Source organism: Colossoma macropomum, unplaced genomic scaffold, assembly GCF_904425465.1.
Source record: "Colossoma macropomum unplaced genomic scaffold, Colossoma_macropomum, whole genome shotgun sequence".
NCBI classification, from domain to species: Eukaryota; Metazoa; Chordata; class Actinopteri; order Characiformes; family Serrasalmidae; genus Colossoma; species Colossoma macropomum.
The window spans coordinates 2,344,579-2,416,667 of record NW_023494786.1 but is presented as its reverse complement, the minus strand read 5'-3'; the positions used below and the strand labels follow the sequence as shown (position 1 = coordinate 2,416,667).

Below are 72,089 nucleotides of genomic sequence, written 5' to 3'. Positions count from 1 at the left end.
TACTTCATCTGATGAGTCTAAAACAATCATCTACCACATCCAAAATAACACTGTCGCAACAGTGCCCAGCGTGGTCTTTAAAGGAAACGTGGCCTTAGGGGACTTCAGCATCTTACTCCACTCAGTGACCATGAAGGACAATGGAACTTACATCTGCCGGCTGCGTGCCGCCCTAGGGAACAACATATACAAGAATCATACACATCTTGTAGTCACACCAGGCATGGTGAAACATGAAGGAGGTTGGATTGCACTACTGCATCTTGACTCAAGATTTCCCAACATTACTTGTATCTGTTCTCTTGCCTTCCTTATTCTCTTTTCAGTTATCTATTCCTATGTATCGTTATGAAGCAGCAAATTATAGCAAATACTAAAAGGTATGATAATTAAAATTAGAGCTCTGCCAGGCAGAAAGAGAAGTACAGAGGTCCTCTGTAGGATTAACTTTACATAATGTCATGTAAACTAGATGGAAAATGAACATGCTAACCACATCACCACACTTGACACTGCTTTTTGTCTAATGTGTTGAAAACTTGGGCCTTAAATTGCATGTTGATTTGTGTAATTCTGTACCAGAGTTGGCCAGAGTTAGCTATTAACTGGCAGGCATTATTAGCGGAAGCTATCAAACATTAATTACAATCTGTAGCAGTGCTTAATGCAAAGGTATTGCTTTATCTGGCTACCTAAGTGATCAACTTGTAAAAAGGGTTCAATCACTGGTGCAGGCATTCTTAGCTACAGTTATCCAACATTACATACAATCCCTTAAGATGATTCATCACTTTTATCATGCAGTTGTTTGAGGAACAGTGTTCTTTGCCCACAGCATAAGTATCTGGTGATGCTCAGCATTCATTACTGTATTTTCTCTTGTTTGTTTGCTTTTGTAAGGACTATGACAGGAATGAAGGGCTTTGGAGGATTAATTGATAACCCTAACATATACATTGAGCATATAGAATAGATTGATAGGAGGCCCATGTAAACACAGATGAGAACTAGAATCACTGGAACTCACAATGAAGCATATAGGAAACTTATATTGTTAAAATTGATCATCAGTTATGTTCATCACATGCTACATATGTGTATGTTATTTGCAGTCATAAGAATTTATTAACTGTTAATATTAACAAAAAATATTAATTCTTGTTTTGGCAAATTTGGGAAATTGTTGATCATTGTGGTGGTAATATGTGATGGAAGCTGCATGAAAATGCTACTCTTTAGTTATACGAAAGTAGGAGGAGGGCGTTCACAAATAAATGTTAAAAGTAGTTAAAAGTAGTCAAAAGTAGAAATGGGTAAATATAACTTTCATGATCACAAATCTTCCCTTGAAGCAGATTCTTGCCTGTGTATCATTCCCCTCTGTGCTGTGATTGGACTTGTGTGTGCGAGTGTAGTCTTCCTGGGGAAGAGGGTCTGGAGAACATCACAGAGATTACTACAGCAACAGCTCCTCTCAAGGTGAGCCATCATTGATCATGAATAGACTAGGATTGAATGGTGCATATCAAGAAACTTGCATTGAAAGCATTACTATTATTCTTCTTCCTTGTTGTCGCTTTATGCTTGACAGACAAGACACACAATAAACAAATAGCATAAAGAACATTTTATTCTCCTTTAGATTAAATGTGGAGGAGGCTGCAGTCAGGCAAGACACTCAGTACAAGGTGACACATTCTCATACAGACTCGCTTTGTATGTTTCATTGTTTTTGTCAGTTAGTAAACCAGTAAGATCTGTATCTTCCTGTTTTTGGTGAAATCATATGAAAACATTATATCTGTTCTGTGTAAGTATAATCTATCGTTCTTGTGTTGCAGAACTAAATTTATCCTGTAGATGGTGGTGTTCAGTTACTTTTTCACTTGGGATGCAAAGCTTAGTTGTCCCAATCTGCAACTTTTCATTCACACAGAATTCCACCAATTTCTCAAAATCTCATTGTACGTAGTGGTGATCATTGAAACCAGACATCCAAAGCATTTAAAGAGCTATAATTCAGGAAGCTAGTACAAGAAATGGTTAAGAATATGTTGCCTGCTGCCTCAGACATTGTTTTTGTTAGTTGTAAAACAAGGTTTTGGCCTTAAATATATTTTTTAAAATACATTCAGAGTGGAAAGGTAGAGAAGAAAAAGGCAGCAATGTTTTCTCCTCTGTTTCTGGTAGTAATATGTCAAAATGTTGACTTAGTATCTCAGAATAATGCCTTATTTTCTCAAGATGGATTTCTCTTTTATGGATACTAAAGCCCCTATTTACTCATTTGCATGAATTTCTTGTAACTATTATTTATAGTCCTTTTTTTGCCATCTTCTTTAGTTTGATTTGAGTTGGGCGGGACTAAATTTGCCAAAGGAGACATCTGCCAATCAAAGTTTATTTATTTATGTATTTATTTATTTGGTCCATATTGATGCAATTATTTGTAACAATTATAACACATCACTACAACATACATCACTATTGCACTGAATGGGTTAAGTAACAGTTTAAAGTTGCAAAGCTCTAAACATCTAAAAAAAAAGTATTGCTCTTCTTATAATTTTAAGGGAAGTAATCCAGTGTTGAATTTCTATTTTAAAAACATTCTAGGAATTGAATTAGAAAATTTATTTTTATTAATAAATTGCTTTGCAGATAAAATTAAATAATTAACAACATAATCAAGAACAGTATATAAACTTTCTGTTTTAGTACATAAACAGAATTTATGTAGTAACAAAAGATGTCTTTCATGGTAAAGCTGCAGCTTTGATTTACAAGAGAAAAAACTTACTTTATTTACTGAGACCAGAAAAGAGACACAAACATACAGTTGTAAAATAAGTGAACCATTTATTAATTTTCTTCTTTTTTAGAGAAGAATTACATGGACATATTTTATGAAGAATTTTGAAACGTATCTCTCTAGTTTCGTTGGTAATACAAAACCTATAAGTAAGTTGCCAATATCTTTTCCAGTCAATGTCTGAGATAAAGGAGAATTCCAAAAGGATTTCTCTCTTGGGCTAATGCTATGTATAGAGCCAGATGGGATTGCTTTGCAGACCTAGATAAACTCCTTAAAAAATAATGGGCATAAAAAGTATATTTTTTCAAAATGGTTCATAGGAGAGTCATTGCTAGTATCATTAAACAAATCCATTGTGTGAGAAATACCCTCGTCATACCAGTGTGACAGAAATAATGATTTTTGTTTGACAACAGTGTCTTTATTAGTCCACAGTAACGTTTTACGAAGAGAAAAATTGTGTGTATGGCACAGCTTCCAGGCCAACAGATCTTGCTGGTGGAAATTGGAAAGTTTTATGGGTAATTGAGAGGGTAAATAATTACATCTCAAAACTAAATCTAGACCACCGATTTTCCTATAGATACAATGAGGGATGAAGTAGTACATAGAATCTGCATTTTGCAAACATCTTCATAACCAGTTCACCTTAAATGTATTATTGACATCAAAAAAAGCTCACAAATACCAAGTAAAAGCAAGTAATTCAACAGCTAAAATGAAGAGAAAACATAAAACTGGGCATCTGTCACGGATTCTCCCTTTGTCCCTCTCGGTGCATCTTTCGCCCCCTCTATGGTAGCCATGTGTCTTTTTGTTTTCTTGTGACATGTGCTTTTTGTTGTTGTTCTGTGTCTCCTCCCTGGTCCTGCCCCCTTGTTATCTGTTCCACCTGCCTGTAGCTCCACCCCTCATTAGTCCCAGGTGTGTCTCATTTCCCCTCTGTGTATTTATACCCCTGTGTTTGTTCAGTCTTTGTCTTGCATTGTGGATGTTACTCTGTTGATGTTATGTTGTCTCTGTTGATGTTATGTTGTCTCTGTTGATGTTATGTTGTCTCTGTTGATGTTATGTTGTCTCTGTTGATGTTATGTTGTCTCTTGGTTTTGGTAGTTTGGTTTTGGTAGTTTGGTTTTGGTAGTGTCATGAACTTGTCAGTTATTCAAACCTCTGTAACTCTGGACCCTATTAGCTCTACAATCAATAAAAGCAACTCGCATTTGCATCCCGCCTCCATGCCTCAAACGTTACAGAATGCAAGACCACACAGGGAAGCAGCGAGTGTGCAGGAACTTAATAAGGAGAATGAGGTCAGACTTCAGGAGAGTTATCATCTGCTGCGTCGGCTTCAGTTGTTGTTCCCAGTTAAAGAGAGAGAAGCTTCCTTGCTCTCAGCTCAGCCTGCCTCCCAGGACGTCGCAGCAGGGCCGCCTGCCTCCCAGGACGTCGCAGCAGGGCCGCCTGCCTCCCAAGACGTCGCAGCAGGTTCCCTGACCTGTTGGTTGCCTCCACGTCTCCAGACCTGCCCGTGGTCTCAGGGTCACCAGTCCCAGTTCCTGCTCCTGCACCCTGGGATACTCCTTTTCTCACTTCCTGTCCCGCTTCGGCGCCGGCCTCTCAGCATCACACTCCGCCACCAACCTCCCAGCGACCCCCTCCTATGCCAACCTTTCTGCGTCCAGTGACAACCTCCCAGCATCCTGCTCCAGTGCCGACCTTCCAGTGTCCTGCTGAATAAGCCAATCATTTAGCAATATGGCGTTTCTCTCACTCCCATAAGTCCCAGCCAAAACTCCCGGCAAGTAGGTTATTTAAGCTTTTCTAAATTTGTTAACAGTGCTTGTTAAATAAGTTTATGACACCATCATTTGTTTCGTAGCCACATGCTGCTTTGAACTTGCGTTAGACAACTATTGCAGGAGCTTACCATGAATTTATTTTATGAGAGCTCTTAACCTAAGAGACCACCTTAACTGTAAGACTAAAATGTTACGTTAGCTACCCAATTAACATCAAGACTTGCATTGTTCTTTACAGGCATGGAGCACAATAAGGCACACAAGAAATTTATCCAGTGTCAGTAAATGACATGCTGACTCATAACGGGATCTTATGTGTGTGTTTGATATGATTATGATTAAAGTCCCACCCTTCAATAAAATAAGCCAATCAGCTTCTTTTTTAAGCCACCAGCAAGAAAAGCTCCTTTCGTTGTGTAAGTCTGTAAATCCTTTTGACAATGTAGTGCACTATTTTAGGTTTGCACCACTTTGGAGTGGTGTCCAAAAAACATAAGCAAAAGCAAAATATCCAATGCACTTAATCCCACAATGCACCGTGATAAGTAGTGTATGTACCCTTGCAGATAAGGGATACCCATAATGCACTGTGTTATTTGGAAGATTTACACACATCTTCTCTGAGGACGATTGGTCCAGTTACAGTGGCAGCGTCTCTACAGACCTCTCTTCAGACCTGTTACAAATACAAGTAAGCTTTTGTTATGTGTGCAGTCAAACTCTGTGGTTATATTGGACTGGCAGCATGATGTTTATAGTGTTTATGTGATGGAATCTGCTGTCACACAGTAATGAGCAAACCTGTATAACTAGTGTCTGAAATCATTTACTACCATCACAATTCTGTTCCCCATAACAGTGTTCTTCTGTATATTGGATCCAGATATTAGGGGACAATTTTGGACATGGCACTTATCTCAAGTTAAAAAAAAAAAAAAGAAAAACTCCCAAACTACTTGATCAAAGTTGACAATCAACTGTCATGTCTTTTAGCGAGCAACTGATGATACACGAATTGCTAAAATGTAAACACAATCAAAATAATGTTAAAAATGCAAGTTACACTCTGATGTAAAAAATGGTCAAAACAAAACTAAAATGCAACAAACTGGTTGTTAAGAATATTGTTACAGCGGCCTGTGCTGCTTATCAGAGTGTCCCTGCTCTCTAGTTTCAGCATTTTAGCCGACATGCGAGCCGCTCCAACATTACTCCTCCTAATAAACAGCCACACCTTCAGCTCTGTCTTTTCGTTATTCAATGACATTGCTGCTATTTTATTTGATGAGTTTTTAATCAACAATAACACACAAAGGTAATAAGGGGGGACAGTGGAGATGTGTCTGCAGTGTCTCAGATTTTAAAAAGCAGAGATAGAAAGAACATCTCACAATTCAAACCAACATTTTGCAATAAATGTAACATTATGATAGTAGTAAACTGTGCTGTGCATCACAGTTGCCGAGAGGATAGTTAAAACAAAAGTTAGGACACCACTGGGGTTGCTCTAAAATTAGGACAATATTTAGGAAACTTTGTTGTGTTGGGATACTTCTGTTAAAAAATATCTGTTAGGATAAGATTATGAACTTAGGAACTGTTGATCTATATTAGCTTCTGTACTAAATTCAGTCCTAACTGAAGTTGTTATGGTGACTAAACAGATAAGATCTTTAAGATTTAAGATAAGAGGTCTCATGTGAATGGAAGTAACTCCCTGGGGGCTTTACCAAGACGAACACTGAGTGTAGAGACTTTACTGTAGTCACTTTGCAGATGCACAGTCCAGTAGCTAGCTAGCTATAGATTACAGAGGCTTGTGAGAGTGTGGATAAACATCAAGCTCAAGCTTATTTTATAGATCTAATTGTACAGATTTAATGGAATAAACCTTTGACATAATTTAGTTTAACACTTTTGGAATCAGCTTACTTTTCGGAAACACATCATGGGGTCCAGAAAGTAACTGTACTGCACCCTTTAAGGTGGAACGGAAAACTGAAATAAGAAACTGGTGATTAAGAAGCAAATCTAAGCAATGTGGTGAGGTGTGCAGTAATACTACCACTATTGGTCAACAAACATAACATTTTACCTTCAATGTGCAGTTTTGTCAGCTAAAATGTATGAGATGAAGAAAGTATTGCTGAAACTGGACTAGTAATATTAGCTAAGGTGTCAGATGATTAGCTTTTACTTTTCTGTTTCTCTTAAAGACTGTGATGGTTGTCAATTTGGCAGGTAGCCTTTTCCTTTTAAATGGAGAAAAATGAATACCCTTTCTCATCCTCTCAGAAAATAAAATATGAGAGTTTTTTCAAGCTGACTTTTAACTTATTCGTCCAACCAAAGTAAAATTACAATTAAATATTTCATCTCCTCCTCTCCTCATGTGCTACCACTGGTCTTTTACTTCTCTTCCATTTCTTTTTCTTCTTCTTTTGTTTAATGGCCTGCCTCAGCTTCCTGTAAATGGTCTGATCTGGCCTGATCTGGACCAAATTTTGGTCCTTTGGTATGGACTGTGGTCGGAGACTATTTTTACACGTGCTATTTTGGTTCGGACAAAACTGAAAAGTCAGACCAGACCAAAGAAGGTAGGTGTGCACCCTATGTCAAATAAATCCTAACTGGTTAAATATGCCAGTGGCTGAGTGAATAATGTTAAATCTGCAGTGGCAGAATAAAAGTACGGCAGTAAGCAGGGATAGGGGAGTAGCTAAGTAGCCCGCTACTTTTTGTCGTTAACTACAAATTTTTGTAGCTAATAGCTGTAGCCGCTACAGTTTTATGAAATGTAGCTAACAGCTGTAGCGCCTACAAACTTTGGTGTAGCTGTAGTGATAATTTTTACTACAATTTCGATACAGGCTTCAGATAATCCGCGCAAAATCTGAACCACAGAATGCGGTTGTTAACTGGGCTGGTGGCGACTGTGCAATCCTGACCCAGCTGCGGACAATTCGAGCAAACGGGCATGCGCGGGTCCTACGCGCTGATCACCCCTTAGTAGTAGGCTTAACTCAGGGGTCGCAACCGAAATGTTAAGAAGAGATATTTTGTCTTTTCAACAAAAATGAAACCACCTTGGGAGCCGCAACATTTTATGTCCGTTTTACCATCTTGGCTGTAAATAAGTCTCAGTATGTGCTAATGTGCTAGTACAGGCTAAAAGTATAATATAAACGCAAACACAGCTCTGCTTTAACCTTTAGGTGAGCTGTAGCCACTTTTCTCGCATCTCAGGAAACGCGAGTTTCTTGTAAAATGTCTCTCAATGTTCAGGTTTTTATGAGGCTGAAGACAGTTTCTCATTCTCCTGCTTCTCGTTTGAATTGTCCCGTTCCATGGCGCAGCAGTACGATCTGGCGCCTCAGGCACCATTTAAGGTGGACCGGGAGAATTCGAAGCTGGTGAATGAGAAGCGACCATTAATCTGAGGTAGAACTGTGTGTTATAACAATTTTACAGCAAAGGAGGATTATGTTATTTTACCTAAAAATCTAGTTCTGCTGTGGTGCCACAGCAGCTCTGCAGCAGTGGAGAGATTATTCAGATGCGCAGCTTATTTTCACCCCAGTCCCACACAGGGTCACTGATGAGGATTTTGAGGCTAAACTGTTGCTGAAGTTCAATAAAGGACTCTGAATGTCATGTTTGTACATATCTTGCTGAAATGTTTAAATTGGGGCAGTTTTATTTCAACAGTTGACAATGCATTGCACAAAATTGTTTGGTTTGTTTACGGTTATTTTTGTTGATTTTCCAGGAAAAACCTGGAATAATTGATTTTGCTTTTAGTCTAAATTTCTGTTGGATATCATGCCTTTGGTTGTGTAAATTTGATTGTTGGTTACACTTGAAATTATTTTTTGGTGATCTTTTTGTATATTTGCAGCTTTTCAATTGTATGTTTCTTTCTGACACACGATTAACTGCAGTCTCTTGTTCACACTTTCAGTTGGGCTTGTTTGGTGTGTCAGGTGGAGATTCACAAACATTCTGACAATCGCGCTTTGGAAGTAGCTAAAAAGTAGTGCACTACTTTTCAAAAAGTAGCTAAAAAGTAGCCACTACCTTTTCTGGAAAAATAGTTAAATTGTTGCTAGCTACAAATTCGGGGAAAGTAGCTACAAAGTAGCTAACTACTAATTTTTTCAGTAGCTATCCCAACCCTGGCAGTAAGTGACTTAAATCTGCAGTAGCTGAGTGAAATATATCAGTAAGTTAACAGAGTTAAATCTGCCAGTGGCTGAGGGGGAAAAAAACGTATGCAAACTGTATATGGGCTTTGAGTGATTCTGACCTACCTAAATCAACAGGCACTTAAACCTCACACCAGCTAGGAAAAAGTCTGTAAATGGGAGAACAGATAATGTTAGCATTATCTGCATAATTACTCCACTCACTTGGGAGTTATGGGAAGATACCTTTCCATTTCATTTTATACAAAGAAGTCTAAAAAAAGTCAATAAAACAACAATCTCTTAAAGCTCTCGCAGTGTATGTGAGGATTTGCAGCATGTAAACAAAGAACAAATCCTGCCAGTATGGCGGAACAGTCCAACAATGCATTCATATTTCTTGAATGTAACTCCTGTAAATGCGTATTCCATGACATTTGAAACCATGTTCACAGGGGCTTTAAGACAAAACTGACACACTATGTTGACAGTTGTTAAATTTTAAGAAAACAAGTCATTATTTATTATTATAAGTCATATATTTGTCAACATAATTCTAGTATAAATCTATAGTGCCCATGCAACACTTTAATTTTGCCACTGTATCGTTATCAACATTACATATAAAAAGAAGACACATGTAGATTCATTGATTAATTTTGAAAATAAGTAAAATGTCTATATTATGTTTCAGACATTGTAACTCCTGTTTCCCATCAGCACCATTATAAAGAAGTTTAAATCGGTAAGTTTATTTACAATGAACCATTTCACAATAAATTTAATGATGGAATTATGCAGAATTAAAAAAATATATATCAGCGTAATTTCCCTTTACCTAAAAGATGCATTTAATATCAAATGCATTTTGCAAATGCACTAATAAACAACATGGTCTTCTCACATGTACAATGTATAACAGAGGTCTGCACGGGATCAATTTTTTTAATCCTGCTCCTGCAAGATTTCATTCCGCAACGCCCGCTCCCACAGATAATCTGCATTGCCTGCAACCTAAACATTTTGTCTTGCTCCCGCCCGCAGAGACAAATAGCTGGTTTCCATCTGCGTTAGTCATGATTTAAAATCATTTCCTTAGGTCACACTTAACTTTAGTCAGCTTTATTGTCGTGTATTCACCTTTATTACGAGCTCTTTCCACAGCTGTGGCCGTCTGACTGTCTGAAAGCTCCACCTTTTTTGTAGTCATATAGAACAAAAGTGACGTGACTTACGTGATTGGATGCTTCTGTGTAGTACTAGTTTAGAACTTCTAGCTATAGGAAGTTTATTTTTTTCATTATTTTGCTGTTATAAAGTATATGTTAATTATTAAGTGATCAGTCCAGTATTTATTGTCTTGCACCTGCCCGCACTGTGCTGGTTGACCCAGTAGTATCCAACTGCAGAGCTGCAGCATTACAACTTTAATACCCCCCAGAGGTGCTCTCTCAGCTCCCTACGCTTTGGAATTGCAGCCGCACTTACAGCTCTCATGGCGCTAAACGTTAATCCCGCGCCACAACATGATGTGGTGGGTCCCGCAGGAATGCAAACCTCTACTGTACAGTGTGAGAACATGTAGCACATTGGCACAATTCTCTTTCCATACTCCAGTCTCATCATAACTGTGTGTGTGTATGTGCAGGCACTTAAACTACTCTAAACTACCCTAAACTATTGAGTTACCACTGATTTACTATCGAGATAAGTACAAACTAATGATGTATTCATTGTTGTCATTGTGTTTATTCCCAAAGTCAGAGCTCATAATCTCTGCTGGATGCTCCTGCTAAGGCTCATTGGAACAGATATTTTCTTCTTTCTGAAAGAGTCACTTTGGGGAAGTGGACCGCTCTGCTGACTCCAGGCTCCAGTTCTAAAACTTTTCGAAGAAACAAAAACATTATGTTTAAGTTAAAACTTTTTAAGAGACTATAAATATACAAGTAATACAAAACAGTGCTAGAGAATACTGTGTAGAGATATTCATAGGTTGCTAATTTGCTTTCAAACTTGAAAGCAAGAAAACTTTTGTAAAGTTTTTTGGCTATGTTTTATAATGCAAAACATGTTTAATGCTAGTGTAGCTTGGTTACCATCCATACATGCAAAGTTCTTAAAAAAAATTCTATCAAAAATTATAGCTGGATCAAATGAAAACCTGGAGGAAATTTTCAGACTTAAATCACAGAGCAAGTAATGTGAAACAATAACACCTGTATTTTTCAAAAGCTTGTATTGTATCAGGATAGTGACTAAGCTAGTATATTTACCTCAGTAATACATATAAACTGCTTTTTGCAAACATTATGAATTTTTCAGGTACGTTTATTTGTTATTTCATAATTTGCATTAAGTGATGAACAACATACCACAAAAAACAAACTTTGTTAAATCCACAGAAAGTTGATGCTGGAACAATTAAGTAATCATTTGTATGGTTTTAGCTAGAGAAGTTCTAAGACTACTGTGATAATTGACGATATAATAATTACTAGTTGAAGGATGTGGATGCGGGGTAGTCCAGGATCAAGACACGGTTCAGACACCAGTGTCACAATTCCAGATTTAACAAATCCAGTGTTCTAGTAAGCAGAATATGACAACCAACATGAGTCCAGCCCCCAATTCCATTTCTATTCATCTTTGACTTTTCCTACACTCTTTAACTTTAACTTGAACTTTAACCAGTTCTCACATGTTGAAGGAACTGCGGGGCATGGTATTTAACAGACTTGCAATCATGTTATTGCCCTAGCACTGCACTTAGCTCACCAGAGGACCACTGTGCTAACATAAGTTACATCCTAAACCTTATTATTCAGTAATTACATGGAAACAGTGCAAACTGGCTGTGTAACTCTTGCAGTGTAACACTTAATGTTAGCTAGCATTTACATTTCCAAGAACCTGAGTTTTACTGAAATCATATGAAATCAGCATTTTGCAACCAAATAGCTGAAAGTACAGTCATATGCAAATGTTTGGACACTCCTGGCCATTTTCTAGTGAAAATAACTACAGATCCTCTACAGACAACTCACCCTTGCACATTACTTTTTATTTGCTGAATTTAATGTATTGGAAAAAAATTAACCATAAAAATTAGGTCTGTGCAAAAGTTATGGCCTTTTTATGTTCTGTTTTATTCTTTTCTTCTGTATGTTAAACTCAGCAAATGAACAGGCATTGTGCAGTAAAATTTGCAGAAAATACCATGTTTATGTGTGTATTTAAATTGTAGAGGATGTGTAAACTTATTGTAGAAACGCAAATCTGAATAAAATGTAGATAAACAGTGTATGTGTGATGATCCTCCACAGCATAATGTCTGAGGAGCAGAGACAGAGCATGCCCACTTGCCCAGTGAAACTGCAAACGTTTTTACTTTTGGACATTTATACTTTGGTAAACTGTGTGCTACACTGGTAACTGTAGGCTGTTGTGATTGCTACAGTGCATTTCCAACTAGCTTGGGTTTCATCCTCAGATCAATACTGTTGAAGAAACCTCTAAATGGGGCATATAATGACTGGGTGCTCTAGTGTCCCATTTCAGGCGCCTGCAGGCTTGTAGGACAGTTCTGCCAGGAAGATTCAGGAGGCAAAAGTGAAGGACAATTTTTTATATCCTCAATGGAATTTTACAAGTTGAAAGATAACAATTCAGTAGAATTAAGAGTCTTTGGCACAGGCCCCGTCCTTGGCCCAGGTCTTGGAGCGCCAAGACCTTCGCTGATCCTACTGGATAGAGACGGCAGGGGCGGAGCCTACCCCTTGGACAACCAGACAGGGACCCAGCTAGTGGTGGTGGGGCAGAAGAAAGGGCATGTAAAAACATAGGAACCTGAAAGCAGCAGAATGTGTACATAAGTCAAGTCATTTTAAAGACAGGTGTAGGCCCATGATTGGCCAGAAGTAATGAATGAATGAATTTCTTTGGTTAGGTTTCAGATTGACCAGAATTTGAAGGCAAAATTTGTAAAGTTATTGAGAATTATGTTGTACAGCTACAATTAAGAAACTATTGTCATGGGGCTATGCAAAGTATAAATAATACAATGATGGGTATTTAACAGTAATAGGCCTACTGCATGAAGAATATTAGATAGACAGAGACAGATAGATGAAAATGCACTCCTTCATTTGGTCTTAACCATGTGTTTTACACCAGATTTTATTGCGGGCACGCAGACATACCTGTCCAGTTGTGGAAGGAAAAAATTGAAATGAGAGATTTAGAAATCTTCAGAGCAGCAATTCACAGACCAGCTGACAAAAACACTGCTTACAAAAACTCCACCTGGGCAAAATGCATTCCAGAATATTTTAGATTTAGTGGTACATTACTATCATATAATCAGGTTTTTTTCTCCCAGTGTTTATGATTGTCTGTCATGTGTAAACTGGTGTTGTAGATTATTTAGTTGTTTAGTTATTTATCCTCTTAAAGTAAATATTTGTTTTCTTCAACATTAAGCTCTGCTCTGGGCCTACACTTCACGTATTTCTAAACAGACAGGAAATCTACAAGCATTGCAATATTGAGTAATAGAGACATGAGCCAAGGCCTTAAGCTGAATGGTTCCCCTCATTTTTTAATCTACAGTGTTCTGTGGTAATGAGGAATGTTAATGTGGCATCACAAATCCACAAACCCTTGGATTAACTTCATGAGGCAGTTTACTCAATGTCACTTGCTACTTAAGTGCTTGCCAGAGTCTTATATTGGGTTTCTAATTCATTTCCATGCAAGTATATGTATGCCACTAAAAAGGCAGGCCTGACTAAAGAGCCTACATTTAGCTAAAATCCCTCAGTTGCTCTGATCGTAATAACCCAAAATCTTTTTTTGCCCTAATCTGCTCATCTGCACAAGCCCATCATAACCCCCCCCCCACCAGCCACTACTGTCCATATGTCCCTGTTCTTGATTTGTAATTTATCTATCTCTCCCTACATTGTCACTCTCTCCCTACATTTTCACACGATCTCTCTTTATTTTTCTTTCCTTATCTTCAATCCTCTTGATAAACCTAAGAGAGGAAATGGAGTGTAGGCCATGGTGCAAGCATGTAGTTATTTTTAGTTTAGCTGCAACAACCCACTCTCTCCCTACATTTTCACACTCTCTCTCTTTCTTGTTCCTTTCTCCTCTTCAATCCTCTTGATAAACATAAGAGGGGGAAATGGAGAGTGGGCCAGGGTGCAAGCACATAGTTATTTTTAGTTTAGCTGCAACGGCCACACTGCTTTTTCTTCTTTTATTTTCCATTTACCTTTTGTCATGGAAAAAATGGAATAAAAAATTGTTTACCAATGTAAAAGTGACCTTTGGTTCTTTAAAATGAATAATAGATAATGCCTATTCAGTTAATAACTTAGTTACTGTGTTTATTTTTTTTTTTCATACATTACCTCATGAAAGCTTCTTGTCCACCATCTAAGGACACAGATAAATGCATGGAATTTATTGTACATTGTGGGAAGCCAGCTGTCTACCTGTTGTCTATTACTTGACTTCATGATCACTTAGAAAATAAATTATTAAAGAAAATAATTTATTTATGAAGATGCCCTTCATTTTAAGGATAATTACAATTACTTTCTTACTCGTGGTTTATGACATGAGTGGTTTTCATCAACAACAAGGCCTCAGCATGTGTGTATCTTTTTCAGTCCTGTTGGAAAATCATCTCAGGTTGCTCCTCATGAAACAGTTTGAGAGAATGCCAAAAGTTTGCAAAAGTGCATCAAGGCAAAAGAGGGTCATTTCTAAAATAGAAGATAAATATATATTTTTTTTGTTTAACACTGTTTTTGTATCTATATTTGTTATTTCTTTGTTTTGATGTCTTCACTATTATTCTAAAACCTGCAAAACAATAAATGTGAGGAAGCCCGTTCTGTGTGTTGATGTGTTCAGACTTTTGAGTCATATGATGCATAATATATCTAATGTCCAATGATGAGGGCTTCATTTCAGAGACAGGAGGGAGACAGGTATTCTTGTTTTGCTTGGTATATGACAATGTGATAAAATATCAAATATAACAAACATGATCAATAATTACAAAAAATAAGATTACAAAAATATTCTGTGATGCTGAAGAAACATATTAAATTTTTTTAAATATGTTTCTTCAGCATCACAGAATATTTTTGTAATCTTATTTTTTGTAATTATTGATCATAAATATACAGTATTATGCAAAAGTTTGATCATCTCTGCTCAGATTTCAAGTTTTGTTGATTTTCTAAGTAAACGTAAGTTATCACATTCTCTCAAAGGGAACTTAATGGCAATTTTCTACAAAAGTTCATATATGCGCATATTTATTTGCTGAGTTTAACATATTGAGAAAAAAATCAAAATGAAATGTAAAACATCCCAAGACTTTTACACAGGCCCCACCCCTTCAAAATAAACAGCTATTGTGCATTAAAATGTGCAGAAGTGTGTTTTCTGTGGAGGATGTGTAGCATCACCCTGATTTTAAAGGAACATGGTTGTTATCAGAGACAAGGCTTCTCTACCAAAAAAAGCGCTAACTCTGTAAAGTTGAGGTAAAGCAAGGTCATGTTAGTGTTTTCCTGGCTCCAACATACTCACATAAACTCTGAAAATCTGTTATTAGTTATCTGATAGATAGATCAGGTGTATTAGAGCAGGGGAATCGTCAAAATCTGCTTCTGTTTTAAGCCATAAGATGTCATAATCAAGCATTATAGGCACAGCTATTGTATTTCTGTAAACTCACTAGCTTATTTTCACTTAGAATAACAACAAAACATGTAACCTGAAAAGGATGACTATGTAATTTACAAACGATCTCTAAAATAAAAAATGTAAGGTCCCAATAATGAGGGCTTCAAGTCAGAGGGAGGAGGGAAGGATAGAGGACGGAGCTGAAATCCTCGCCTCCCCGCCCCAGCAGAACAACTACCGCAACCACAAAATCAACCTTTTCTACGGCTACAGACACTGCCAGCCATAACATAGCACTGGAAATAATCCATATTAGACAGATTTTTTAATGTTTATAGGCCTATAACGAACCAATAGACCTGTGAGGTAACTGATTTACGATTTAACGAAAGCATTTCGTTCCAGGGATCAAAATGCCTCTCATGTTGCCATCACAGGGGACGTCAGCTGCATCCTGTGTAGCACTACTGGTAATTGCGGGTGAGTGAAAATCGGCGTCTGCTCTCTTAAACAATAACATTAGCCGTCTTTTTTGTTGCGTATAGCGTTTTCAGTTTTATTTCATGCGGACGTTGACGCATCAGTGCGCGCTCGTGTGTATGTGTGCGTGAGCGTTTCCAGACGCAGAGATGAAAGGTCGTTATATGTACACAAAGACGCGCGCGCGTGTGTGTTAGCATTGCCAGATGCTGAAAATAAAGATATGGTCCAGAGATCCCCTACGTGACCGCATTTCTGGCCAAAATATCGGTCATCCAGAATCACCCAGGACTGTGCCTGACATAGCCATATTATTCGAATGGCGTCATGCCGCGTCATACCTCTCTCCATATTGCTGACAAATGCCAGACAAGTGAAGTGACATGTAGTTCGATGAGACGGGCGGTGATAAATGTAACATATGTGTTTAATTACATTGCACTGTTTCAAGTCTGCATGTCATAAGAAGATGTAACGCAGCAAGCTATACTGATATGGAAGAGAGCTCGGTCACCTTTAATCAGAAGCAAGTGGGTGCCAGTCTAATTGCAAATGCTTCAATTAGTCACGTGTACAAGAAGGAAAACCAGGCTGACCGTTGCTCTCCCGTTACTCTTAGTGAGGTCATTCACATGACGCTCAATTTTTTGGTCAGCATTCATTGACATTAAAAAGCATTAAAGAAAAATATTTGGCTTGAATATATCTTTTTTTTATGAGCAACGCATTTCACATTCTTTAAAACAACATCTATAAACTAGTTGAACATAACTGTACATTAGTGTCCTTTACAATAATACAAACAACATTATATTTGTAAAAACTAAAGTTTAATTTGAAGAATATCTTTCAAAGCCAGAGTTCAAGGTCAAATATTAAAATGAAAATGCCTGCCAAATTATTTGAAATGTTAATGTCAGGTGGTGTAACCTTTTATCCCACTTGTTGTAAAATCTCTTATATAAAGTATGTCTTTGAAACTATTGTAATTCTTCTCCTAAAGTCCTACTATTCTTAGATATTTAGTATCACCCTCTTTGTAAAACAACATGATTGCTGTCAGAGATAAAGCTTCTCTACCAAAAATAACTAACTCTTTAAAGTTGTGGTTGCTAAGCATGGTCTCGGAGTGCCCCTACCTTACATGTTAGTGTTGTCCTGGCTCCAACACACCCACTTCAACTCTGACAGCTGTTATTAATTAGCTGATTAGATAGATTAGGTATAGCGCAAGGAAATCATCAAAATTTGCTGGACTGGGTTGGAAACCACTGTTTTAAGCCATAAGACGTCATCATCAAACTTTATATGCACAGCTATTGTATTTTTGTAAACTCACTATCTTACTTTGCTAATAGGTAAGACTTATGGATGTAATGATAATACAGTACTGAAGAGAAAAAAGAATACTGAAGTCTAAAACTTTCTCACCAATACATCTCTCAGTCTCTTCCAAGTGTGTTTTTTTATGCCAAAAACTGATTAACTGCCAGTAAAAAAGTTACTCATCCATCTCTAAGACTCTAGTGTACTATTCCAATGGGACACATGACTGAACGTTAAAAACTGCTTACTAGAAGCCGATATTAATACAGCATATAATGTCAGTCGTGGGCTGGAGGTTAGGGAACCAACTTTGTGACCAGAAGGTCGCTGGTTTGATCCCAACAGGACAAGACAAGACTCAAGAAGTGCCCTTGAGCAAGGCTCCTAACCCCCAACTGCTCCCTGGGTGCCACGGATAGGGCTGCCCACCGCTCTGGGCAAGTGTGCTTACTGCCCCCTGGTGTGTGTTTTCACTAGTGTACATGTGTGTGGGTGTTTCATGGCACTGATGGGTAAAATGCTGAGGTCTAATTCCTCTGTGTGTAAGCACAGTTGGTCAATGTTTCTAAATTTAGAATTCAAGTTACATGTCATATTACATGTTTTGTTGATTATTGAGCAAAAATAAGTCAAAAAGTCAATAACACATCCTCTACAGGGAACAGTCCTAAATATGACATTTACAAGTACGTAAAACTTACTTTACACATGAACAGTAGGTCAGTGGTTACAGCGAGTTGACAGTTGAGTACTGACTGTCAGAACTGATGTCAGAAGCAAATTCTGAACAGCAATTGATATAGGACAAAATTAGATATGTATGGAAGAGGCCTATCAACTATTTTAATAAAGAAAATAATTAACACTAAATGTAATGAATGTGTGAAGCCTCATAAAGAAAAACCTTTTGGGCAATGTAAATACATTCATTTTTGCTTGTTCTGAAAATGGTACAGTAGAGGTTCCCCAATGCTGGTCTAGTAATAGACAAGGCTGATCATATGGTAGCACACATTTTATGCATTATGGGAATTTTTTTAAATAAAGGGCCATCTTTTTGTCACAACTTATCTTTGTATCATAGGCACATGAACCATTTTGAATGTAGAAGGATTTCAGTTTGAATTTGTCATAATATAGGCAAACAAATGGTATTGTTGATATCATGAACAGTTTCTTCAGTCATTTACTAGCTGTGGTTTAAGATCACTGTAGTTTGTTTGACCAGCCACTAGAGGGCAGCTTGCCATTCCACCTACAGTCCTAATAAGCATAAGCAGATGGGCCTGCTGTGATGAACGATGTAGCCATCATTAGGGCTTCCAGACTGGACAGCAGACTCAGTCATATTAACATAGCTGTGGGTCTGCAGTTCAAGGATACTGCCATTCACCCACAGTCATAGTAATGGATTGTACACTCAGTTAATGGGCTAATCCCACTTAGGTCAAGGTGTCTTATGCCACTTGTCCATCAGTGGCCTCATCAGTAATAAATCAGTGTGACATTGCTTGCAATCCTAGTGCTCTGGGTAAAAGTTAGCATGTCACTGATGTAGTTTTTTTACTCATTTCCAAAAAAAAAAAGATAATAATAATAAAAATTACAATAGAAGGTTCTATATTAGAAGTGTGATCAGAAGCAAGTGGCCTAACACTTTGGACATGGTTTAGAATGTAATGAATTCTGAGCGCCACTTGGCAAATGCCACAGATTATGTTCACAATTTCACTCATTTCAGTTGTTTCTATAAATAAATATCTGTTAATATTGAAATTTTTAACTGAAAATATGTTTGAAGTGTTTGTAAATAGAAACAGAAATCACAAATGTAATAGGTAACACTTTCTATGAATGTCACCTTTGTAAGCATCTATAAACACATGTATAACATGTTATAAAGTATTCATAAGGCACTATAAACATGGTTATAAATATTTATAAAAAAAGAATTACACTGAATTACACTTTATAGTCATGTTTATTATACATTATGAATTGTTAATATAATGCATTATAAATAGTGTTAATAACATGTTATAATGTCAGTGCCAAAGAAGTCAGTCCCAGCTTGGAGAACGTAAAGACAAATACCAAGCTAACGGTGGTGTACATTGACTTTCCCACATTGGGTAAAACACTGATGGCAGCACTAGTTTAAACTCTGACATTTGAAGCCTGTAATGTGCTTTATTATGTATGTTTTAGTGTTTCAGTAAATCCTTCAGTAAATACTTCAACTTGAAGCCTCACTCTTAACACTGGAGGAGGCTTTAGTACAGTATGCTTCACTTTACTTAGAGTGGACTAATACAACTTATGAGCTCTTATAATTTGTTATGATCAGTACTTATAATGTATTATGTTAACAATTCATAATGCATAATAAACATGGCTATAATGTATGATGCATTTTTAAAAATATTTATAGCTATGTTTATATTGTCTTATGCATGCATTATAACATGTTATGAATGTGTTTATAGATGCTTACAAAGGTGACATTCATAGAAGAGCATTATGATGTGCATGCACACAAAGGGGATTCTTCAGAATACCAGAATTGTCAGAATACCAGGCAACTATTGTCTAAAATGGCTGCCCCCTGCATCAAGGTACATGATTGAGGTGAGAGAAGTTTTAGGGATGTAATCACAGATATTTGGGTGACTAGTGATGTCTAATGTTTCTAGAAATGTTACTCTTGTAGCTCCAGAGCTAATTTAAAAAAAAGCAGAATTTGGACACCAAACTAGGGTATGTGGAAAATTGTGTAAAGTATTATTACTATTCATTTTTTTAAACTATTCCTTTAAAAAGCAGTGTCATGCAACTCAATGCATAATCACTTTGGCGGACAAGAGCACACATGCATTTAAGCAAAAGTACTCACCTGAAGTTTTTTGTGCTTATCTCACCTTTTACCTTGTTCTTGAAATTAAAAAGGAGTGGAAGACACAGACAGTGAGGGGAGGGTGTGCAGACTGAGCTTGTGGAGGGGAGGGGAGTGGAGGGGAGGGGAGGTACACTGCAGTATTTTTTCTAGTACTTCTTCTGCTTTATAGCACCATTATAATTGTGGATTCCTTCAGTTTCTCTTCAAAAAATAGTCAGCATATATGCATGTAAACACGGTTAAAAAGACTGATCTACATAGATGGTATAGACATGTATAGCTTACTGGTTTTACCTCCTTAGTTTATAACAAATTATTGGTCAAGGAAAAACATTCGCAAATTCAGTTTTAGTAAAATGGCATGGTAGATGGCTGTGTTCTGACTGAACAGTATGAGAATGGGGAGCTCTTGGGGAAATGCGCTAAATATATACATGAAGGTGAAAGAGTGGGTGGGGTGACATTGACATACTGCTGTTATTGAGTAACACACCAACCAGAGTGTTGACTCTGCATTTGTGAGTGTGTGTCTGTGTGTGCTTTTATTAATATGGTGCAGGATGTGATGACCTTACACAGTGCTGTACTATGTGTACTGCAGATTTGTCTTGGGAGACAGAAACGTGTCTATGTGTGTGCGTTCAGGACAGGTGCACATTTCTCCTTAAGAGGAAGGACACTTGCTTTTTCTAGAGGGAGGGGCTTAGCTGAACTGCAGCACTCAAGGAGAGAGAGCGAGAGAGAGAGAGAGAGAGAGAGAGAGAGAAAGAGAGAAATGAGAAGGGAGGGGTATGACATAGTTGCTGCTGGTACTGCAGGGAGAGCTTGGCCGATGAAGAATAATTGCAGCAGCAGTGGGAAGTTGTCCATAAACAGCTCCTGACTGCAGAGTGATGTAGTGATGCAGAACCTAAAAAACACACACTAACCCTTATGACGGAATAAATGTATCCTGCTGCCCATACACACAAATGTATGTACTTTATTTGTATAACAAAAAGATCATAATCATAACAAGATATATTTAGAGTTATTACAGTACTCACACACTGTTAGAAATAAAGGCACTGTGCTGGTACATTTTTCATTCATCAAGGAACAAACAATGTGAATGTACCCTCAAAGGTACAACAGTGGTTTTAAGGTCCAATTGTGCTTAAATACGTTTTTCCCAGGTAAAAAGTATGTATTTGTACCTTTTCACAACCTAATGTTTTAAAACAGAACAATAAAATAAAAAACCTGGAGATGAGACAGGGTGTGGGGAGTCAATACAGTAAGCAGCATTACTAAATCAGGAGTAACACTAAAATATGATGTGCAAGTGCTGCTCCAAGTCACCCTGTAAAGCTCAAAACAGTCAATTAAAAGTGAGGCATCGGCTCAGCTTTTCAGACCTACAGACATACATCTTTATGTAATAATATCATACACATAGGCTCAAAAAGCTAAATGTTTAGGCCTCAAATTTAAAATTAACATTATACCGTTGAAGAAATGATGACAATGATGAAGTTCTGACAGACTTCTCTTTGAATACTTTTTCAATGCACTCACAATCATCCGACTCATTTACTCGACAAAGGGCTCCAAAACACAACTGGCATTACGAAATGTTCTTTCGCATGTTGTATGCAATTACGTGTTTTCACCAGAGAGGTCCATACATCCCTAAATCTTACATAGTGCAGCTTTAAGAAAAAAATTAAAACACTTACTTTGAGTTATAGCTAGATGCTGCAACTCAAAGTACTTCTAAAGTAGTATAGATACTGTCTATGCAAAGTAAAATATTGGATGGGCCATTTGACTGACATGCCAATCAGCAAATGCACGGGATATCATGTTTACTTGCTACTTACATTTCTGGAATAACGTCTTAAAATGGGATAGTGTGAATGTTTCCTTTTTCAGCAACTTACTCTGAAACACTTATTGGTGATGCAACTGCAGCTACTACCATTTAGCTTTAAGGTGGAGAAAATGTGATAATTCCGTATATGGATACTTTAAATAGTAAAATAACTTAAAATGGTGTGTTGTGTGTCATTTATCAGACATTAGCCAACCATAAATACCTTAATCATCATCACAACTCATGCATCTCCAACTCATGTGAGATTTAACTTAGTTAGCTAAGATATGCGTACTCATGTCACATCAGGTTTAGCAATTTCCAGTGTTTTGTGGAAATTTAGCTTAAGCAGGACAAAGAAGCAGACACTTAATTTTATTTCACAATCTTCAGATGATAAATTGTATGTTCACGTTACACAGTAGCTAGTGGCAATAACCCAGAAAAGTGTCTACAACAACTGCTCTAAATGCTATTAGGGTTAGCTATAGCAGCAGTATCACTCCTTTGTGGTGCAAGTACATGCAGGACTAAACGGCTGTAGTTTATAACCATCAGTATTTTAATTAATTATAATAGCAGTGAAAAGTAATAACTGGTTTAAAACTAACTTTTGTAAAGTGCTAACATTAATGGCTCAATGACATGTTTTGCCAATGCAGAAGAGGACTGTCGTAACACTCGGAAGAGTTTTACTGATGTCAAGTTCAGATATGATTGACTTACAACGTTTGATTTGATTGGCCAAGCCGTGCAATACACTTTTCCCCAATTCCAAACACCAGAGGATTGCCATCTCCCCTTATGTTAGAGAATCTCCGTTTAAAGTCTCTGTGAGAGGTGACAACAAAACTCTTCTGCAATGCACATTGCACCTATATGATATTATACACACACACACACACACACGCACACATTTTCTAAGCTGCTTATCCTTCTGGGTCGAGGGGGGAGCTGGAGCCCTTCTCAACGGTCATTGGTCGGAAGGCAGGATACAACCTGGACAGGTCGCCAGTCCATCACAGGGCAGACAGACAGACATATACATTATGATAGTATATAATTGTTTTGTAATTTTGCTTTTTATGTATGATACTAAGCACTGAGCATTAAGATATGGTTGGGAGTCAGTGGCTCTAGAATATTTAAATCATTAAAGTTATATAGAGAAAAGATATCTGCCCTATTTAGTGAGAAAAAACATACGGAAGCTGTATAAATACAGCTCTACCAGTTCAGGTCTGTGTTCATAAAGCGTCTCAGATTATGAGTCCTGATCTAGGATCTGTTGCTCTCAGTAAGAGTAAATAAGACATGAATCTGATCCTAAATCAACATTCCTACTTTTAGAAGCTTTATTAATATGGTCCCTGATCTGTTGTTCCAATACATCGTCCTCTTGTGTTACATCCTTTAGTGTCACATTCCTTTGTCAGATTTCATCTGACACATTCAGCCATGTTTGACACTTAAACAGTGTGCCATGTCATTAATAAAGGCATCTGTTAACTTGTCAGTGAGCATTTCAGTATGAATGACATGAGAGCAAAAGCACTTGAAATCCATTCCTTTTGTGAACGTTCATACCCTGTTTAGTGACTAGGTGATGGGTTCACTTACTCTGGCATGAAATCAGATATGTTTTGCTCCTCAGTATATCTCGTGTGCTTTCTACAAATAACACACTGGTGAGCATAGGATGCTGTAGCCCAGTTGTTTCCTGGAACTCACTTGACCTGTTTTCAGTAATGTCTCTCCTTTGCATTGGTCCTTGACCAAGTGAGTAATCATTTTTGTGACAGGGTGATCCTTAGGAATGATTGTAGGGTGTTTAAACGAGTCAGAAAAAGATGAGTCACAAAATCTTCCTTTCACCTTGACCACACCATCTTTATCTGTGAAGGTCTCAAGACAGTGCAGTTCATTATGTAATGGCAGACAGACTGCTTTTTAGCCTATCTATGTGTATTCATCCTTGGAGAGCTGTGATGGTATATTCTGCATTCTCTTATTCTCTTGCAATAGTGAGAGAATAGTGAGGTTAATCTTTTTGTGTCTACTGATTTGTCTAAGAATGCGTCTGCTTGGATAGCTGCAAAATAAGTTGTTCAGTTAACCTTCTAGGCTATTGTATTTTGTAGTTATGTTCAAGGTTTGAGCTTCTTTGACTTCAGGGTCTTGGCACCACCTTAGATCCTGTCCAGGAGAATTCTTCAACATCAACATATCCAAGTTGCTCCTTGGGCGTAGTGTTTTAGTTTTACAGACATCTGCCACCCTCAGCTCTAATTTGGTAATGACTGCATTTTTTGATTGCTGATTGATTGAAATCTCTGTTTTTCCCATGGAAAAAATAGTCACAATTAATCCTCTACATCTTTGTTACTGAGTTTCAAATAAGAGTAATAACAATATCCATAGAGAAGATGCATTTCTGCTTTGACAACTGCAGAATATGTGTTCACTTTCTCCAACTGGATGAAATAATTTTTCCAGCACGTTCAATAAAAAAAGATGCGACATGCCATAGAAGAACCACTTTTAGTTCCCTAAAGAACCATGTTTGAAAAAGGCAATTGAGAGTGTGAAGAAACTTTTAAAGATTTAAAGAAACTTCACACAATGTAAAGGTTTTATACCAATTTAAGGGTCCTTCCTAGAACCATTACATTACATTGAGGTTCTTTAAACTTTAAAAAGCTTTCTCACTCACATATCTCATTTACAAAAGTGTTTGGCCATCTGGCCCTTGGGCTTGATCTAGAGAATGAGGTTGCACTGAACAGATGTATTTCCATGCAGAACTTGAGATATGCTGAAATCATGATTGTCCTATCAAAAGTAAGAGACAGTTTTGGTAAGATTCAACCATATGACTGATGCCATTTTTTTGCAGTATCACAGATCAGTGTGATAGGGTGCTGACAGAACCAGTTCATCAAATTGGGCCAACAAAGATGATAGAGGGTAGCAACTTTTTATTTCACTGGGCACTCCAGACTTCAAGAATCAGCTTCACAGCTTTTCTAAACTCATAGCCAAGTGCCTGGAATTTTTGAAGCAAGGGCATTGAGGATACATTCCTCATCAAGCCGGATATGCTACAAGTGGAGCGCCCAATGAAATAAAAAGTTGCTACCTTCTATCATCTTTCTGGGCCCAATTTGATTAACCGGATTTACAAGCTTTACATCCTTCTTTTCCTGTTAGCATTCCCGTTTAACTTTTTTATGCTGCTTTTCTAAATATTGCACCCTTAAGAGATGCAGAGCTGCCATTTGAAGACCCTGTGTTGTCTCTGATCTGTGGGGAACATGCAGCATTGCAAGTACAGGACTTGACATCAACATAAGATCGCCGTAAACTAGTCATAATGTGGTCAAGGAGTGATCAGTCTTATGCAGAAAGAATTAGTGTGGCTGCAGGTTTTTATTCCAGCAAAGCAAGAAGCACACCTCATAAAACTAAAAAAATGTTTGAAAATTGAGACTGGTTCTTTAATCAGTTGGAATCAGGGTGCTCCTGCTTGATTGGACCTGAAAACCTGCAGCCACACAAGGCTTTTGTGAATAAGATGGTCTAGTCAAAGAGTAGATGTAGCAGGTAGTAACCCCAGCCGAATGATGGTTGACTCAAACATTGATGATTCACTGATGAGCTAGACAAGTGTAATAAAAAAGGCTTTGTGTAGTTCTACTGTAATGTTTGTCTCTATGAGAATATTTGAGTTACTAATCTCTCATAATCTTATAAAGAACAATCAGAGTTCACTAATCACCAATCTGTTAAAATCCCTCTAAACCCTGTAATCCACCTTTGTATTGGGCTTCTTCATGGATTCCAGCAAGCTGATCTCCTTTGATACTAAATGGTAGAGTTTTGTTAAATCTCAACAATGCGATGCCTGAGCTCACTCTCATAATATTTGTTTAGTATATCGTCACTGTCGGAAACAAAACCTTGTATCTCCAAAAAAGTAACTTTACAGGAGAAGCAAAAAAACTAGTCTTAACTTTCAATTCAAGATTTTTGGACCTTTCTATAGTCCCATTCATCATGAAATTTTGACACAGTGTAAATGGTAGCTGGTATTTTCAAATTCTTTTTTAAATGGCAAAATTCAGATACAAAGTTTTGTTCCAGCAGCGACGATATGAAAAAGGTTGTTTATCCTGGTCGCTATGTAAATTAATTCACTACTGGGACCACCAGCCCTGCTTTACTTCTACATTGCTCTTCTGAATTTTGGCATCCTTAGTAAAGAGAAGACAAAAAAGAAATGGCAAAAACCTTTCAAGGAGGTAACATTATTATTATTAATAATTTGCTGTGTGTGTTTGTGTATGTGTGTGTGTTCTGCAGCCGTGCAGTCATCTGTCTGGACTGTGAGAAGTGCTGCCTAAGCTTCTAGTGCCTCTGCTTTAGTGTCTGTACTGCAGGACTGGGTGTGGTACCACTATCATCAAATAGAGATGAGCAGTTATGGGACACAGATTTAACTACAGGAAGCTTAAAACTGAGCTTCAGCACTCAAACTCCTCACTTCTGTTTTTAGAGAAAAAAATAAAAGATGAGTATAACAGAAAAATTTAAAAAATAGGAAAATAGGCTGTATTTTTGACTCACTGCATCTTTAGAAACACTATACTATACTAATACCTATTAAAGTAATTTGAAGTTTATTCAGAACTCCCTGAATTTCTGAACTACTAAAGCCTGTTTATCCTATATCTGGAATAATACATTGATGATACATCAACCTAATGCATGAATTGCATCAAAACAATTGCTGACGTGAAACTGACAATTAATCGTGTGCATTTTCAATCACTATCCAAATATATAAAATCAATTTTACTTGCTTCTATTTCAGCTTCCACTGTCTCCTCAATGGATGTACTCGTGGCCCAGCAAATCAATGCTCTGAATGGCACAATGGTCAGGATCTCCTGCAGCTTCACTTCCTGCTACAGACTAGACCCCACCAAGTTTGCTATGAACTGGACATATCAGGAGACTTTAAATGACACAGAGGAGATGGTGAGAAGAGTTGTGATTAATAAAATAATTTTGTGTCCATGTGTGTATTATATTTTTCATGTAATGTGTGTGTGTGAGCATGCGAAAGGTTGTTACAGAGTACTCTGCAGCACTGCAGAGAGAGTTTTCATTTTGCATCAGGTTTTACTGAAGGGTGATTTTTATTATTTACATCTCCAATGGACGAAGGTAGTAACTAGTTACATTTACTCAGTTACATACAATTAAGCAAAATTTTGATATAGACACTGTGCAAAGTAATATGTTAGAGTAATGTAATTATTTTTTGCAACAAACCAATGCATTACATTTCAAATTGTTATAAATACATTACAATTACTTAATTAGAATTTCCTTGCTTGTGTTACTCATATGCTAGTGCAACAATAAGTAGGCTTGATGCACTTGAAACTTTTTGTGCCTGTCCTTTTACATTTTTCGTGTGCCAATGTGCTGACTGCAACAGCTGACTGCACGACTTTAATCGTGAAAGTGTGAGCACTCTAAACTCGATGAGCAGTCTGACACCATCCATCAAGCTAATATGAAACCAAAGATCCCAGTGCTGCAGAAGAATGTGCTCCAACTTCACTTGAACATTTCATTCTGTTCTGTTGGTTTATCACTTGGGCTGCTTTAGTATTGTTCACACCTCTCACTTTAAGATTTGGCATTATATTTTAGACCAAAAAAAAGAAAAAACAAAGGAGGAGAATAACACCTAACAAACGTTAGTGCTTTTGCTAATAGATGCTGTATGTACTGAGAGGTTCCGCTACCTTTCCAGAGAGAACTCACTACTTGAGCACTTTTATTAGCTTTCCTACTTAAATTGTTTTGTGTTAGGGTACTTGAGTGATTATTTCATTGAAGTGACAATACTTTTACTTAAGTAAAAAGAGTTTAGGTTACTTTATCCACTTCTGCAATTAGAAAAACTAAAACACAATACAAGGTCTTGACTTATGGCTTTAAGCATCAGCAGTTTTTCTTCCTTCATGTTGTATCTAATTTAATCATTTCTCTTTCTCTAGTTTATGACCTTTAAGAACAAAATAACTCCTTTGAGGACAGATCGCTTTGGGGACCGGGTAAAGTTTGCTGGGAATCTGGACAAAAATGACCTCTCCATCACCATCTCAGATGTGCAGCTAACAGATGAGGGAATCTACAACTGCTACGTGCGTAATCCTCCTGATCGCATCCAGGGCCATGGTATCATCCAGCTGTCTGTTGTCACTGAGTGTAAGTAGCTACAAAACTAAACCTTATGTGTGCATCACCACAGCATGTGGTATTGGAGATTTTGTGTGCTTATATTGGTTTTTCCCTTGTACTTATTAGTTGGCACAGATTCATATGGATTTTAAAGGGTAACAGAAATAAACTAATAAGTAATGAGACTAAGTTAAATCATTCACTTTTGTAATATCACTTTTTTTTAGTATTCTTCTATTTTGACACCAAAATTGCATCATACATGTTCTGATTACTTTCTTACAAAGATGAAGGTCACACTTAACCCTGTAAACCCTGTAAAAACTCTTCCAAACAATGATGCCACCCATCTGGCATTAAGAACCCTTTTTATTCTTTTAAACTGTATATGTCCAATGACATCCATTCTACTCAAACTACCGTAAATCCTAGTCTTTCTACCTAATATCATTAGACAATTTTACTGCTTAACTGATGAAGCTGAATAGTAATATTATTATGCAAGCACTATGAAATAACTATATAGGTATAAGGGTATGCCACTGAGTCCATTTAACAGTAATTCAAAACAATAGGCTAAACATCATAGTTATGCAAGGCCATCAAATTTTGTAAAAACTCATTTATATAAAATATTCCCACTAGATGAACAAATGTTTGATTTAGCTACTTCACTTGTGACCTATGCATAACAATGCATTGGGATTATTTTGGATTTAATAGGAAAAATAACAGCAAATACTGTAGGCTACTTTGGTTGATGCATAATAAACAAAACTATTTAGTTAGGTATTTAGTTCAGGTATTTTAGTATAAGTTAAAACATAATAACATAACAGCTGAAAGGATTCCATACACACACACTTACAAATGATGGTGCTTCAAGGGATCTTTAGTAAAGAAAAAGGTTCTAATAGAACCATGAACACTCAAAGAACCCTTTGCATAATTAAAGGGTTAATTGCATTGCAAAAGGAGTTTTCAGATTGATGGAGAATGAGCTGTAGATGGTTCTATATAGAACCTTTTTGAAAAGGGTTCTATATAACAGGGTATATATATATATATATATATATATATATATATATATATATATATAAAAGGGTTCAACCTTGACATTGTAACAATAGAAGAACCCTTTCTGGTGCTATATAGAGCCCTTTTCAAAAAGGTTCTATATAGAACCCTCTGCAGCACGTTGCCCATTAATCTGAAGAACTCTTTCATAATGCAAAGAACCCTTTGATCATGCAAAGAGTTCTTTGAGTAACTAACTGAAAAATGGTGTTTGTATAAGTATTCAACCCCTTTGCTGTGGAGGTTTCTACTTGTGAATCATTAAAAACATTCACCCCTTAATTCAAGTACCACTGGTCAGATTGTGAATTTAAAAGGGAAGCTGTGAAAATGAAAACCAAAAAGCATTCTAAGGCAATCAAAGATAAAGTAACATAAATGTGCTAGAAAACTTAGCATAGAAGGGGACATGTAAGGGAAGCTAGATAGAGGCCAACAATCACTGTGAAGGAGCTACAGAGTTCAGTGGCTGAGACTGGAGTTAAGGTGCACCAGTCAACAATTTTAAGAGCTCTGCATACAACTGGCCTGTATGGGAAAGAAGCCAATACTGAAGAAAAAACATATCAAAGCACATCTGGAGTTTGCCAGAAAGCATCAGAGTGACCCAGCTAAAAGGTGGCATACAGTTTTGCGGTCAGATGAGACAAAACAATTAGCTTTTTGGAAATAGTTCAAAACACTATGTGTGGCACTGCCCATTCCTCAACAAACACCATCTCACCAGTAAAGTATGGGAGTGGCAGCATCATGTTGTGGGGGATGCTTTTCCTCAGCAGGGACTAGACATCTTGGTAAAATTGAAGGATGGTATAAAAAATAGAAATACTAAAAGATAATCTGCTTCAGTCTGCTAAAAACTAAAGCTTGGGAGAAATTTTGCCTTTCAGCAGGATAGTCATCCCAAGCACAATGCCAAAGCAACACAGGAGTAGCTGAACAACAAAAAGTCCAGTCCAGTCCAATCAAGGATCTGTGGCACTATTTGAATACTGCACTCCACAAGCGTCATCCAACCAACCTGACCAACCTGAAAAAAATCTGCCAGGAAGAATGGAAAAAAATCACTCATAAACAAGCGCAAAGCTGGTAGAAATGTATCCCAGTGGGCTTAAAGCTGTTATTTCAGCAAACGGTTGTTGTACCAAGTACTAGTCTGAAGGGGTTGAATGCTTAGGCAAGATGCATTTGTCAGTTTTTTTCAATTTTGACTTTGAAAATTTACATTAAGAGCATATTGGTTTGCAATAAAAATACTGTGTGGAACAATCTGTGTGTCATTTGTAATTCAGATGAGTCTGATGACTTTTAAAAATCAGTAGACCAAGGAGGGCATGCCACCTATTGTCCCACTATGTGCTACAGAAATAAATGCTCAAACTTTGTTCATTGAGAAACTGTTTAAAGGTTTTTCTGTTATCACAGGTTATCACTTTGGGTAATAAAATGCATCACAAAAATGTACATTTACATTTACATCGAATTGCAGTATCAGAGCTGAACTCCATTATCTGTTCACACAAATCAAAGGCCTCCACTCTGGCCGAATTTACCCCTGGATACACCCAGCAGTGTTTTATCTAGAACTGACAAAATTGTTTATGTGCACTAATGTTAGTCCAGTGCTAATATACTGTTATAAAGCTCATAGGGGTGCTTGTAGAATTCAACATTATTATCAAGGTGTTTTTTTTTTTTTTTTTTTGGACCAAAATTCAAGCTTTATGGCCTGAACTAAAGACCTAATGGTCACATTTTACCACTGGAAATTACATTATTAAGAGAAAGTCTGCTTTTGCATTAAAAGGTTACGTTATTCGACATGAAGTTACTAAATGTTAAGTGAACCTCTCTACAGGCAGTTTTCCCTAAATGAGAATGAAATGGTCAACAATATCATGGAACATGGAAAAGTACTATTTAAAAGCTAGATTTTACTTCCTCTCCTCAACAACATTCTTTCTCTCTCATTCTTGCTCACTGTATCCCAGGATTCTACCGTCCACCCTCACTGCGGTGTCTCTAAGGGCTGCACGGCCCCCTCAGCTCAAGTGATGATGCAGCACTTTTTTGCTCTTTACTTATTGATGACTATGCCAGTCTCGCTCACCTCAGCATCACAGCCGTCTGTCCTGCAGAGTTACACCAGAGTGCACTAAATGCAAACACATAGACACACTATGGCTTCTGACTGCAGATAGATAAAATGCTGCAAACCATTAAAACACATATTTTCATTTTCAAGCATGCTTACGATTAGAGCAAAATGTAAACCCACAAGGTTTTTCGTTATAGATTTCTATACTTCATTATGAATGGAATAGAAATCATGGCTAAATTTCACAAATCATTAATTCTGTTTTATGTCTGTTTCATGGAAACGGACTAAAATGTTTGACAAAAATATACCAGTATTGTGCATAAACTCATTATTGTGCTTAAATTAGGTCCACTCACATTTTTCAAACATTTTGAGTTGTTAGGTAATCTGAAAAAGACTTGCTTATGCAGTTTCTGTATGACATGACATACTATATCTATAAAAATGGATGCAGAGATAAAATATCAATTTTTAGCATGCATAACTTTGTCATAAAATACATGAATACATGTAGTTGTGGTAGTTTAGGTATGGAGTGTGCATGATGCTAATTGGTTCCATGTCCTGTTAGTTACATTTGCCTTGTAGCTCCACCGCAAAACTATTAATACCAAAACATGTCTTGTAGTCAAATTCTCCTTACGTTTTAGTCAAACTGTCTAAACTACAAGTTTGTGAATAATGCCAACAATTCCACCACCCGGAGTGTTTGTCATAATGACCACTGATCAGGTCTTCTCTCTATTCTACTCTCCAGTGCCTCCTCCACGGGACTCGACCATTGCAGTGGCGATTGGAGCATCTATAGGAGGTATGCTGGCTCTGGTTATTCTGTCCATGGTGGTGGTGAAGTGTGTGCGCAGGCACAAGAAACAAGAGCTCATCTCCGATGAACAGAAGATGGAAGAGGAGGGCAAAACAGATGGAGAAGGGGGTACAGAAGAGGGCACCAAGTAAGAACTGTTTCCCTTCTCTTTCCTTTGTCCATTGGGCTTCCAACTGAGTACACCGCTGCATCTCAAAGCAAATAATAGATCTTTGGATGATTAATTGAGATTTACAGAGGATTGAATGGTTTACAACCTGTTGGCAACAAATTCTGGGGATGGATAACTGGAGATGCCTTCATCGTTATGTCATTCATGTCCAAATGCATTTCTACAGTCAGTGTCGACTTCACAAAATGCTTATACATAACATTGAATCAAAGTAGATGTATTCAGTTGTTTGCCCAGTGGAATTTAACTTTCTTTCACTTTTCACTTTCTTGTGCATACACTTATGCTCTCTTCCTGTGTTACTTAAGTGATATTGATATGCTAATGGCTCACTCTAAATAAACGGAGTGAGCCTTCTTCCCTGAAATGACGTTTTCAGAAAATGTTTTCTACTTCCTTAGTCTCTTTATCTCTATTATTTCTGTTGATCATAATTAAGTAAACTACCAATTAGTTTGACAGTTATTTGATTTATCAGTTTTATTTAAACTTCCTAAATGGTTCTTTGCATAAATATATGGTTCTAGGTAAAACCTTTAGTTGGTGTAGAACCTCTACATTATGAACTTTAAAAAGGTTGTTTACAATTGCATATCTCATTTACAAAGATGTATTTTATTTAATGAACCATCTATTGAAAGGTTCTTCAGGGAATTAAGGTGATGATTTTATGGCGTCGCACCAAGAAGTTTTTTTTTTTTGAGACCTTTATTTTTAAGAGTGTAGCCTATCAAAGATTGAAAATGATAAACGGAAGAAGAAAGACAATGATAAAAGGAAGTCATCATTTAGATAAACACTATGTGACAAATATGCATGGTTCTGCTTCTCAGAGACGCTGTTTCTCAGAGAATATAAAATATGCATCATGCAATTTGGCAAGTAATTATTGTTTATTAGGTTGAGGAGGTACATTTAAATCGATGATTTTTCAGTTGAGTAATCTAGTGATATCCCTAAACTAAAAGCCCATTCTGCTGTTTACTAACTACAAGCCACAACCCAGATGAAAAAAAATTCTAAATAAAATCTCGTCTTAATTGCATGTTAAGTCTTCATTGAAATCAGTGGGAGCAATTTTCTCATTTCTGAAACTTGGCTCCAGGGATGCAACCTTTAGATAGCTTAGATGTCATCGTGTTTTTTAAACATAGCTCTCTTCTATATGTCAGAAATCTTTCAGACATCCATCTGTGCAGAAGGAGAACTAATGGTTTTCTTGTTTATCTCCAGCACTTTTTACAATTAAATGGTTATGTTTAACCCTCTGTGGTCTATAAACTGACCCATATGTAAATAAATGTGTATATATATATATATATATATATATATATATATATGGTCTGCTTTATTTCAAAGAAAATGTTATCTTTAAGAACAACTTTTCCTTAAGTCACTCTTAGGCATTACTAATGGCAACTATATATATGTATATATATATATATATATATATATATATATATATATATATATATATATATAAACATATATATAATGAATATGGTTCACTGGTTACTAAATTTTAATTTTAATTTTGTGTGTGCTTTCAATGAAACAGACAACTCTAACCTGGCTGCTCGACCTGGAAGGCCGAAAGTTTGTTGGAGCCCTGACGCTCACATGCTGGTAAAACTACCTGATAGCTACTGTGTTGTGATCCCACATCTCCCACCCCCACATCTCCTTGCCTTTCTTACCCCAAATCATCTTCAGACCATTCAAGCTTCTATCATTGTTCTCTTATTTTTCACCTCCATGTTGTTTTTACTTGTATAATCCATTTTCAAAGCTAAATGCTACATGTTAGTGTGTATGTATGTCATCATTTTTTAAGTTCCCTCATCAATAAACAGTTTGTATAGCAGATGCTGTGAAGGTGTTCCTAACTATCTCCTGGGAGTACTGCACCTCACTAATATCTCATTTACAAGCTTCATGGAGGTTGTTCTCAGAAGCTTACCCACAGGGCTGTGTAAATAACCTAGTTTTTGTTATGTCGGCTTCACCCTTGCGAGTAAGGCTATGTAGGCTAAGATAACATAGGCCAGCTTTATTTTCTTGGTACAGGTTGCACCTTTCTCCTTCTCCAAAACTGCTCTTTTTCCATTATGAGAAAACAAGCAAATGTGTCCTCCAGAGCACACATAAAACCCTGTTTGACTGTGTAGTCTGAGGTTCCTTGTGTTTCTGTTCACACTGCACTTTTATCTATGTCCTAACATATTTACAATTTTATCTACAATGTTTTTGTGCAGTCTGAAATGAAGCATTCAGGTACAATTGCAGAGAAACATGGACCACAGTTTGAGGGAATAATACAGTGTTTTCCAACTTAAAAACACAAACTGAAAATACTCTTGTGCACATTGCAGAGAGGTCCACAAATCCCCATATATTACACAGTGTAGCTTTAAGCACTACCTGCCATGTCTGTATTGTACCAATACAGATATGGCCAGCATGACAGATGACACCCACGTACCGTGTATTATCAGTGTGAATAATTTTGGTTCATTTTCATGTATGTAGAAAACAACTGAAAATCTGTTAACTTGAAACTCATTTATAATAGAAGCCATTGGGCTGTTGCTGAATAAACATTTAAAATATGTAACTGTATAACATACTACAGCTGTTATACTCACAGCTACAACAATCCAGGTCATAAGGATGAGACAAACATATCTTGGGATATCTTATCAAAACTTTCAAACATGAACAAAACAGTAAAAAGCAATTTTCGTTGCATGATAAAGCGGAGCCAACACTATGCTGCTCAGTGTGCAAAATACCCACAGTTAATCGAGAGGGATTCACGTTGGCTGGCTACGTCAGCGTTGGCTGGCTGCTAATTCACTCACCATAGCAGTGCTGATGCTAGTTTCAATAGCAGCAAAATGTTTAGTTTAACAATTCTTCTTTTGGAAATGTTCTTTTCTAGTTTGGGAATGTGGCCTTACACACAATCTGACAGTATAACATCATAATAAGTTTATTTTCAGAGACCCCCAAGAATTTTCATTTTGAGACATTCAGGGGGTCCAAGAGGTTAATTACGAGGTTCCAGATGCCCCCCAGTGTATATTTTACACCTTGATGCTGGTAATGTGTTACAACAAACTCTTCTATTTGGAAAAATAGTCCATTCTCTGAAGAACAAATTATGAATATTAACAGCTTTTTTGCAGTATTTGTTTAATGAATTATTACTATTCACCATTTTTCTTTTTTAAGTACAAGAAAACACATTAAAATTATTGTTTATGGTTATGGACTGTACATTATAGATGTGGCAAATAGAGATTAGGTTAAAAACACTGGAGTATTTTTTTAATGACCAGTTTCGAAAAAAAGATGGTGTCAAAATCAGAAACACAGTCCACAAATAACATTCTGACATAAGTATTTCTAATTACGGAGGGTTCCAGAGCAATGTGCAAGGCTAAAGAGGCCACTTTGCTTACTGGTTGAAAGGTCTATCAAATCAGTAGTCATTCTGTAACTAATCAAGAGAATATTAAAATAAGTCATACAAGTCATTCAAGATATTTCATCATTACAGAAATAAGCACCATAGGATGCAATTGTTCAAACATGATGCAGGCACAATGATGAATTTCTTACAGTGCTCACCAAAATGGCACTCTTGGTGATGATGACAAATGGAAAAATATCTGTGCTGTTTATGAGCTTGATCTTAGATTAAAAAACATGGGAGAAATCAAACTTTTCTGTGAAGTAAAACTATTAAAACAAAAAACTCTGTATAAATGTAAATAAATGTAATACAGTCTGCAAATAATGTAAATGCTTTTTCCATTCTCTCACTTCTTCCAATCTCTCTTTTTTGGTGCATCTCTTTCAGAAATGTATGCGCCCTGCCTGAAAATGTATATTGAAATCTGCTTGACTCATCGTCCTGTGACTGCATCGCTGCCCATCCTACGGCACTGTCCTTTCTTGCCTGTGCCATCAAACATGTCCGATTTTGAAAAAACTCAGCCACTGCCACACCTGGGTATGAGTGCATTGAGAAGAAACTACAGTGCAGATCTCCAAACTGCAGATTCTTCCATTTGACACTAAGGTTTACAGTAGTAAGAAAGCCAATGATCTAAACTACACTTTTTCTGGGACCATCTTTTGAAACTTTTAGTGTTGTGTCCTCAAACTACTGCCAACTCATTTGCTGTGTGATGTTTTAAGAGATTATCTTGGGGAGAGGTATGTTGTTATTGTCTTTTTGATCACTGATTATTGATAAAGACAAAGCACACTATTCCTAATACTGCCAAATATATTACTAGTTTGATGATGTTTCTGGATATCAAAACAGTCTTTTATTTGTTCTTCTGGTCTGGTGTAAAAAAGCTCTCAGATTCTGTCTCTCTCTTTCTCTGTGAGTCCATTTGCAAAAGAGAGTGTGTATATGTATATATGTGTGTGTGTGTGTGTGTGTGTGTGGGTGTGTGTGTGTGTGTGTGTAATATTTGTGTGAAATATAAAGGAATAGTTCAGTCAAAAAGGTAAAGTAGCTAACAATGAATGAATGCAAATAGCCACCACCTATTGTTATGCAAATGACATAGTGCTAATTGGAGCCCACCAGCTTCTATTCATTGTTATCTATGTTAGTTTCTTTGGTCAATCTGCTCCTTTAAAGAAATATTCAGTCATATGTAAAAGTTAGAACACTCCCGTTCAAATGACATGTTTTGTTAATGTTTTCTAAATGAAAATGTTATCACAATATTTAGAAACAGAAATATGTCATTTATTTATTTGCTGAGTTTAACATACTGGAAAAAATATAATGTAAAATGTGCCACAACTCAGGTACAGGCCAGATTTTTTTTCCATAATATGTTAAATTCACCAAAAAACAGTCATCATGCTTTAAAATGTGCAGTGTGTTCTCAGTAGAGGATGTGTTAACTTATTTTCACTTAGAAAACCAACAAAATGTACCAGGGGTACCCAAACTTTTGCAGACAACTCTACTTGTGAGGACCAAATGTTCTCACCAGTGTAGTAAAGCTCCAAAATGGCAAATTTGTGTGTGCTTGTTTTGTTGTTTAAATGTTTTCTGCTCTGTCTTTCGTATACAGCGAGCAGAACAGACATGATTATAGTAGTAGCACATTTTTAACTGGTACTTCTAACCAATGTGTCTCCTTAGTTTCCATTGCTTGCTGTGCACTCTCTCATGCAACCTGACTGAAAATATTTATACTACTGTTCAAAAGTTTGGAATCACCGTTCAAAAGTTTGGGATCAATGTTTTCAGAACACAAGTGTGCAGAAAGATTATAACATATGTGCATTGTGCAACCTTCAAATAATTAGTAGGCAACTAGCAAACTGTAAATAAAAAGGAATAAAATGTGTCCAGCATGATGAACAGAGCCGTAAAAGATTGTAAAATGATGTCCAGAATTCATCATATTTGAAAAGTGGAAATCGAATCTCAAAGCAAATAACTTAACAAGAAAATACTGTACATAGATAATTACAGTATATTAGTATATACTTCTCTGTTCACAGAATTCCTGAAATATGGAATAGAACATCATATAAAAGTTGTTAATATGGCACATGATACCAAACTTTTGAAGTGTAAATCTTACATTAGCATGCTTTAATATAACTTGTGACATGCACACCGTCTTGTATTTGCAAGCATTTCAGTGTCATTTCACTAACTTCAAATCTCTGAATACAATCAGAAATTTAAAAGTAAAACAGTACTAAATAAAAACTCCAAACTATGTGCAAGCTTTTATGGCCTCACACACATGCATACCTGCACATACGTACACACACTACACACACAGATAGCACAATATGGTGACAATTCAGGGAAAATTACTGAGTTAAAATGTGTTTCTATCAGATTCTAATAGTTACAGGTAGTTAAAATCAGACATATGCTGAGGAGTTATTTTATTGGTTAGAAAGAGTTTTACATAATGAAAGTTTAGTGTATTGTGTGGAAGGTCAAAAGTATTATACATTCCTTTTGCATTAGTGCTATTATTTTGTAAAGATCTGTAGCAGTAATGTGAAATTATTTGTAATTACAATGCTAAATATGCACTTGAACTGCATCAGTAATCAAATGAATCAAATAATCTATTAAATATTCAGATCTTAGGTTAGTGATTTTAAAATAGTAAGAAACTGTTATTAAAGTTACAGTAAAATACACAAAGCAGCACAAAGCATGAAAACAATGCTTAGTATTTACTTGGACATACAGTAGCTAGATTTAAAGGGTAAAATGTAAATATGTGTTAAACATGCCAAATGTTAAAGAAAAAAAACAAAATATCAAATGAAAGGAAATTGTAGAAAGCAATTCTGAAAATTACACAAAAAACTTCACATTATGTAAGTACTAAATATGAATACCATTGCTAACTACTTTCAGTTACAAATGTAATTAATACTAGGTAATATAGTAATGATCTATTTATTTATCCATTCATCCATCTACCCATCCATCCTTTTTATTTTATTTTTTGACTTGAGAAAAATGACCTGAGAGTGTAACAGTATCTATATATAATGGTATCTATAGTTTTATGTATTATGCATTGCAAAACCATTGGTTTCCATTGTGTGGAATGTAACTGTATTAAAAGTATTTTTCAAAATTTCTTCCTCTCTTTATAAACTACTGCATTCTCAACAATTCTAATGTATAATCACAAACTATCTACCTAAATGGCTACCACTATAGCTTACAGCAAGAAAAATGTTGCTGCTTGTGATCATACATTGGCTGTGGTCACCAATGTGATGGATGTAGCCCCTCTTCACTCGTGCCATTGCTAAAGCAACAGAAATCTATAGCTCAGTCTTACTCCCACATTGCCACAGGAAACTTGCTGTCATAATGACATAATGGCTTATAAACACACTTTCCAACTGTAGCACACAATATCATCATTTAAGTGTGATAAAACTGAATGATGTTTACCTCCCACATCACTACAAACATTGTGAGGTCGGGATATAGAAGACATTCAGGTGGCCCCATATTAAAAAATCATTGCTGACAGAACAAAACCTTGCATCTCCATATTTGCCATTTTTTCCCCACAAAATTCAAAAACACCAAATGCTCTTTTCATTGTGTGTAAACTGCATGGCGAGTAGACCAACAGAAGTTGTCAAAAATTGCTTGTAAAATCTTGTTACAAGAAAGATTTTGTCTTCTTCTGTAAAGCTGTCATTTTGAAGATACAAGATTTTGTTTAGACAGTGACGGAATACTCCATAATGAAGAAATAAGTCACTAGCATGTCTTGCATTAATTGCACATCTGTTGTATGCATACCCTAGAGTACCTATACATGTGGTTGATATAAAAAACTGGTTTAACAGCATAGGTCTGTTTAGAAGTGACATAATAATACTAAAAATACCAAAGAATGATATGTACATTAAATTTTTATCATATTTAGCCAAATTTATTGAGTCTAGCTATCTAAACTACACATTTCACATTCCAGATTCTGGCATGGCAATAAGTAAATTACACATAAAATAATGGTTACTGACAAATGTCTAGGGTATTGTAGGTTCAAAACCAAGTGGGTACTATGGGAAAATGACTTGATGCTCATCCCCAAATACATTTGCTTCATAATTTTATATTAATTGATATGAGGAAAAAAAGTCTTACATAAATGGCCTTACATACATGTCATGATTGTGTGTCAGTGTTCTTATTGCCTTTACAGTCCATGATGAGAAATGCAGCAAGTGAACTTCTGGGAGTACAATAGTGGGGTAAAAAAATTGGAGACTACACATACCCTTTTTGTTTATCTATTTCTTTATTTTTAACATGCCACCAAATCATGCAGGTTGAGATTTAGTTTACCATGCAGTGTCCAAAATTGTTGGCATAAGTGTAACTGTTGGATGCATATGTGCCACATACGCTCAATACAAGTGATAAGATGTCATTTGTGGTGTGTGTTTATTCCTAGTGTAGTTCACAGTATGCACAGTTTTATGATGGGCTTTGATACACTCCCTTAAATGAGAATGGAAAAATCACATTGCAGCATGATGGCTTTACTGTAATATACCTGATGTTTGAATGGCTGCACTTCAGAGAGAATGCTACGGCTCTGTGTCCTTAATTACATCCATGTTCTCATCCCTCATGAGAAAAATACTATTATTACTTTAAAATATAGATAGTACACATGATACATAGCTGTGTTATGAGAATATCTTAAAATTACTTTAAAGACTGCATGGTTGGTTTTATATTGCACATCTTTGTATTGTTCACTTCTTACTTTTTCCAGTGGTAATATGAATGTGTTATTATACATGCTGTATGAATATGGTAGAAGATTATATGTTTAAATATGTATTGCATAGCTCTGAATGAGAAGTTCTGTCAGATGGACAACAGATTTGAAAGAAGTATACTCAGGCATGAGATATTTGATTAATGTTGGTAACACGTTGTAAAGAGATGTTTTTGCACTGGTGGAATATAAATACAGACAATATTGAAATGAAGTATAATTTAAAATATAATCATTGTGCTGTCTTGATTTGATACAAATACATGCTCTTCTAAATTTGATACTCATATTATGTTACCCTTAAATATCACCCCTCACAAACAACAGCTTCTACAACAACAACAACAACAACAACAACAACAATAATAATAATAATAATAATAATAATAATAATAATAAATATTATTATTGTTGTTGTTGTTGTTTTCTTATTGTTGTTATTATTATTATTATTATTGTTGTTGTTGTTGTTGTTATTAGTATTATTATTATTATCTGAAGTTATCTGCACCCTACAGAACTGTTTTTCTACTCAACAGCAGGTGCAAAAATTAAGTATTGGTGCAATACATGCTTTTGCACCCCCCCACCCCAGAACCGGGGCTGGAGTAACTTTACTGTCGTGTCTTAAGGCACACTTAGAACATTTATTAAGATCTTCATTAAAAACTTCTATATATTAAAGTCATATTTCTGTGTTTGCAAATATAGCACAAGTATCAAATGGGAAAAAGTTTCTTATTTGAATGTCCTTAAAAAAGGAAAGGATATTGGGGCTGATGTAGTGAATAATAATGCCGATCTGGGGCAGGTGCTGTATCTGGGGCAGGTGTTGTTAAATAGGCCGTACAGTGAGGAACTGGCAGAGGGGTCAAAGGGGCGAAGCTACTGCAGTGCTAGAGAAAGCAGAAGCAAATGTGACTCATCCATACAACTGACATTAACAGCCTGCAAATTTATGAAGCAGCCTCTGAGGACAAAGTAATAAGTCGCTTGAACTTGAATGAGAACAGGACTGCTGATCAAGCCCAAAGTCGGCTTTCAAGCACCTTAGCTTGTAGACATGACTTGCATCAAGCAGATCGCTTGAATGTATTGTAAGTGTAGTCACTGTATAATTGCGTAAGGGATTTTTAAGCAAAATATGGGATTACAAGTTTGCATTTCGGCCTGTATTAAGTCCTAGTGTGCAAAGTGGCCATTTTTGTTCACTTTTGGATGAATTTATATATTTATAATATACATATAAATAACGGGAGCCAGCCAAGTATGAATGTGTATGTTACTCACCAGTCTAAAGAGCAAATAAAGTCTTGGAAAAAAAGTGAAAATCCATGGGAGTGACTCTCCCTGATAAACGGCAATGCCAAAACTCATTTAGAGAATTTTTGTCCATGTTATAATAAAAGTTTTAAATGAAAAGTGCCATGGATTTCCATTTTCGTGTGAATTTTCATCTTCAATATTAAATGTTTACTTCCCTTCCAGCATCACGCTCTGTGTTTGTATTCTTTTGAACATAGCAAATATAGAATTTTTGATGTTTTGCCTAGTACCCTAGTCATCAGCTAAAACACTTAAAAAAATTATCTATGTTGAACAATAAATTGTTAAATATTTTTTATGTATTACTGTTATGAGAAACAAAAATCAGAAAAATTCAGTGTTTCTGTCGCTTCCCTCGGCTCTCATCAGTGCTTGGGGCTTGGGCACTGGCCTCCTGCTGTGTCTTACTGCTATCATCGTAGCCTGGCTTATCCTCTCATTAGCATATTTTATTATATAGGACCATGGTTCAAGCTCATTTGTGACATACAAAAATGAGCTGCTACATAGTGGCCCACAAATTGCTTTTTTTGGATGCATTGAGAAAGCATCTGTTTTCAGTGGAAAAATGTGAACTCTATAGTACTATAGTAATACTTTTGATACAAATATCAGTCTACGTAACCTCAATAATACAATAAAGAGAGGTTAATCATTAAAAAAGAATACATTTATGAGTGCAGGGGATCTTAAGTAAGTGCAATAGGAAAATTACTTGGTACTGGTCATTTAAAAACTCATATTAAGTAACAAAATTTACTTTTTTTATTTGAACAGACGAAGTTGTGCAAATGGCTAATCAGCTTCACTTCAGTGCATTGCTGTAATTGCATTATTGTAATTGTAGTTTCTGCAGTACACCAGAGACATTATAAAGGAGAAGACAGGTCACAGGCTGGAAAATGAATGGGAAAGCTCAAAATGCTCAACATGGCATCTGTTTACAAAGAAAGTCCTGCTATTCAATAAAAAGAGCCAATCAAATTGTTGGTTAAGCCTACAATCTCCTCTTCGTGGTGGAGAAATGTGCATGCACAGTAACCAGAACAAGCTGAAAGTTGTGTTTTGTTTGAGCCAATAAAATAAAATAAACAAATAATAAACTGTTTCTGTTGTTTTTGTCAGAATTTACCAAGAATTTCAACTTGCTTTTAAAACGAAACGTTAATGTGGCTTTAATCTAGGGTTTATAGGTCTCTCCCCTTTCAAAGAGGTAAAAGTCTAGTCTTATATGAGTGAAAATAACTGCCTGAGGGTGTTGCCAAGATGGCCATCAAGTGGACTTTTCTATATGGACTTTGATAACATCTAGGTATACTCTTTTAGTTTTTATTACCTTTGTTGCTTAAAAAAAGGCTACTAAAAATCATTAAAAAAATAACAATAAAAAATCAGCCAACTGCCAGTTTGGCTATAAAGAAGTTCAAATCGGCCATAAACATTAATGACTGACGCATCCTCAGTAACAACAGGGCTTGTTGCAGATGGAGGGGCTGCAGTTACGCCTTAATCTAAGACTGTGTACTATCAGACAAGATTGTATGTGAACCCAAACCCAAACTGCTCTGCTCTCTTGACTTTTTGCTGGAGGAATTGCTTTGGCCCTGATTTGCAGTTTAGCTCCATGTGCTCTGTTCTATAAGGTGCCACTGCCACCATGCTAACTCAGCAGAAGACACAGTGTGCAGTGCACAGTCTGCAAGATCCTTCTGGCAAAAATGCACTGCCACAAGCTGCAGCTGCTGGGTAGATATGCTTTAATCTACATGATCAATGTTCTCACATATCCATATACCACAAGTCAGCAAAATTCCTCACTTGTGTAGAGATTTTAGAACGCACAGAATAGACCTCTAATTTTTCTCCAAAGTCTCTACCTTCATCTGGATGCTGTCCTTTAGCTCAGTGAGACTTGGAGACTGTGAGTGAGCCAGTTTACGCAACAATTTATTTGGAACAATTCATTAGTGTTTCCAGCTGACTATGTGGCATTAGTGTTGGACGAGGAGCAACTGATGGTTCCACTAATTTGGATCACTTTCTGGTCATAATTTCCAGGGATATCTTCTGATAGATCTGAGTAGGCATCTCATTACAATGATCCAATCCCAGGTTATATTCAGTGTATTTATATTATAGTCTTTCTTTTACTGAGACACTAGCAATAAAAAGGCATTGAATTTGCATTGACGTCCGCATGTAGAATATATATTATGTCAACATAATTCTGTATTCAGAATTTTACTTTACTTTTTACTTTTTTATTGCTAGAAATTACTTACAGCAATAATTGTGTTTATGTAATGTATTTCATTAATGTATAAGTTATGTACGTGTTTGAATTCAGTAAACTTAATGCATTACCTTTTTTTACTGATACAACATTACTTTAGAGGAACGTCTTAACATCTAGCAGAATAACTGTGCATTGCTTAGAATGTGTCTGTCATAATATTTTAGGATGTTTTAGGCAATATTTTAAGAACAAGAGTAGCCAATTGCAGCTTTTCTGCAGAAATCTACACTGCAACTGCGTAAGACAAAAATAATATTTACTATAAAGTTCAATTCACCAACAGTGAAATCTGAATGAAAATTTCAAACAACTGAATGGATCTCAGATAGACTTATTTAACGTTCAGTGATCTTGGAGGTTGTTCATCACTTATACTCCTACCTATGTTTTTATTTCTCCTCTCTTCTAAAAAAAAAAAAAACACTTTCAGGGTTTATGTGTGCCGTGTAGAAGATAAAAAAATTATGAATTTTCCTTTTATCTTGCCAGGTAATTTATTAAAACAATGGAACATAGAAAATTACTGTTCAAAATCTGTTAACAGGTTTAAACAGACATTTTTTGCTGCGCTCTATTACTCCTCAAATCCCTGCACCAATATAAATACTCCATTAATATACAAATAAACATGAGCACACACACACATACGGATATATATGTATATGTATATATATATATATATATATATATATATATAAAAATATATATATATATATATCATTAAGAGAAAATGTTTACTTACTTTTTCTGAGTCCAGCAGATTTGTTGGTTTCTCTGGCAATAGTACTAGATGGAATTTGTTTAAAATTAATGATTTCCTTAAAACGCACAGCTCTAAAACTTCATGCGACTGTACTCTGTCTAGCTTTGCTTCTCTCTGAGGCCTCAGTATATATGCTTCTTTCATTCAGTGTTTAGCCTAGCGAAGAGGGAAGGAGGGACGGAGGGAGGGAGAGAGATTGTTAAGAATGCAGCATTGCACGCAGATGGGAGGGTTGAGAGACAGAAGAGAGGCAAAGTAAGAGATTCTCAGAGCAGTGTTAAGTACTTGGCGCAGGTGTGTCTAACAAGAAAACCCCATTCCTCTTGCTTTCGCTCTCTCTCTCTCTCTCTCTCTCTCTTTCTCTCTCTCTCTCTCTCTCTCTCTCTCTAGCTCTCTCTCTGTCTATTCTGTCTTTTTCTCTCTATCTACCCCTACCTTAATCCTACCTCTGTCCCAGACCATTTTCCACTCCTCCCCTCTCTTTTTTTTGCTTCATCATGCTCCCTGTGGCACCCCAGCACAACCCAGCTCTTCCATCCTCTCCTTTGCCTTTACCTATACCTTTACTTTTTGTCTTCCGTCATATTCTGATCTGTGTGCCGATGGCTGTCCTTTTCTCCATAGAAAGACAGTAATCCATGTTTGTAAAATCTATGAATTCCATCCATACAAGCTGAAGTGTTTCTTGAATTCAAAGTCTTGTTTTTTCCTTCTTTTTGTTCTTGGAAAAGCCCGTAAAGTATTCAGTGTTCGCAAGTCCCTTTGCTTGGGCTCTTTCCTCAACTCACTCCGCAAACTCTTTCACTCACAGCTGCCTAGTTGTTTCTCCACCTCCTTCTGTGGTTCTCACTTAGTCTGTTCTGTCCATCTCTCCTCCCTCTAATCCACCTCTCCCTTTCTTTCACCTTCTCACTCCCCCTCTTCTCTCTCTCTCACCCCTTCACATTCTTTCTCCTTCTTGCTTTCTCTCCCTGTCTGTCTCCCCAGCTATTCCATACCCTTCATCTGTGGAAGTCTTTATATGGCAGATTACTTTACAAATGTTCCTGTGCTACTCAAGCTGCCTCTTCTCTCTCTCCCTGTCTCTCTCTCTCTCTCTCTCTCTCTCTCTCTCTCTCTCTCTCTCTCTCTCTCTCTCTTTAGTTGCTGTGATATGATATACCAAGGTCATAATGCCACAGGCTGGAGATGTGTGTGCATGTACATGTACTTTATGGCATGCTTTCATTCTGAATTGACAACAGATTTTTTTAAATGAAACCACATTTTCACAATCTGGATGTGTGTTTGTCTATGACAAGTTTCCCCCAATAGTATGCACTACATACACCAAAAAGTAGCTTGCTAAGTTTTGTTCATAGTGGTCCATCACCACATATGCATGTACCTGACAGAACTGGGCTATAGACATGGAACACAGCAAGCTCCTATACATACACATCATAATAGCAAAAAAATGATCATGCCCATTATGTTTCTCCATATTAACCACCCTCTCTCCTCCGTATCACTGCCATGTGCAGTCTAAGTTATGCTGCGCTGTCATCTCTGCATCGTTGCACACTCAGCATAGCTGAATGGAGTCTCTGGAGGGTTTTAGCTCATGTATAGCAGCTGCAGTCTAACCTTAATGAGTCCTGTGTTCAGGGACTGCACTGCACTTCAGTCCACCCCACAGCTGTTCTGTGATCTGAGTGTAAGGGTCTCTGGACCACTGCCATCGATTAAATAAATAAATAAATAAATAAATAAGTAGATCCCTCTGACCTTGAAGCGCATAATAATAGTTCATCCAGACCAAATCCAAAAAGGACTGACTAGCCCTAGTACAGTGCAGAAGTCAGAGACCTCTAATAATATATTTAATTTCCAGTAAAATGGCCATTAAATATGTGGGGTTTTTTTTTTTGTTTCAGGAAAATAGAGCAGAACACATAGTTTTAACAGAAAATTACACCACAGTCTCGACAAAAAATTCACATTTTTCAGAATATAGTATTTTGTGTGATTTTGTGTGACATTCAGCAATGTTGCGGTCTGGGCTTTAGGATGTCCAGTCCATTGTTCTGAGAACACCAGCAGCTTCTTTTTTGATTTGCAAGGTTTCTTCAAGCCCACAGTGCTATAGTACATATATAGTACACATACTCTAGCCAGTGTATTCATAGTACAAACATTTTTACTGATAATTTGGTAATAAAGATTACTGTCTGATAAGACTAATAAAATAATTAATTATTTTTAGAATTTGTCCATTATGTTATTTCAGGGTTTTTGTGAGAGTTGCAGAAGGCTTCCAGGCCAATTAGAGCTCTACATTAGTTCTTTGATACAATATGTTGGTATGACCTTAACTGTAATGCTTCCCTTTGAAAAAGCATGTCAGTTGTATCATGGGGGGTTTACATGCATTCCATCAAGATCACCTTGCATTGCAGCAGCCAGATGGTGCCCCCAGAGGTCTGGCAGAGCCTTCCTTCAGCCCTGGGAAAGGAGAACATGACACCTCCACCTGCTTTCTGCATAGCTCTTAATCATCCCGGTCGAGAGTGAAAGAACAGTGTGTCTGTGGAATAGAACACAGCTGCTTAGGACACTGAGCAGCAGGTACTATCCTGACAAAAATATTTGCATTAAGCCTCATATATGCATTTGATCAGAATGAGCATCACTTTATTTCATCAAGTTTGTCAAAAGAAAAAAGAGAAAAGTGTTCACACATACTGAAAAGACCAGACAAGCACACAGATTATTAATAGGTATTTTACTAAGGCATAAATAAAATAAATATATATCAAATAAAAATAAAGAATAATAAAGATCCAGTGTGCAAGGAGCTAAATGTTGTTTAGACAAATCCAGATGTGAATATCTATATATATGCAGGTCTGAGGAGCCATTACACATTATTATATACAGAATATTACAGAATTACATAAACTTGTCTAAAAGTGTAACAAAAAATTAAACGAAAAAGCTGTTGTCTGGTTGTGCTGGTTTTGATGGCCCTGAATCTTCTACCAGAAAGGAGTGGCCAGGAGAAGTGATGTCCAGGATCATAGGGGTCCACTGTAATTTTGCCAGCAAGCCTCACTGGGACTATAGCAGAGAAAGTCTGCATTCAAATCTGCAGTAGAATTCATTCAGGTTGTTTGTGAGTTGACGGTCATTCAGGAGAACAGGAGTTTTTTCTCACCTTGTAGTTGGTGAAGTATTTTCCAAACTGAAGTTAGATCGTTACCAGCAATAGCTAGCACATCGATCTGATATGATGTTCTGCATCAGGAGAAGGAGTGGGCAAAGACAAATACTAAATCAGCGTTTAGTCACAGCTTGCTTGAGACATCCATACATTAAATCATTGTAAGGACGTAATTTATTTATGCCCACATCTCCATTCAATCAAATAGAGTACTGTGTCAGCCTCCTTACAGGAACATCAAATGCAATTGCTTATAGAGTCAACATAAAGTCAGTGTGTGAACATCCCTTATTCTAATTATTTTTTTGATTGTTCAAACAAACTGTACTTGAATGACTCTCTAATAGCTCTGCAAAAAATAACACGTTGGTCATCCCAACGTCGCAGATTAAGTACAGAGGCAGACAGTTAAATGACAGAAAATTCAATACTAAAGAAATCTATAATAATGTTTATAACATGCGATATTCTCACTGGAACCCGGTTCTAGTCCTCTGAGTCCTTGCTGCCGGATCTAGCCTGCGTTGCAGAAAACCAGTTGATCTAAAACTGTCAGCAGTGAAAATGGCCATGTTTGAGTTAGAGAAAGAAGAGTGATTCTAAGTTTTGCACTACTGGCATGGACTATGACATGACACAAGCCCCTGGTGTATAGCTTTCTGAGCAAGAGCATTTATGATCCTATATGTGATAAGGCGAAAAGACCCCGCCCCCCACCCCCATGTGTCTGCAGTACTGTTCATGCTTTTCTGCATCAGGCTACGCAAATACATGCTTTCTCCACCGGCTCTGTCTACCAATCACACACATCCAGGCACACAGAAGAACAACAGTCATACATAGAAGACCGTCTCTCACTGAGCGTAGCACTGCGCTGTGCGGTTTACACGTCCCTATGAATGAAGGCAGTCTCTGTCCTTTCTGCTGTCTCTCCGCATCCTAACTATTTCAGCAGATCAACATCAACCCTCCACTGCCGGTGAGTGCGAGCCAGTAATTTGCAGAGGAAAGCAGTCTGTATACTGTCTCTCTGTCTCTCTCTCCTTTCTCAATCTGATATTTACATAGAGGCACATACACAGCCTTACTCTTCTCTCTCACACACTCTCTTACTGTCTTTTTCTCCTCTCTCTTTCTCCTCCTTCTTCCTCTCTCTTTTATTCTCTGTTGTGCTCTCTCTATCTCTCTCTCTCTCTCTCTCTCAACGAAGGAGAGAGAGGAGGGAGACTTATCTGGCTGAAAAGTCCACGCTTGCTCCCTCCTCCCTTTTTCTTCCTTTGCTCCTCTGTCCCACCTCATTTCTCACTCCCCCTCCTTTCCACCATCCCACCCCAGAGCCCCCAGCTTCAACTCAGACAGACACACACACCGGAGGAGCCAGGACGGGGCAGGCAGACAGGGGAAACGTGTAGACTGTCTAGCGGACATGGATTCACGTGGAAATAGTGGATCATTCTTGCACAGGTGGACGCGATCTGGCGATGCAGTGCACGCTGGCTTGGTTGTCACACTTCTGATTGGTAAGTCGACCGGCTTAAATTCTATCGACATTGCAGTCTTCTCTCTGTGCCCCCCACCCCGGCTGTGTTACATTATGCGCTTCGTTTTCCTATTCTCCTCTGCACTGAGGTCCGTGCCAGAATGCAGCGGTTTCTGCACTGCTTGCAAAAACGCAGAATGCACTCTAGCTGGAAGGACGTGCTTATTTACTTGTTGCTTCGGGAGGTCGATTTGGTTACAGGGCTCAGGTCTCCCACCATATGTGGTGAGGGTGTAGAGGGTAGCGCAGGCTAACTATCAGCTCACCGGACCCAGAGAGAGAGAGAGATTGAGGACAGTGTCTGAAGTGCAAGTCACTGCTGTCAGTACCTGGACAAGCTGTGTGTGTACCAATTAACTTATGAAGAAAACACTGCAGTATAACACTGACTTATAACCTTTTAGGGTAAATATTCACCTTAACTTGTATGTGAAATTGTAAACATTTTGTCACATTTCTGTTCATGTCAGTCATTTACGTGACAAGCATTCAAGGCTAAGTTCTGACATTTATGTGTCTTCCACAGCATTATCACCAGCTAAATTAAATATATCACACTAGTACAGACAACAGATTCAAATGGTGCAGGAGATAATAGTCCACTGGTGATATTACTTCAGAAAGCATCTGTGCAACTGTAGAATTCCTGTAGGAGCGAGTTAATATACATATTAAGTATATACAGATCATACTTATGTAACTAACACTAATAATATATAATGATATATTATTTTACTAGTCACTATCATAGTATTGCTTAAGCTCTAAAATTGGTAGTTAACTTATGTTTTTGCGAAAATTCACCTCCACACAGTATTGCATGCTTACCTCTTTTCTATCTGTTATTTATCAATGTTACACTGTTATATGTATGCCAGTATTGTCCAGTATTACACTGTTACTTCTAGAAATAACAAACTTCAATATATATTTTATATATATATATATATATATATATATATATATATACATATACATATATATATATATATATATATATTGCATATAAATACATTGTTCTCCACTATTAATTATATCACAGGTATGATGTTTTATCCACCATGAAATAGCAACCAGTGGAAGCTAAATTGTCTTTTACTGCTGAAAGGTTGTGCATGATTGGGCCCTTAGCACACTTTTTGGGGTGGTATTTGCATTCAGGAGTACAAGCAGGCAGTCACACTGAAATTTCAGCAAAGCACTGCAGCAATTCATCTCAGACTGGTGTAAATCATCAGCACTGTACTGTGTTTGTAGGGACACCACCATTACACATGCAAAAACTCAAACAAAACACATGAGCACACACATACACTTGCACATACTCAGGCACATATTGCTGTCCCACCCTTCACTTACTGTCAAGGTGAACTGAAAGTAGGACATCGTTTTTCTCTTTTCATGGCCTGGAGCCAAAGGGTTAATGTACATGCTCTGATGAAAATCCCAGTGGACACTGTGAAGAGTGATATATGGTGATGTGTTCAGGCATATCATATGGGCCAGGGGAAGGATCACACTTAACAGTACAATGCCCTTTTTGCAATGATACTAACGATAGTATATGAGCCTGAGTTTAAATTCTGAAGGATGTCCGGTGTCCGGTTGAATATCTGAATACAGTGAATACTAAGGTGATAAGAACCTGCCCCTCTCTCTCTCTCTCTCTCTCTATGTATATATAAAGGGGCTCCTTTGTCGTATTTTTCATTTCAGAATGCGCCAAATGTGGTGACAGGTCTGGACCTCAGGCAGGCCAGTTTAGCACACGGACTCTTTTAAGACGAAACAATACTGCTGTAATTCATGCAGAATGTAGTTTGACATTTTCTTGCTGAAATAAGCAAATACTTCCCTGAAAAAGACATCATTTGGGTGGCAGCATATGTTGCCAAAACATGTATATCTTGTTCAGCATTAATAATGCCTTCACAGATGTGCACGTCACCCATGCCATGTACACTAATGCATCCCTATACCATCATGAATATTGAACTGTGCACTGATAGCAAGCTGAGTGGTCTTTAGCCCGGAGGATGCAGTGTCCATGATTTTGAAAAAGAATTTGAAATGTTGATTCGTCTGACCACAGGACACTTCTCCACTTCCCTGTCCATTTTAAATGAGCCCAGGCTCAGAGAAGGCAGCAGCGTTTCTGGATTCTGTTTATATTTGGTTGATTCTTTGCGTTTAGTCATTTCTACTGCAGAATCATGTCTATTTTTAGTGCTGTGCCACCTGAGAGCCCAAACATCACAGCCAGCAAACACTGGTTTTTGGCCTTGTCCTTTGCCTACAAAGATATCTCCGGATTGTCTAAATCTTTTAATGATATTTTGTTCCATAGATGATGAAATCCCCAAGTTCTTTGCTATTTCACATTTAGAAATGTTATTCTTGAATTGTTGCACTATTTAATTGTGCAATCTTTCACAGAGTGGTGAACCCCTCCTCCTCTTTACTTCTGAAAGACTCAGCCTCTCTGGGACGCTCTTTTTATACCCAGTCATGTTACTGACCCGTTGCCAATTAACCAGCGGGTGTTTTTTTTTAGCATTACACAACTTTACCAGCCTTTTGTTGTTGCAACTTTTTATATATATATATATATATATATAATTTATTTATTTATATTTGTATATTTTGTTGTTTATATATATATTATCCGCTTATTCTCCTGGGTCGCAGGGGATGCTGGTTGGCAGTGGGCAAAATACTTTGAGAAAGTAGTGAATACAAGTAGTCATGGCTGAATATTAGAATATGAATACACTGTCCTAAAAGCTAAAAGTCTTTAGTATAGGTGCAGCAATTACATTCTGCTGAATGCGAATCTGAAGAGAGACTGTATGTTTCCTGCGATTGGCCATGGTTTAGCACCTTCAGCGCAAACCCAAGATCACGCCCCCAGTGTTTCAGAGTAGACAGTACTGCTTATTTTTCCATGATCTTAAAACCTATTTTTTGTACTTGGTGATTTTTTAATCTAATCAAATTTGGCTGTATGCTTGATAACACATTTTTTGTGGTGTGACTAACTCAGAACACATTTATTTCTGCTTTACACAGACTTTAAATGTGGCACTGTCATAGAATGCCACCACCTCTGCCACAAATCAGTCTGTGAAATTTCTGCCCTGCTAGATCAACTGTAATTCATATTATTGTGAAGTGGAAGCATCTAGGAGCACCAGCAGCTTAGCCGCAAAGCAGTAGACCACACAAACTCACACCAAGTGCTGAAACACAGAGCACATAAGAATTGCTTATTACACTTACTACATAGCTCCAAATTGCCTCTGGAAATAACATCAGGACAATAACTATGAGTTGCAGCTGCAAACAAGCGTAGGATCACTACACACAATGCCAAGCAACGTCTGGGGTAAAGCAGGCTGCCACTGGACTCTGGAGCAATGAAAATGTGTTCTGTAGAGTGATAAATCACACTTCACTGTCTGGCAGTCTGATGGATACATCTAGATGCCAGGAGAGCACTACCTACTGGAATGTGTAGCGCCAACACTAAAGTTTGGTTTAGGAGTGATAATGGTCTGGGGCTGTTTTTCAGGGTTTAGGCTTGGCCCTTTAGTTCTAGTGAAGGGTAAGGTTAATGCTACAGCATACAAATATATTTTAGACATTTTAGACTTTGTACACAATTGCAAAAAAATAATTTCTTGTATGCTATGTATATAATATCTCAAAATAATTATTAAAAATTATTTCAAAATAATAAAGCATGTGTGACCAGAAAGAAGAACAAGAAGAAGAAGGAGAGGAAGAATCCAGGCAAGGTCTTATGTGAAAACATTCCTACTGACACTTATGATGCACAAATTTAATTGTTATATCAGAGAATACCTGGGTTACTCTCTTTAAAATCACCAACCACCAACAGACTTTAATGAACAAAGTAATGAGAAGAAAAGAGAATTATTGGTCACTATTTATAAACAGAAAGCACATATGTGGGCAATGAATGCATTATGTGTGAAGTGTTGGAGGGGTGTATCACTTCTAGTGTCACCAGTCTCTCACACCCCAGAGAGATTAGGGTTCTGAAGAACTCATACCTCTGTGTTGGCATTCTGCCACTGTGTGTGAGCTTAGCCTGAACACTGAATACTGATGTCTTCACATCAGTGGCGAATCATGACTATTAAAGCTAGGCAGTCAGTTTGGGAGAGTTGGAAAAGTTGAAGGTAAAAGAGGAAGAGTACAACTAGCAACAAGACACAATCAGAGGAATAATGAACTAGCCATTCAGCCATTCTGGCTTATTCTCCTTGGGAATTTCAAGAATTTAACCCTTTTGCTTCCAATATTGAACAATACATTTTTTTACTTGTAGAGTTTAAATGCAAAAACATGTTGACCATCATAAATAAAAATGAATGATAAAATACATACAGTCTTATGCAAAAGTTTTTAACACCCTAGTCAAATGTTGATTTAGTTGATTTTCTAAGTAAAGTTAACGCAACAAACTTAATGTGGCATTTTTCTCTACATTTTTTAGAGTTTAACATATTACATACATACATACATACATCATCTAAACCGCTTATCCTTCTGGGTCGCGGTGGGGTGCTGGAGCCTATCCCAGCTGTTATTGGGCGGAAGGCAGGATACACCCTGGACAGGTCGCCAGTCCATCGCAGGGCAGTTTAACATATTGAAAAAATATAAAATAAAAAAAAAAAACTAAAATATAAAATGTTCTATTACTTTTGCACAGTCCACATCTTATGTTTTTTTCTTATGTGTTAAATTCAACAAAGAAAAATAAACATTTAAAAAAGTGTATGTTAAAATTTACAGAAGTATGTTCTCGGAGTATATATCAACATATTTTCAATTAGAAAATCAACAAAATATGGGCACCAGTGGCGCCAAAATGTTTGCATACGATTGTACGCAATTTTTGTGCCTTCTTTGGAGGCCTAGAAGGCCCTAAGGGGGTTCCCTACTGCTTTATGTGGTCGTCATGCTTGAACTGCATTCAAACAATCTAACATGACAGAGGTGTTCTGGTCTGGTCCTGAAGGTCCAGCACAGTTTGGTGATTTTCCTGATTCAATTCTGCAGTTATTTTCTTGGTTAATTCGTTGTTGGTGTGTTTGAGCAGGGAAATCACCAAACTGTACTTGACACTGGCCCTCCAGTACTAGAGTTGATGTAACACATTCAACTCATCAGTTTGTCATGAGTTCAGCCCTTCATGAGTTGAATTAAGCAAACACTTAACTCTGTTTTGCGCTTCCATGACCTTGCTGCTGTAATATAATACAAACTTAATGACATACTGTAAATAGCATACTCATAAAACAGAAATAGTGTAGTGAGAAGTCTAGCGTAGTGAGGAGTTGACTCATTAGTGGGCCATTAGAGTGCTATTGCCTGTAGTACAATGGGACACACTACCATCTCAGGAACACTGGATTTTCACAATCACACTGCACACACATACCACTTGCACAAGTCACATGATGAACATGCTGCCAATACTAAATCCTCCGTCATGTGTGTGATCAGCAGTGTATTTCAACATGACATTCATTTGACCTGACAATAATGGTATGTATTCATACCTCAACAGATCATTACAATAATTACGTGAATACTGATTATTACGAGAATCATATACCCTGTACTAAACATTCATCAATACCCCATTAGTATGCCCCATATAACTATTCAGTTCTACCCATCTCAGACGTTAGCCTAGCTATCACCATGGGGGTGTGTAGCTCATGACAATGATAATGAGATATGAATGTACATGAATGTAAATTGATGACCTGAATAAAGTATAGGGGGGACTGATTTGAGGGTCTCGAGGAGATGAGAGAATGAGTGATGATTTTCTTTAATTAGTCCTTTTCTCTAGAGTGTTGATAAGAGGGACGGTAGATGATCAAGACGTAACATATTAGTAACATATCTGCCGTTGTGCCAGTTCTTGGAGCTCAGGTCTTGTATGAATTGGTTTCTGAAATCCCTTACTTGGATGGCTGCATCAATACACAAGATTCTCTGAAACACCTTCCTGAACTCAGCAGCTAACTATCAAGGTCTTTGTAAACGGAATAAGGAGTACTGGAAAATCTCTGAACTCTGGAGTGCTCCAGAACTGTAATTTAGAAAACCTTGGTTTGGAATGACATTGGTTCATAAATCAGGGTTAAGAGGATCTATTCAGCTACTGTAGCTCTGAAATTGATAAAGGTTTAGGATTCATGCTACTGTTAGCAATGATTTGCTGTCAAAATATTTGCACTGCACATTTTCTGTTTCTGCAGAAAGTTATCTGTATAACTCTACTGTAAAAGAGTGTGTAGTCTCAATTACCCATTCTGATTAAATAAAATCTATGAATGAATGCCTGAATTAATACCTTCTGCTAAGTGGTTTGAACATTCCCAGTAAACCATTTCTTGTAGCTCTATTAGGACCACTAATAGATCTTCATTGCATCTTGGTCAATTAAGATTCCTAAAACACTAAACCCTCAAATGCCTTACTGTGCAGGGCAAACATTTGTAAAGAGTAAAATCAACTAACAGTGGCAAACAAGTAATGCAGTCAGCACAAACCACTTATGCAAGAGAGTCATGCAGTCTGTGCATTAAGTGTAAGGCAGCAAACACATTACTGTAAGCAATAGCCCAGCATTGCTTAGAGGCAAAGCAGTGCTGAGAGCAGCACAGTGGAGTGTACATTAAAGTGGAGAAGGTATTAGAGCAGGAAGGAGTAGGTGTAATGGAATGGGAGTGAGTAGGGCTAGAGAAGGAGGTGCTGTAAATGGGTGAAGAGGAGTTTGAATATTAAAGAAGACAATGCACTGATATGAAATACATAGGCTGGTAGTGTTCACACAGATGTGCATACACAGTAGGCATTCTAGGCATTTAAATGCAAGGCACATGATTGTCGATCACATCAAATATTGACTGATTCAGATTGTGCACCCCTGTTGAGAACATGTCCATTTTAATCCACAGCTTAGAGGGGTGCTCCTTTGGAAAATCTGGGGCATCTTTGGGTGCCTTGCTGAAGAAGCTCTCTGGCCAGTGTGTGAAATATTCCCTCGGGGGCGTCCCTAGGTTCCACTGTGAACTGAACACTTAAGTCTTACTTTGACACTACAGAATATAAATTAACAATTTAGAATGCTGCTGCTTACGTATCCCCTTTACTTTGCTTTTTTTCCATTTTTGAAGGGAGCTAAATAATAATGAGATAATTGATCAATTCACTACAGTGCCACCCTGTGACAGATCAGTGCTACTGCACTGTTTAGTTAAGACCAATAAAAGCAGAATGTTGCTATTTTGAGGGCAAAGCAGACTAAAATAAAACAATCTTTTTTATGTAATTGTTAATTTCCTTGCAAACTCAGTGGGGTTAATGGATACCATAATACTATAACGTGTTGTTTAAGTGTTTTTAGGGCCCCCACAAAAATTCAGTATTTTACATTAATTGTAAAATTGTATCCTCTGTTCATTTTGTTCTTGTTGTGTTCCCGTTTTGCTATTCACTGTTGACCAGAGAAGGATGGGTTCCCCTTTTGAGTCTTGGTTCCTCCGAAGGTTTCTTCCTCTTGCTTTTAGGGAGTTTTTGTTTATCTAAATACTTATGTCCAGTGACAGGCTGGCTTCTTTTTTCCTTGTCTCTATATTCACTATTTTACATTAATTGTAAAATTGTATCCTCTATTCATTTTGTTCTTGTTGTGTTCCCGTTTTGCTATTCACTGTTGACCAGAGGAGGATGGGTTCCCCTTTTGAGTCTTGGTTCCATTCAAGGTTTCTGCCTCTTGCTTTTAGGGAGTTTTTCCTTACCACTGTTGCCTTTGGCTTGCTCACTGGGGCTTGGACCTGTATTAAAGTCAAGTAAAAGATGCATCAGCTCATCTGACCGCTAGAAACACACACACACAATTCATTTCATAATGGCTCCACTAAGAGAGAGCCAGACATTTGAGACAATGAAAACCTGTCAAACTTTCAGTTCTTCTGTGAAAGAAGTCCTTACAAGTCTCGTCCACAAGGTCATGTAGTATGAAATCCGCTCACTCTCTCTACAGTCACAACAGAAGGTATGTACAAGACAGCATAATCCCACTGGGAGATCTGCTTGACTGCCAACAAGCATGTCTCTCTGCTCCTCTCTTTCTGACCTCCAGTCCTGTTCAGGTTTTTTTTCTATGTGATACAATGTGCTACTACTTGTAGAGTCAGTCTTAAGAGTTGTTGTATCATAATGGGTTATATCCCTGCCCTCCATGCAGCAGACTGGTGTTCAAGCACACCCAGCTACACCACTACAAACCCTTGGGCAAGACTCCTAATGCTACACTCCCCTACCTCTGTAACACGATTGAGTTTTAAGTCATCCTGGATAAGAGCACCTGCCAAATACATAAATGTAAATCTCTTCCAGGTGTCAGCTTTACAGAGGTCCAGGTCAAAGAAGCTAAACTACAATTGAAGAGAAACCTAGATGTGCTTTTTAAGGCCTCTATGACAGCTGCTTCCCTTTTAATCAGAGAGGTAAAGAGAGATTATAGGAGAGAGTGCTTCTGGGGATGTGGTAGTGTGTGCTGTGGAAGGAGTAACAGATGTGTTTTCAAGTGATAAAGGACCAATCGATAAATTTGTCCAGGTTTGAGACAATAAGTATTCTTTAACATCATTAAATACTTAATAAATGTCATTCAGTTTTCAGACAGGGTGCAAACAGAGGAGGTTCTTGACTGTAAAAGTGCACTGATGCATTGTGATGCATTCAGTACATTTAACTGTATTCATTTTGGGATGTTACAATTGATTCTAAGCATTTATAACGCACTCATTTTCTTGGCCAAAATAAAATTAATCTGGCAACTTTTAAACATAAAAGAGTTAAAAGTGTGATTAGTGTCACATTGTTTTTATTCCACTACGATGTCAATAGATCCTACAATTACATTTGTTTTTTTAAGGTATTTTTTAAAATAATTCTTTATTGTATCAAAATAATTGACTTAAATTTCTTGTGGTTAAAGTCAGGATGCACTGAATCATAGGCCTGTCACAATCATGACACTGAATTTATATGACAATTAATTAACATCTCAATAATTGTGATTAACAATTTTAATCATCCATATTTCGTAGCTCTCAAATCCAGCTTGAGCTCAAATAAACAAAAGTTACTCATTGGTGCCTTCTAAAAGTGTTACAACACCAGTCGGAAGTAAGAACTGCCTTAATTATAATTAATTATTGCCAGGATTTCACAATATTAAACTCTTTTCACAATATTAAACTTTTTTTCACAATAAAATACTGCATTCATTATTTTATTGTGATATCAACTCACCTTGAAATATTATATTTTCAGCAAAATACTTTGAGATTAACATTGAGTTGCACCACATAACTGAGAGTTAAAAAGTTATAAACATTTTAATAAAAAGATGTTAAGTCATTTTACTCTGACAATTCAGGTTTTAGTATTGTAAAGATTTTTTTCATTTTTACACTTTACACTAACTTCTGCTACACAGTGTTCAGTTGTAATTTTACAGTACTGGTACAGTTACATGCTGTGAAAGTTATGCAGCTAGTAATTTACTGAAAGTTTACAGTGATTTTTTTTTACAGTATGTTGCTTTCATTTTCAAATATTCTGTGTTTGCTTCGATGTTAACAAATGATTGTGAAAGCTTCAGCATCAGCTCAAAAAATTGCGATCAGACGAATATATAATAATTGTGACAGGCCTAATTAAGTAGAAGTGTTTGATTTCCCTTAGCAGTTAGTATTATTAAAATGTAATAGTATTCTTAGTATTCTTCACTTTCCTCAGCTCTCTCCCAGGGTGATGCCTCCACTATGGATCAACAAACTCAGCTGACCTTTACATTTAAATTGCTGACACCATTAGCATGTTAGCTATTTTGCATCAATAACTTAAGTGTATCCTAGCAGTCAGTCAGAGATTAGGGAAATATCCTTCTGCTTTGGACATTTTCTGATTAGGAGGGGTTCCACCAAAAGAAACTGCAGCCTACTTAATGAAATTACAGTTATTTTAATCGAGTAACACAATTTGTGAAGATCACGATACAAACATGGAGGCTACAGTAAGTTAGGATCTTTCCTCTGCCAAGTGTACGTTGTGCCATTGCTGTAAACTGATACAGGTGGAATGGTACAGTATGTTGCCCTGTGTGCACAGTCAATAGACATAGTCACAGTCCTCTTTATAAATGGAATAGCACCCCAAGGGCAGCTAGGCCAACTGCTGCCTGACAAAGGCAATAAATAACATGGACTGCTAAGAATTTACTGCTCAACAAGGGTAGCAGGGGGAGGACTTGTACTCGTAAGTTGAGGTGGGAGTTAATTAAAATGCTGCAGTAATTTAATAATGAAATCCAACGATTTTATAATTGAGTTGTGTTATTCAATAAAGTACAATGGAAGTGAAAGCAGTTTTGCTCACTGGAGCTACATTGAATAGTGGAGTATGTTAAGGTAAATGGGTTTTGGGAGGAGGCCGGCCTTTAATTGTAAGTGCTTGCCGATTAGCCTTCTCCATTCCTTTGAGACATACAGTATGCATACACACATACACACAGCCACCTGCATTCTCTCCTGAGATGCCCTGAAACACCCTGAAGCACAGCACTCTACACAGCTTTTAACTAAACCTCCTTTCATTTTTATAACAGTGACTACAGCCAGGTTTGTTCTTAATAGCAAAGTTTGTGAAAGAAAAAAACAGTTTAAAAAGTTTGCAGAAGAAAAATGTTATTCAAAGCAGCACAGTAATGAAATGTTACATAAATAGTCTTTGGTTCCCTATTGTTTCCCAGAGGAAAGAAATATAAGAGTGAGATCTCCCCAAAATCTCATGTACTTCTCTTGTCCTATTTGAAATCAGCATGAGACTAAAGCAATTTTCTCTTTCCTATATATGTCTCCTGAGAAACAACCATTGAGTTATTTAAAATACTGCCCCAGAGATCACATAATGTCTCGGAATCCTTTCAGTAGTCTGTTAGTGTAGATAGAGACTTCATGCATTTCCCATTTTTTCTAGAAGTTCTTGATGAACTGTTTATGTTAATCTCCTCTTTTTTCTCTTCATCAATATAATTTTGAAAACTGTTTTATTTCTCCCAATTGCTATAAAAAAAGGCATTTTTCCTTTTTTTGTTTTTACAGTTTAAGCAATATATTTGGAAATACCTCATATTTATATTTCTCAGTAACTTTCTAGTATATTCTAATTATACTACTTGTATGTGTATTTTGAAACAATATGGTGGCATAAATCTGTTACAGACATTTGCTTTGTTAAAGCAACATATCTTCTTTGAATGCCATGAGCTCACCATGAGGCTACATATCCAAAATTGCTTATTTAACCCCCAAAAATTGAAATTCAATGTTGAATGAAAGCAATGTTGAAAAACATTAATCTGTGATTGCTACCATTAGACTATATGCTAAAGCTGTTGGGACGTATTTTTTTGGAAATTATATTTTCCTAAATTATTTGAATGCTTCTGCTGAGGAACTGTAATATGTTTCTACCTGAAGCATTTTTCCTGTGTGGAAAGAGTTGTCCATTTGACAGTTTCCTTTGTGCTTCAACAGAGTGTGTGTCTGTGTATGTGTGTGTGTATACATGTACATGCCAAGGTGATGACAGGCTCTAAAATGAGCCCTCTCAGTTCTGGAGTGCTCTCATTGATGAATAAGTGCACTATAATGGTCAGCCATCTATTTCCAGTAGAGAGTCTAAGGGAATCAATAGCCAGTAAGGAGGCAGGCCAGTGACCTTGGAGCTGATGCTGAGGGTTAGAGCCTGGAATCCTGCCACTTAAGAATGAACACACTCTCTCCAAATGGCTGGTGACTGTGGTTTAAGCCAAAACATTATGATCATACCACCAGCAAGAGAATGTTGTGAATGTAAGCCAGTCCTGAACTCCTTCAGGGATTATCCCAGTAATATACACCAGTGCATTTAATGGTAAGTCAATCTTTCAAATGGCATTTCATTCGTTAAGAATACCCACAGTATGGTTTTAGTTTTGGACAAACCCAGAAAATATGAGTATGGTCTGCAATCCAGACACAGTCCATCCAGCACAACTCTAATGTGTTTTATCAAATTTAGATACGGCCAGTGGCATCTCTACATTAGACAATTAGACGATTGTGTGAAATGTCCCCATTTAGCGAACTTGGCCAGCTTTCTGCCAGCATCATGGCTTCTGATTTTGATTTGTTAACTTGTATTCTGATATGCCCCTGAATTATTTCAGACATTGTTGGAGGGCTGAAATAGATGTTGGAGGTTCTGCAATGTGTAACTAATATCGTCAGCATAGACAAAGATCTTATGCACAGCGCCATTTCTAATATTTCCATTATCTGAGGATTTATTCTTATTAGCTTTGCTAATGTTCTGTGCTTGCCACAATACTAAATGATGACAATAGACATTCTTGTCTGGTTCCCCTTTCCAGATCGGATAGTTTAGACTTATTCCCATTAACTTTCAATTCTTTTTTGCCAATATTGTACTTAGTATCTAATGTTTTGATGTCTGTGCAAAGTAAGCTTATCAGGTTATATGTGGCACAGTTGGTTGGGTCTTTCCCTTCTTTATGCATAACTGAGATGATCACTTCTGACCAGATCTTAGGCAGGTCTTTCTCAGTAACAGTATAATTAAAAACGTTTAACAAAATAGGTATAAGTTCTTTTTTGAAACCCTTATAAAATTCCTCTGGGTACCCATCTATCCCAGCTGATTTGTTAGTCTTAAGTTTTATAATAACCTCTTCAATTTCTAATGCAGTAATGGGTTATGTCATTATTTCTGCCTCATCTTCCATTAGTCTAAGTAGTTTGAGTCTCTGCAAAAAGGCCTTAATGTTTTTCACCTTTTGTTCTATGAAGGGTGAGTCATATAATTCTGCATAAAAATTAGAGAAGACATTTGCAATATCTGTTGGGTGAGAAAATGTTTTAGAAGAAAGGTGACGCATTAGACATAGCACGGCTTGCTTGCACTTTTTGTAACTGGAAAGCTAACAAAAGATTTGCCTTGTTCCCCATCTCATAATATCTTTGATTAAAGAATCATATGGCTCCTTCTGCTTTATAAGTCAATAACTCATTGAGGTCGCATCAGTGGTTTAAATATTTGTTTTTTGTTTTCCTGCTCTAATCTCTGTATCTGGTCCTCTAGCTCTTCCTGTTTTTTTCTGCGCCCTTTTTCAAATTTGAGGTAAGTTCTAGTATTTTTCCAATTAAAGACCCTCTTCAGGCATCAATGAAACCCCTAAATACATTCATTGAAGTTACTTACTAAAAAATAATCCCCCAATGCCTTAAAAGTTGCTTAGATGTAACTCTACACCTTTGCCTTTATTACGTATGCACGGATCTGTGAATATGCAAATAGAAGTTTGCATTCAGGGTTTTCTGCCTGAATGTAGCTTTCTCCACATTCCATATATACTTGAATTAGCTAACCTTATCTTTCTAACACTATAGTAGCAACTTATGAGGACAACCTTAACAATGACACACTCTCTGTGTGAACAACCCCAAAGTCGTTTTAGGTCAAAATTATCATAATGAATATTGTAATGAATACAGCCATCGTTTAATTCAGCAAGGTTAGCTATCTGACAATTTTTTTGAGTAACATTTGCCCTAACTTTCTTTGTCAACATCCTCAAGTCATATAGAGTGTCCTGTTAGTATTTGACATGAATCATCATGTACCTTGTAAGTCTAACTTTATCTGGCACATTGCAGATTTGTTATTATCTTATTCATCAGGTTCTTGTTTGAATTTTCCTGTTCGACATTAATTGGGGTAAATGGCAGTTACATTTTTGCACTTCAGGCCTTGTTTGAATTTTACTGTAACTGCCGCACCATTTAAGGTGGAACATGAAAATTCAAATGAGAAGCCCTCATATAAGAAGCTGACTTCAGCTTTGTAAATTTGTTGTACACAGTCAACGGATAAAACACAAGAAAAGTAAACTTACCAGTTGTCTTGTCTCGCTGTGTCTCCAGTGTAAGTGGAAGGAACAGTGTCTAGCTTCAATATAAGTTTAGTGGCAACTTTTTTTGTTTTTAACTTTGCATCTGAAAACAGAACACCTCTCTGCCATCGTTTTGTAAAAAATGTGAAACCTTGCAAAATACTAAACAAAGCTAGCTACATCTGACTCTAATGCACTTTGTTGCACCTTATTATTATGCTAATGACATGGAAAGCCCCACCCTGCCAGTGGACAGGATTGGTTCTTTAGGTTTGTGACGTATGAAACCCTGGCTGTCTGAATACGCGTTTTTGAGACTGTCACTGGTGCGCTGCAGTTTCAAAGTGAAAATACTCAGCCATGGCATTGACTACTTATTTTGCTCATGTTGTGTCTTCCAGCATATAAAAGATACCCCATAAACATGCTAACAAGTTTGAAAACTTGATTTTCACTGGAGGGGGTCTTTAATACTGCTTTAGTCCCTTCCCATAAAATAGATGGAGACACTTCTTTATTGTCATTAAACTCAATGTGTCTTGTCCATTGTGTACTATCTCAGGATTAGTTAACAGAGAAACCTCCAATATTTAAAATACTTTTCGGTATCCCACAATTATTGGTCCATGATCTGAACGTATAATAGGCTCAATATGGCAACCCCCTGTAACTATCTTGTTTGGAGATGCAGAAGTAATTAATTTGGGAGTAACTGTCACACAATTAAAATCTTCCCCTAATGATCCCTTATCAGCTACAACTGTTGCAGTTTCTGTAAAAAAAAGCTGGGTCATCTTCATTAGAAGCATAAATACTCAAAATTGGCACCTCCACATGGCCTATACATCCAACCATTAAAACGTGTCAGCCGTTTGTGTCTATAAACCATTTTCCAGGACAAAACACAAACTTCTATTTACTAAGACTGCCACAACTTTTTTATGCTAATTTTCTGTTAAGTTTCCTAAAGCATTGCTATGGAGCAGTGTGTGTCTCACAGCTGTTTTTTTCTTCTCTTTTTATAGGATGATTTAACGAATGTACATCGTAACTTACTAAGGTTAACTTATTCATACTGCTATATAAAAAGAATTGAATACATAATATTAAAAACTTGCTAATTTTATTTCCTTTTCTTGTTCCTTCTAATTGAGGACCACCAAATGAATGAGAATATAAATAAATATAAATAAGACACTGCTGAACTGAAAATAGTCCACCAACCAAAAATATCCAGCCATCCTTTGGGCAGCATAATGTGACCATTGGTGGATTAGAGGATGACCCACACAAATTTTGCAGCAACAGATGAGCTATTGTCTCTGACTTTACATCTACAATTTGGACCAACAAGGTAGGTGTGTCTAATAGAGTGGATAGTAAGGGGACACTTTGTTTAAAAACTCCAGCAGCACTGGTGTGTCTGATCCACTCTTACCAGCGCAACACACGCTAACACACCACCACCATTTCAAATAATACCTGCTCTGTGGCGTTTGTGACCATTGGAGAAAAGGACCACCATGTCAAATAATACCTGCTCTGTGGTGGTCCTGTGGAGGTCCTGACCATTGAAGAAAAGGGTAAAAGGGGTCTAACAAAGTATGCAGAGCAACAAACAGACTACTGTCTGGAACTGTAGAACTACAAAGCGCACATGTATGGTGAGGGGGGCTGATAAAATAGACAATGAGTGTAGAAACAAGAAGTTGTTTTTAATCTTATACCTGATCGGTGTGTATAGTTTTTCAGATACAAATAGTCTTTCATAGGAAGTATTATTGTGTTGTTTTTTGGAAAACAGCAATATGCTTGATAGTGTGGTTATGCTTAGTGGATTGGACTGGATAATCTGCCAAATGTTTTGTTGCATTGGACCATGCAGTGAAATCAGCTAACTGCCTGGGTTCACTTGGCCTTTATTCATTTCATTTATTGACTGTGCTCTGTTTACTCCATGCTCCCTTGACTCCATGCTAACCCCCTACCCAAACATGTACTCAGGTACACCCACACTCCCTTATACACACACATGGCAAAATAGTATCTTTCCAAGCAATGAAATATTGAGATGGGGCTGCAGGGGTTTAAAAATAGCCGCTGAGCACAGACCTCTTAGGGCTGACGCTAAACCACATGCTGAGAATACCAGAGTGCGAGTCACCCCCCAGCCCCGCCCCAATACCTATTTGCCCTCTCCCTCTCTCTTTCCATCTCTGTATCTTTCTTTGCCTCACATTTTATCTACACGTCCCATGTTTGGTGTGAAAAGTTATTACTTTCTGTTTGCTTGTTTTCTCTGCCACACAGTCTTACTCATGTTCTCATGTGATATTGCTCTGTATCAATGACTGAAGTTTGCTTGTTGGACAGTTTACTGAACAAGCCTGTCTACACGTCTCTGTCAAACTGGCACACGCACAGCATGCTGGCATCTACAAAGCTCTTGTAAGAATGACAGTCATTTAACTGCACAGCTGTTAAAATAGTAGATGATATGACACTGTGTAATGACAGCTAGTGTCACGCATGCTGGTCACTGTAGACAAATTGTCCTTGCCCAGTGGCACTATGAGGGTGAGTCACTGTGTTAGCTTAACCATTGTCAAACCTCTGTTTGAGCCCACTATTCACAGTTAATTCATTCAGCCTATTAATCCTTCATCAAATCAAATAAGGTGTGCTGGGGAATTTCACTGATATTTCAAAAAGTCTGCATAATAAAATGGTTATTTGTAAACAAAGTAATTTGCTGTGGTTTGGTGTGAAATTCTCAATTGTAGAAAAATTTACCAAGTCAGAATTGTTCACAGTGGTGGCCTCTGAAGAGTTTAATACCTTTAAAAGTTCACTCACAGAATGTTTTTTGCATGAAATGTTTATGAATCTGAGACATTCTTTTATGATAGTTTTATGATAAGATTTTGGCCTAAAACATACATTTTTAAATCCATTCATGGAAAAGTTGCACGTCCTGCAGGGTGTTATAAGGCAGAATAGCCCGCAAAGAAAAGTTCTTTTTTTCATACGCACCTAAATTTCCTATTATCAATATTACATACAAAACTCAGAAGCCTGAGGTTCGCTGGTGGTTCTGGACAATGCATGAAATGGCTAGATTTGTGTGCTACACATTGTGACTCCTGCTGCTTTCTATCACCACCCATGTAAAGAAAAGCTAGTAAGTTTCTCTACAACTAAACATTTCACTTAAAACGGCTTTGAATGACTTTGTTTACATCCGGTTGATTTAGTTATTTAAACATTTGTGGAATTCAGTGGAATTACCCTTTAACAGATGTTTACATTGGCTGGGTACCCCCTTTTTCATGGCTGTCTGAGACTTTTACACAGTACTGAACACTATGTTTATACTATAGATATTATAAAGCAGGGGGGCCCAAACTTTTTGTTGTGGTGGGCCAGAGTGCAATGCTTGTGGTGGGCTGAGAGCCAAAAAGACAAAACAAATAAAGAAGGTACATAGGTTACAAACCAAGTTTTATATATATATATATATATTTTATAACATTATACTATACTACAATACCTCAACAAAATTTAAAATAATTTGAAGAGTTATATATAATTATGTGTTTATTCTCTTGTATAAGTGGTGTGGGGCAAGTTTCTGGTTTGCCAAATTGAATGTCCTTACAGGTCTACTTTGGCACATGGACCCATTGGGCTGTGCTGCTATACAGTATTTGTTGTATTGTGTGCTTTGTTACTGCTAGAATGTTTTTCATTGCACCTTGAGACTAAGAGTACCTTTTTGAAGTTTATGATGCCAATAGATTTTAATTGCACAGTGAGGTTGCACTATGACTCAGCACTAGCTGCAGGACATGCTTTCAAATCAGCTTTTATTTTATACAATCAGAGCAATTACTGTATATGTACTGTATAGAGTACTGACCTCACTATACAATTACTATATCTAATTTCTCTCTCTCTCTCTCTCTCTCTCTCTCTCAGGAGTATGGTGTACTCAGGCCTTAGAGGTGTCAGTGGGAAAAGTTCACTTTGTTGAGGTGATGAATGGTAGCTCTGTGCTTTTACCCTGCACCTACTCTAGCTGCATTGGCATCAAGAACCTGTACTTCAACTGGCATTACAATGACAATGGCACAATGGTGAAGGTAAAATATTCATCATTTTCACACTTTTTGGGTCGGACCACCCTCATAGTGTCACTCATATTACACTGAAGCTATTATTTAAATAGTGAATAATGAAATTAAGACAGAAAATGTATTTTTAGGTACACATAAGGCTTATAACTGAGACCATTGCTCTAAGATCAAAAGTATATATAAACTAGCTTTGCCATTTAGTGTTCAGGTGGTCTTTCATATCATGTTTTATAATGGCACGGAACCCTGGGTTTGAAAAAAGTCACATAAATAAAATGTATTACTTTTATTTCTTATGAACAGATATGGTCAAAGAAAGTATCCAATGGATGAAATAAAGGTTGCTCTCAAATGTAATCTTTAACTGAGAACATCCTTTGTGTTCAGATTTTATGAACAAAAAATCAAACCAAATGGCAATTCATGATGCTTTTCCATATATTAGTAAGGCATTTCTCTCCTCAGCTTTGTGAAGCAGTGATTCCAGCTGAAGGTGTGGAGCCCCATGTGAAGATCTACCATGAGCGGCTGGAGTTTGTGGGCTCCAGTAAGGACAGTAATATCTCCGTCCTGCTGTGGAACGTCACCTTTGAGGATGAGGGCGAGTATACCTGCTTTGCCCGCAACCCCAAAGAGAAGGACCGAAACCATAGTGCTGTGTTCACCCTCATTGTAGTGGATCAGTGTGAGTCCTCTGTCTACACTCTTGAAACCTGATTGTGAAATGAGAATTAACAGAATATTTTGATCAAAAACCAAGTGTGGAATCAACTGCAACTAGTGGCAAAACAAATGTTAGTGAAACTTCTATTCCTTTTTAACATGATCAAGCTATTCCTTTAAGCCTAGCCTAAACTACTCTGTGCATGATGATTGTTCAAGAACTGTGTCACAAGCTGAAGTTAGGATGACCACCCATCCCAACATTTAGTGGAATAATCCTGAAAATTGAAAGTCACATCTAGGATAAACAAAACAATGTAATGTTTATACAAATTGTTAATAAACTGGCCGAAAGGTTGGAAATATAACGAAATATTAGTAACAAAATTTAACAATGTAACAAAATATCAGTCTTAGAGTCTTAGTAGCCACTATTTAATGTGAAACTGTAAGCAGTTTGTTTATATCACTTCTTTTCCTACTTAAGATTTGTTGTAGGCTATTGCAATGAGATTGTAGTGCTGAAGGTTAATATTCCTTATAAAAAGAATGTACTGTGGGTCACAGCTAATAACTAACACCCCTGCCTCATCTCACCAAAAAAAAAAAAGTTTTGCTTTACTCCGACTGAACAGTCTAGATCTGGTCATCCTAGCTCAAGCTTTATCAAATGTCCAGTTGAAAAAATTGATTTTATCTATTGAAACAAAATATAGCCTATAAAACATTATTCAGTAAACCTCTTCTCTCCCTCTCCTTTGTGATCAGTGAAGGAAGTGGACAACACACTGACTATCATCATTGTGTCCGTGCTTGGGGGCCTAATCGGTTTGATCATTATAGTTATGGTCATAAAGGCGATAGTTGTGCACTTTCTCAACAAGGCTCAAGAGAAGAAGTAAGTCAGACTGATATTTTTCTCTATTTCAAACTGACTTAATTTCGTTTGTTTTGGGCCAGAATGTTTGTGATTTCTTGGGTGAGTACATGTGGGTTTCAGAGAATGAGGAGAAATAAAGAACCGTTAATGTGCATTCAACTACCAACATAAACCACATTTGGTCTGGAGAGGAAAACATCCTGTCCTAAATACTGAGGAGAGATCAGGCCTGAACTTTGAATGGCCTTCTCACCCTTTTCCTGTTCACTATTAACAACAGCTTGTGCCATGCCATTCAAATAAGGAAATAAGTAAATATTCCATTCTAACAAATCAAGAACCTATTTATTTGAGAACCCAAAATTTTGACAAATTGAGGATGGACTTTATTATTATTATGACTGTGATTAGTTTGTATGAGAAAAAGCAAGGGAGAGGGAACGCTTGTCATCAAAGAGGTGAAAACATCACACTGTAGGTTCTACTACACACTTGGAAAGGGAGGGGTGAAGGAGGAGTATTCAGTTGATTGCAATCTGCAACCTCACTGCTAGACTAAATCTTACACACTGCACCTTTTATAAAGCACACGCAACCTTTTCAGGTATAGGCTGCAAAGTTTTATGGTTCTAGCTCGAAAGCTGTAGGAGGAATAGTGTTGCAAATTTTTGATGTTTGCCCACTCTTCAAACTGAATAGAGAAGAGAGAGTTGGGTGTGCAAGACACAGAGTGCAAAGGAGAAAAACTTCTGCCATAAGAAAACATATCTACTACACTGTATAACATAATAATCAGTTTTAATAAAAAGTAAGTAAAGTGGCTGTTTTAATATTTTAAGTTCTTTAAACATCAAATAGTTAGCAGAACAATGTGTTACATTCTGTTAACTCGTTATATGAAGAACAAAAAAAAATTAAATTTTAAGAAGCCAAGTTACTTTCTTTTTAAATTAAAACTCCAAATTATTTTTGCAGTGTACATAGAAATGTTTTTAAAATGGTTAAATAAATATTTTATATTTAACTAATTGCTTCTTGTTTGGTTTTAGGGAAGATGAGTTCTACTAAATGGCTATTTAGCATCTAAAATATTTTAGCTATATTTTAGCTATATATATTTTTTTAAATATTTCTCTGTTATCAGATGTTTCATTACATTTTGTTGGTGTATCAATCCTCACATTAAACAAAAAGTAGTAACTGCACATTTCACATGTTCATTTAAAAAATCTTTGGTATGATATGCCAAAACAATACTACAGTAAACTTGGCTGAGCCCTGGAATCTTTACATACTCAATGCCCTTTGTTTAAGTGCCTTCATTCCTCCACAATGTACAAATTGTCACTCTGTTTCTCACACTCTCTTGTTCCTGCTCTCCCCCTTGCAGTAAAGAGTGCCTTGTGAGCTCTTCAGGGAATGACAACACAGAAAATGGCCTTTCGGGTTCCAAAGCAGACAACAAAGCATCACCAAAGGCATGAATTTAAGTATGTGTATGTGTGTAAATCTGCAAATGTATATATGTACACTTGCATAATGACTATATAGTGAGGAAGCTATAACAATGGACTGTTTTATCTTTATCTTATGGCAAAATAGAAAATGTGAAAATATTATACTATATTTTAGACTGTGCTTAAAAGTTGAGGAATATAATGCTTGGGCTGGATCGCACACCTTTTGCCAACGCTTGAATCAAAAAGCAGTTTGAAAAAAAATTGTCTTAGCAATTTCTTCAGAATTAATGCTGTTTTGCTTCCAAGCCACTACTCAAGCATGTGTTGTACTCTGCTCGGATCTGTTTGTGACATACAAATAACTTACACTGCCATTGATAATAAACTGCCACTCTACTTCATTAATCAGCACAAGAACATGATGTTCAAGACAAACATTTAAAAAGCACTAAAACAGCATTCCAAGTATTCTTAAGCCAGGATCACTCTTCAAAGACAAAACACAGCCAAACTTTACTGTAATAAATAAATAAATAAATAGATATATACATTTACACAAAGTCAATAGTGCCTCTTGGATTGGATGTTTACCACAGATTCATGCAGCTAAAGCATGTGGCCCAAGTGTCACTCACCCTTACTGGTCTGCATGTGTGGATCAAGCAATGAAGAGCAACATGAGTACACTTCATATGATTTGTCAAATAAGTTGTACTAAGGATACAGAGGGGAATAATGTTGATGGAATTCATGAGAGATCTGAGCTACAAAGGGAGATCCAGCCCAGCTTTGTTTCGTTATTTCTTCTTCGTCTTCTTTTTTTTCTTTCTTTTTTATTTGCTTTAGAACAAGAGTGTCAAACACTGAAGGGGGTCCATTGCACTGCAGCGTAAAACATTTTCCTTGCTCTAAC

The 72,089-nt window shown here is 37.0% G+C and overlaps 2 protein-coding genes across 3 annotated transcripts; both read left to right on the top strand.

The window, feature by feature from the left end:
* The first annotated feature begins 15,703 nt into the window (after window positions 1-15,703).
* Window positions 15,704-37,241, top strand: scn2b (sodium channel, voltage-gated, type II, beta). Of its 2 annotated transcripts, XR_005005985.1 has the most exons (6): window positions 15,704-15,989; window positions 26,940-27,106; window positions 28,141-28,351; window positions 32,260-32,455; window positions 34,059-34,126; window positions 36,366-37,241. XR_005005985.1 is itself a non-coding variant. In XM_036557626.1 (5 exons), exons 1-5 carry the CDS (start codon window positions 15,923-15,925, stop codon window positions 34,066-34,068), a joined length of 651 nt encoding a protein of 216 aa, XP_036413519.1. In that variant the 5' UTR covers window positions 15,704-15,922; the 3' UTR covers window positions 34,069-34,439. The 2 variants fall into 2 exon arrangements, 1 of the variants encoding a protein (XP_036413519.1); XM_036557626.1 differs by lacking the exon at window positions 36,366-37,241 and having other exon boundaries at window positions 34,059-34,439.
* Window positions 37,242-49,238: 11,997 nt separating this feature from the next.
* scn4ba (sodium channel, voltage-gated, type IV, beta a) lies at window positions 49,239-71,672 on the top strand. The gene is made up of 6 exons (XM_036557609.1): window positions 49,239-49,399; window positions 49,756-49,940; window positions 68,016-68,179; window positions 68,639-68,858; window positions 69,605-69,734; window positions 71,107-71,672. The coding sequence occupies exons 1-6, from the start codon at window positions 49,320-49,322 to the stop codon at window positions 71,198-71,200; spliced, it is 873 nt and encodes a 290-aa protein (XP_036413502.1). The 5' UTR covers window positions 49,239-49,319; the 3' UTR covers window positions 71,201-71,672.
* Window positions 71,673-72,089: the final 417 nt, after the last annotated feature.

Bases quoted from the DNA above. Each gene is read 5' to 3' on its own strand.
- scn2b (XM_036557626.1), top strand. From the start codon at position 15,923: ATGCCTCTCATGTTGCCATCACAGGGGACGTCAGCTGCATCCTGTGTA. The intron at 27,107-28,140 runs GTGAGAAGAGTT...CTCTTTCTCTAG, and splicing joins TAAATGACACAGAGGAGATG to TTTATGACCTTTAAGAACAA. The intron at 28,352-32,259 runs GTAAGTAGCTAC...TCTACTCTCCAG, and splicing joins GCTGTCTGTTGTCACTGAGT to TGCCTCCTCCACGGGACTCG.
- scn4ba (XM_036557609.1), top strand. From the start codon at position 49,320: ATGAAGGCAGTCTCTGTCCTTTCTGCTGTCTCTCCGCATCCTAACTAT. The intron at 49,941-68,015 runs GTAAGTCGACCG...TCTCTCTCTCAG, and splicing joins GGTTGTCACACTTCTGATTG to GAGTATGGTGTACTCAGGCC. The intron at 68,180-68,638 runs GTAAAATATTCA...TTCTCTCCTCAG, and splicing joins ACAATGGCACAATGGTGAAG to CTTTGTGAAGCAGTGATTCC.